The following is a 72089-nucleotide window of genomic DNA, read 5'->3' as shown; positions in this document are numbered from 1 at the left end:
TTCGCTCTAGGACGCATATTTAAGGAGATATGGACAAAAGAAGTTTTTCATATAAAAATTTAAAGGTTTTTAGGTTTTGGGTGGATTTTTCAATTTTTTGAGGGTGGTCACGAATTAAAGTCCTTTTCGCTCTAGGACGCATATTTAAGGAGATATAGCCAAAAGAAGTTTTTCATATAAAAATTTCAATTTTTTTAGGTTTTGGGTGGATTTTTCAATTTTTTTAGGGTGGTCACGAATTAAAGTCCTTTTCGCTCTAGGACGCATATTTAAGGAGATATGGGCAAAAGAAGTTTTTCATATAAAAATTTCAATTTTTTTAGGTTTTGCGTGGATTTTTCAATTTTTTGAGGGTGGTCACGAATTAAAGTCCTTTTTGCTCTAGGACGCATATTTAAGGAGATATGGCCAAAAGAAGTTTTTCATATAAAAATTTCAATTTTTTTAGGTTTTGGGTGGATTTTTCAATTTTTTGAGGGTGGTCACGAATTAAAGTCCTTTTCGCTCTAGGACGCATATTTAAGGAGATATGGGCAAAAGAAGTTTTTCATAAAAAAATTTAAATTTTTTTAGGTTTTGAGTGGATTTTTAAATTTTTTGGTCACGAATTAAAGTCCTTTTCGCTATAGTACGCATATTTAAGGAGATATGGGCAAAAGAAGTCTTTCATATAAAAATTTCAATTTTTTTAGGTTTTGGGTAGATTTTTCAATTTTTTGAGGGTGGTCACGAATTAAAGTCCTTTTCGCTCTAGGACGCATATTTAAGGAGATATGGGCAAAAGAAGTTTTCATATAAAAATTTAAAGTTTTTTAGGTTTTGGGTGGATTTTTCAATTTTTTTGGGGTGGTCACGAATTAAAGTCCTTTTCGCTCTAGGACGCATATTTAAGGAGATATGGGCAAAAGAAGTTTTTCATATAAAAATTTAAAGGTTTTTAGGTTTTGGGTGGATTTTTCAATTTTTTGAGGGTGGTCACGAATTAAAGTCCTTTTCGCTCTAGGACGCATATTTAAGGAGATATAGCCAAAAGAAGTCTTTCATATAAAAATTTAAATTTTATTAGATTTTGGGTAGATTTTTCAATTTTTTGAGGGTGGTCACGAATTAAAGTCCTTTTCGCTCTAGGACGCATATTTAAGGAAATATGGGCAAAAGAAGTTTTTCATATAAAAATTTAAAGGTTTTTAGGTTTTGGGTGGATTTTTCAATTTTTTGAGGGTGGTCACGAATTAAAGTCCTTTTCGCTCTAGGACGCATATTTAAGGAGATATGGGCAAAAGAAGTCTTTCATATAAAAATTTCAATTTTTTTAGCTTTTGGGTGGATTTTTCAATTTTTTTGGGGTGGTCACGAATTAAAGTCCTTTTCGCTCTAGGACGCATATTTAAGGAGATATGGACAAAAGAAGTTTTTCATATAAAAATTTAAATTTTTCTAGGTTTTGGGTGGATTTTTCAATTTTTTGAGGGTGGTCACGAATTAAAGTCCTTTTCGCTCTAGGACGCATATTTAAGGAGATATAGCCAAAAGAAGTTTTTCATATAAAAATTTCAATTTTTTTAGGTTTTGGGTGGATTTTTCAATTTTTTTAGGGTGGACACGAATTAAAGTCCTTTTCGCTCTAGGGCGCATATTTAAGGAGATATGGGCAAAAGAAGTTTTTCATATAAAAATTTAAATTTTTTTAGGTTTTGAGTGGATTTTTAAATTTTTTGGTCACGAATTAAAGTCCTTTTCGCTATAGTACGCATATTTAAGGAGATATGGGCAAAAGAAGTTTTTCATATAAAAATTTCAATTTTTTTAGGTTTTGGGTGGATTTTTCAATTTTTTGGGGGTGGTCACGAATTAAAGTCCATTTCGCTCTAGGACGCATATTTAAGGAGATATGGGCAAAAGAAGTCTTTCATATAAAAATTTCAATTTTTTTAGGTTTTGGGTAGATTTTTCAATTTTTTGAGGGTGGTCACGAATTAAAGTCCTTTTCGCTCTAGGACGCATATTTAAGGAGATATGGGCAAAAGAAGTTTTTCATATAAAAATTTAAAGTTTTTTAGGTTTTGGGTGGATTTTTCAATTTTTTGAGGGTGGTCACGAATTAAAGTCCTTTTCGCTCTAGGACGCATATTTAAGGAGATATAGCCAAAAGAAGTTTTTCATATAAAAATTTCAATTTTTTTAGGTTTTGGGTGGATTTTTCAATTTTTTTAGGGTGGTCACGAATTAAAGTCCTTTTCGCTCTAGGACGCATATTTAAGGAGATATGGGCAAAAGAAGTTTTTCATATAAAAATTTCAATTTTTTTAGGTTTTGCGTGGATTTTTCAATTTTTTGAGTGTGGTCACGAATTAAAGTCCTTTTCGCTCTAGGACGCATATTTAAGGAGATATGGGCAAAAGAAGTCTTTCATATAAAAATTTCAATTTTTTTAGGTTTTGGGTGGATTTTTCAATTGTTTGAGGGTGGTCACGAATTAAAGTCCTTTTCGCTCTAGGACGCATATTTAAGGAGATATGGGCAAAAGAAGTTTTTCATATAAAAATTTAAATATTTCTAGGTTTTGGGTGGATTTTTGAATTTTTTGGGGGTGGTCACGAATTAAAGTCCTTTTCGCTCTAGGACGCATATTTAAGGAGATATGGGCAAAAGAAGTCTTTCATATAAAAATTTAAATTTTTTTAGATTTTGGGTAGATTTTTCAATTTTTTGAGGGTGGTCACGAATTAAAGTCCTTTTCGCTCTAGGACGCATATTTAAGGAGATATGGGCAAAAGAAGTTTTTCATATAAAAATTTAAAGGTTTTTAGGTTTTGGGTGGATTTTTCAATTTTTTGAGGGTGGTCACGAATTAAAGTCCTTTTCGCTCTAGGACGCATATTTAAGGAGATATAGCCAAAAGAAGTTTTTCATATAAAAATTTCAATTTTTTTAGGTTTTGGGTGGATTTTTCAATTTTTTGAGGGTGGTCACGAATTAAAGTCCATTTCGCTCTAGGACGCATATTTAAGGAGATATGGGCAAAAGAAGTTTTTCATATAAAAATTTAAATTTTTTTAGGTTTTGAGTGGATTTTTAAATTTTTTGGTCACGAATTAAAGTCCTTTTCGCTATAGTACGCATATTTAAGGAGATATGGGCAAAAGAAGTTTTTCATATAAAAATTTCAATTTTTTTAGGTTTTGGGTGGATTTTTCATTTTTTTGGGGGTGGTCACGAATTAAAGTCCATTTCGCTCTAGGACGCATATTTAAGGAGATATGGGCAAAAGAAGTCTTTCATATAAAAATTTCAATTTTTTTAGGTTTTGGGTAGATTTTTCAATTTTTTGAGGGTGGTCACGAATTAAAGTCCTTTTCGCTCTAGGACGCATATTTAAGGAGATATGGGCAAAAGAAGTTTTCATATAAAAATTTAAAGTTTTTTAGGTTTTGGGTGGATTTTTCAATTTTTTTGGGGTGGTCACGAATTAAAGTCCTTTTCGCTCTAGGACGCATATTTAAGGAGATATGGGCAAAAGAAGTTTTTCATATAAAAATTTCCATTTTTTAGGTTTTGGGTGGTCACGAATTAAAGTCCTTTTCGCTCTAGGACGCATATTTAAGGAGATATAGCCAAAAGAAGTCTTTCATATAAAAATTTAAATTTTTTTAGATTTTGGGTAGATTTTTCAATTTTTTGAGGGTGGTCACGAATTAAAGTCCTTTTCGCTCTAGGACGCATATTTAAGGAAATATGGGCAAAAGAAGTTTTTCATATAAAAATTTAAAGGTTTTTAGGTTTTGGGTGGATTTTTCAATTTTTTGAGGGTGGTCACGAATTAAAGTCCTTTTCGCTCTAGGACGCATATTTAAGGAGATATGGGCAAAAGAAGTCTTTCATATAAAAATTTCAATTTTTTTAGCTTTTGGGTGGATTTTTCAATTTTTTTGGGGTGGTCACGAATTAAAGTCCTTTTCGCTCTAGGACGCATATTTAAGGAGATATGGACAAAAGAAGTTTTTCATATAAAAATTTAAATTTTTCTAGGTTTTGGGTGGATTTTTCAATTTTTTGAGGGTGGTCACGAATTAAAGTCCTTTTCGCTCTAGGACGCATATTTAAGGAGATATAGCCAAAAGAAGTTTTTCATATAAAAATTTCAATTTTTTTAGGTTTTGGGTGGATTTTTCAATTTTTTTAGGGTGGACACGAATTAAAGTCCTTTTCGCTCTAGGGCGCATATTTAAGGAGATATGGGCAAAAGAAGTTTTTCATATAAAAATTTAAATTTTTTTAGGTTTTGAGTGGATTTTTAAATTTTTTGGTCACGAATTAAAGTCCTTTTCGCTATAGTACGCATATTTAAGGAGATATGGGCAAAAGAAGTTTTTCATATAAAAATTTCAATTTTTTTAGGTTTTGGGTGGATTTTTCAATTTTTTGGGGGTGGTCACGAAATAAAGTCCATTTCGCTCTAGGACGCATATTTAAGGAGATATGGGCAAAAGAAGTCTTTCATATAAAAATTTCAATTTTTTTAGGTTTTGGGTAGGTTTTTCAATTTTTTGAGGGTGGTCACGAATTAAAGTCCTTTTCGCTCTAGGACGCATATTTAAGGAGATATGGGCAAAAGAAGTCTTTCATATAAAAATTTCAATTTTTTTAGGTTTTGGGTGGATTTTTCAATTGTTTGAGGGTGGTCACGAATTAAAGTCCTTTTCGCTCTAGGACGCATATTTAAGGAGATATGGGCAAAAGAAGTTTTTCATATAAAAATTTAAATATTTCTAGGTTTTGGGTGGATTTTTGAATTTTTTGGGGGTGGTCACGAATTAAAGTCCTTTTCGCTCTAGGACGCATATTTAAGGAGATATGTGCAAAAGAAGTCTTTCATATAAAAATTTCAATTTTTTTAGGTTTTGGGTAGATTTTTCAATTTTTTGAGGGTGGTCACGAATTAAAGTCCTTTTCGCTCTAGGACGCATATTTAAGGAGATATGGGCAAAAGAAGTTTTTCATATAAAAATTTAAAGGTTTTTAGGTTTTGGGTGGATTTTTCAATTTTTTGAGGGTGGTCACGAATTAAAGTCCTTTTCGCTCTAGGACGCATATTTAAGGAGATATAGCCAAAAGAAGTTTTTCATATAAAAATTTAAATTTTTTTAGGTTTTGGGTGGATTTTTCAATTTTTTTAGGGTGGTCACGAATTAAAGTCCTTTTCGCTCTAGGACGCATATTTAAGGAGATATGGGCAAAAGAAGTTTTTCATATAAAAATTTCAATTTTTTTAGGTTTTGCGTGGATTTTTCAATTTTTTGAGGGTGGTCACGAATTAAAGTCCTTTTCGCTCTAGGACGCATATTTAAGGAGATATGGCCAAAAGAAGTTTTTCATATAAAAATTTCAATTTTTTTAGGTTTTGGGTGGATTTTTCAATTTTTTGAGGGTGGTCACGAATTAAAGTCCTTTTCGCTCTAGGACGCATATTTAAGGAGATATGGGCAAAAGAAGTTTTTCATATAAAAATTTAAATTTTTTTAGGTTTTGAGTGGATTTTTAAATTTTTTGGTCACGAATTAAAGTCCTTTTCGCTATAGTACGCATATTTAAGGAGATATGGGCAAAAGAAGTTTTTCATATAAAAATTTCAATTTTTTTAGGTTTTGGGTGGATTTTTCAATTTTTTGGGGGTGGTCACGAATTAAAGTCCATTTCGCTCTAGGACGCATATTTAAGGAGATATGGGCAAAAGAAGTCTTTCATATAAAAATTTCAATTTTTTTAGGTTTTGGGTAGATTTTTCAATTTTTTGAGGGTGGTCACGAATTAAAGTCCTTTTCGCTCTAGGACGCATATTTAAGGAGATATGGGCAAAAGAAGTTTTCATATAAAAATTTAAAGTTTTTTAGGTTTTGGGTGGATTTTTCAATTTTTTTGGGGTGGTCACGAATTAAAGTCCTTTTCGCTCTAGGACGCATATTTAAGGAGATATGGGCAAAAGAAGTTTTTCATATAAAAATTTAAAGGTTTTTAGGTTTTGGGTGGATTTTTCAATTTTTTGAGGGTGGTCACGAATTAAAGTCCTTTTCGCTCTAGGACGCATATTTAAGGAGATATAGCCAAAAGAAGTCTTTCATATAAAAATTTAAATTTTTTTTGATTTTGGGTAGATTTTTCAATTTTTTGAGGGTGGTCACGAATTAAAGTCCTTTTCGCTCTAGGACGCATATTTAAGGAAATATGGGCAAAAGAAGTTTTTCATATAAAAATTTAAAGGTTTTTAGGTTTTGGGTGGATTTTTCAATTTTTTGAGGGTGGTCACGAATTAAAGTCCTTTTCGCTCTAGGACGCATATTTAAGGAGATATGGGCAAAAGAAGTCTTTCATATAAAAATTTCAATTTTTTTAGCTTTTGGGTGGATTTTTCAATTTTTTTGGGGTGGTCACGAATTAAAGTCCTTTTCGCTCTAGGACGCATATTTAAGGAGATATGGACAAAAGAAGTTTTTCATATAAAAATTTAAATTTTTCTAGGTTTTGGGTGGATTTTTCAATTTTTTGAGGGTGGTCACGAATTAAAGTCCTTTTCGCTCTAGGACGCATATTTAAGGAGATATAGCCAAAAGAAGTTTTTCATATAAAAATTTCAATTTTTTTAGGTTTTGGGTGGATTTTTCAATTTTTTTAGGGTGGACACGAATTAAAGTCCTTTTCGCTCTAGGGCGCATATTTAAGGAGATATGGGCAAAAGAAGTTTTTCATATAAAAATTTAAATTTTTTTAGGTTTTGAGTGGATTTTTAAATTTTTTGGTCACGAATTAAAGTCCTTTTCGCTATAGTACGCATATTTAAGGAGATATGGGCAAAAGAAGTTTTTCATATAAAAATTTCAATTTTTTTAGGTTTTGGGTGGATTTTTCAATTTTTTGGGGGTGGTCACGAATTAAAGTCCATTTCGCTCTAGGACGCATATTTAAGGAGATATGGGCAAAAGAAGTCTTTCATATAAAAATTTCAATTTTTTTAGGTTTTGGGTAGATTTTTCAATTTTTTGAGGGTGGTCACGAATTAAAGTCCTTTTCGCTCTAGGACGCATATTTAAGGAGATATGGGCAAAAGAAGTTTTTCATATAAAAATTTAAAGTTTTTTAGGTTTTGGGTGGATTTTTCAATTTTTTGAGGGTGGTCACGAATTAAAGTCCTTTTCGCTCTAGGACGCATATTTAAGGAGATATAGCCAAAAGAAGTTTTTCATATAAAAATTTCAATTTTTTTAGGTTTTGGGTGGATTTTTCAATTGTTTGAGGGTGGTCACGAATTAAAGTCCTTTTCGCTCTAGGACGCATATTTAAGGAGATATGGGCAAAAGAAGTTTTTCATATAAAAATTTCAATTTTTTTAGGTTTTGCGTGGATTTTTCAATTTTTTGAGTGTGGTCACGAATTAAAGTCCTTTTCGCTCTAGGACGCATATTTAAGGAGATATGGGCAAAAGAAGTCTTTCATATAAAAATTTCAATTTTTTTAGGTTTTGGGTGGATTTTTCAATTGTTTGAGGGTGGTCACGAATTAAAGTCCTTTTCGCTCTAGGACGCATATTTAAGGAGATATGGGCAAAAGAAGTTTTTCATATAAAAATTTAAATATTTCTAGGTTTTGGGTGGATTTTTGAATTTTTTGGGGGTGGTCACGAATTAAAGTCCTTTTCGCTCTAGGACGCATATTTAAGGAGATATGGGCAAAAGAAGTCTTTCATATAAAAATTTAAATTTTTTTAGATTTTGGGTAGATTTTTCAATTTTTTGAGGGTGGTCACGAATTAAAGTCCTTTTCGCTCTAGGACGCATATTTAAGGAGATATGGGCAAAAGAAGTTTTTCATATAAAAATTTAAAGGTTTTTAGGTTTTGGGTGGATTTTTCAATTTTTTGAGGGTGGTCACGAATTAAAGTCCTTTTCGCTCTAGGACGCATATTTAAGGAGATATAGCCAAAAGAAGTTTTTCATATAAAAATTTCAATTTTTTTAGGTTTTGGGTGGATTTTTCAATTTTTTTAGGGTGGTCACGAATTAAAGTCCTTTTCGCTCTAGGACGCATATTTAAGGAGATATGGGCAAAAGAAGTTTTTCATATAAAAATTTAAATTTTTTTAGGTTTTGCGTGGATTTTTCAATTTTTTGAGGGTGGTCACGAATTAAAGTCCTTTTCGCTCTAGGACGCATATTTAAGGAGATATGGCCAAAAGAAGTTTTTCATATAAAAATTTCAATTTTTTTAGGTTTTGGGTGGATTTTTAAATTTTTTGAGGGTGGTCACGAATTAAAGTCCTTTTCGCTCTAGGACGCATATTTAAGGAGATATGGGCAAAAGAAGTTTTTCATATAAAAATTTAAATTTTTTTAGGTTTTGAGTGGATTTTTAAATTTTTTGGTCACGAATTAAAGTCCTTTTCGCTATAGTACGCATATTTAAGGAGATATGGGCAAAAGAAGTTTTTCATATAAAAATTTCAATTTTTTTAGGTTTTGGGTGGATTTTTCAATTTTTTGGGGGTGGTCACGAATTAAAGTCCATTTCGCTCTAGGACGCATATTTAAGGAGATATGGGCAAAAGAAGTCTTTCATATAAAAATTTCAATTTTTTTAGGTTTTGGGTAGATTTTTCAATTTTTTGAGGGTGGTCACGAATTAAAGTCCTTTTCGCTCTAGGACGCATATTTAAGGAGATATGGGCAAAAGAAGTTTTCATATAAAAATTTAAAGTTTTTTAGGTTTTGGGTGGATTTTTCAATTTTTTTGGGGTGGTCACGAATTAAAGTCCTTTTCGCTCTAGGACGCATATTTAAGGAGATATGGGCAAAAGAAGTTTTTCATATAAAAATTTAAAGGTTTTTAGGTTTTGGGTGGATTTTTCAATTTTTTGAGGGTGGTCACGAATTAAAGTCCTTTTCGCTCTAGGACGCATATTTAAGGAGATATAGCCAAAAGAAGTCTTTCATATAAAAATTTAAATTTTTTTAGATTTTGGGTAGATTTTTCAATTTTTTGAGGGTGGTCACGAATTAAAGTCCTTTTCGCTCTAGGACGCATATTTAAGGAAATATGGGCAAAAGAAGTTTTTCATATAAAAATTTAAAGGTTTTTAGGTTTTGGGTGGATTTTTCAATTTTTTGAGGGTGGTCACGAATTAAAGTCCTTTTCGCTCTAGGACGCATATTTAAGGAGATATGGGCAAAAGAAGTCTTTCATATAAAAATTTCAATTTTTTTAGCTTTTGGGTGGATTTTTCAATTTTTTTGGGGTGGTCACGAATTAAAGTCCTTTTCGCTCTAGGACGCATATTTAAGGAGATATGGACAAAAGAAGTTTTTCATATAAAAATTTAAATTTTTCTAGGTTTTGGGTGGATTTTTCAATTTTTTGAGGGTGGTCACGAATTAAAGTCCTTTTCGCTCTAGGACGCATATTTAAGGAGATATAGCCAAAAGAAGTTTTTCATATAAAAATTTCAATTTTTTTAGGTTTTGGGTGGATTTTTCAATTTTTTTAGGGTGGACACGAATTAAAGTCCTTTTCGCTCTAGGGCGCATATTTAAGGAGATATGGGCAAAAGAAGTTTTTCATATAAAAATTTCAATTTTTTTAGGTTTTGGGTGGATTTTTCAATTTTTTGGGGGTGGTCACGAATTAAAGTCCATTTCGCTCTAGGACGCATATTTAAGGAGATATGGGCAAAAGAAGTCTTTCATATAAAAATTTCAATTTTTTTAGGTTTTGGGTAGATTTTTCAATTTTTTGAGGGTGGTCACGAATTAAAGTCCTTTTCGCTCTAGGACGCATATTTAAGGAGATATGGGCAAAAGAAGTTTTTCATATAAAAATTTAAAGTTTTTTAGGTTTTGGGTGGATTTTTCAATTTTTTGAGGGTGGTCACGAATTAAAGTCCTTTTCGCTCTAGGACGCATATTTAAGGAGATATAGCCAAAAGAAGTTTTTCATATAAAAATTTCAATTTTTTTAGGTTTTGGGTGGATTTTTCAATTTTTTTAGGGTGGTCACGAATTAAAGTCCTTTTCGCTCTAGGACGCATATTTAAGGAGATATGGGCAAAAGAAGTTTTTCATATAAAAATTTCAATTTTTTTTAGGTTTTGCGTGGATTTTTCAATTTTTTGAGTGTGGTCACGAATTAAAGTCCTTTTCGCTCTAGGACGCATATTTAAGGAGATATGGGCAAAAGAAGTCTTTCATATAAAAATTTCAATTTTTTTAGGTTTTGGGTGGATTTTTCAATTGTTTGAGGGTGGTCACGAATTAAAGTCCTTTTCGCTCTAGGACGCATATTTAAGGAGATATGGGCAAAAGAAGTTTTTCATATAAAAATTTAAATATTTCTAGGTTTTGGGTGGATTTTTGAATTTTTTGGGGGTGGTCACGAATTAAAGTCCTTTTCGCTCTAGGACGCATATTTAAGGAGATATGGGCAAAAGAAGTCTTTCATATAAAAATTTAAATTTTTTTAGATTTTGGGTAGATTTTTCAATTTTTTGAGGGTGGTCACGAATTAAAGTCCTTTTCGCTCTAGGACGCATATTTAAGGAGATATGGGCAAAAGAAGTTTTTCATATAAAAATTTAAAGGTTTTTAGGTTTTGGGTGGATTTTTCAATTTTTTGAGGGTGGTCACGAATTAAAGTCCTTTTCGCTCTAGGACGTATATTTAAGGAGATATAGCCAAAAGAAGTTTTTCATATAAAAATTTCAATTTTTTTAGGTTTTGGGTGGATTTTTCAATTTTTTTAGGGTGGTCACGAATTAAAGTCCTTTTCGCTCTAGGACGCATATTTAAGGAGATATGGGCAAAAGAAGTTTTTCATATAAAAATTTCAATTTTTTTAGGTTTTGCGTGGATTTTTCAATTTTTTGAGGGTGGTCACGAATTAAAGTCCTTTTCGCTCTAGGACGCATATTTAAGGAGATATGGCCAAAAGAAGTTTTTCATATAAAAATTTCAATTTTTTTAGGTTTTGGGTGGATTTTTCAATTTTTTGAGGGTGGTCACGAATTAAAGTCCTTTTCGCTCTAGGACGCATATTTAAGGAGATATGGGCAAAAGAAGTTTTTCATATAAAAATTTAAATTTTTTTAGGTTTTGAGTGGATTTTTAAATTTTTTGGTCACGAATTAAAGTCCTTTTCGCTATAGTACGCATATTTAAGGAGATATGGGCAAAAGAAGTTTTTCATATAAAAATTTCAATTTTTTTAGGTTTTGGGTGGATTTTTCAATTTTTTGGGGGTGGTCACGAATTAAAGTCCTTTTCGCTCTAGGACGCATATTTAAGGAGATATGGGCAAAAGAAGTCTTTCATATAAAAATTTCAATTTTTTTAGGTTTTGGGTAGATTTTTCAATTTTTTGAGGGTGGTCACGAATTAAAGTCCTTTTCGCTCTAGGACGCATATTTAAGGAGATATGGGCAAAAGAAGTTTTCATATAAAAATTTAAAGTTTTTTAGGTTTTGGGTGGATTTTTCAATTTTTTTGGGGTGGTCACGAATTAAAGTCCTTTTCGCTCTAGGACGCATATTTAAGGAGATATGGGCAAAAGAAGTTTTTCATATAAAAATTTAAAGGTTTTTAGGTTTTGGGTGGATTTTTCAATTTTTTGAGGGTGGTCACGAATTAAAGTCCTTTTCGCTCTAGGACGCATATTTAAGGAGATATAGCCAAAAGAAGTCTTTCATATAAAAATTTAAATTTTTTTTGATTTTGGGTAGATTTTTCAATTTTTTGAGGGTGGTCACGAATTAAAGTCCTTTTCGCTCTAGGACGCATATTTAAGGAAATATGGGCAAAAGAAGTTTTTCATATAAAAATTTAAAGGTTTTTAGGTTTTGGGTGGATTTTTCAATTTTTTGAGGGTGGTCACGAATTAAAGTCCTTTTCGCTCTAGGACGCATATTTAAGGAGATATGGGCAAAAGAAGTCTTTCATATAAAAATTTCAATTTTTTTAGCTTTTGGGTGGATTTTTAAATTTTTTTGGGGTGGTCACGAATTAAAGTCCTTTTCGCTCTAGGACGCATATTTAAGGATATATGGACAAAAGAAGTTTTTTATAAAAATTTAAATTTTTCTAGGTTTTGGGTGGATTTTTCAATTTTTTGAGGGTGGTCACGAATTAAAGTCCTTTTCGCTCTAGGACGCATATTTAAGGAGATATAGCCAAAAGAAGTTTTTCATATAAAAATTTCAATTTTTTAGGTTTTGGGTGGATTTTTCAATTTTTTTAGGGTGGACACGAATTAAAGTCCTTTTCGCTCTAGGGCGCATATTTAAGGAGATATGGGCAAAAGAAGTTTTTCATATAAAAATTTAAATTTTTTTAGGTTTTGAGTGGATTTTTAAATTTTTTGGTCACGAATTAAAGTCCTTTTCGCTATAGTACGCATATTTAAGGAGATATGGGCAAAAGAAGTTTTTCATATAAAAATTTCAATTTTTTTAGGTTTTGGGTGGATTTTTCAATTTTTTGGGGGTGGTCACGAATTAAAGTCCATTTCGCTCTAGGACGCATATTTAAGGAGATATGGGCAAAAGAAGTCTTTCATATAAAAATTTCAATTTTTTTAGGTTTTGGGTAGATTTTTCAATTTTTTGAGGGTGGTCACGAATTAAAGTCCTTTTCGCTCTAGGACGCATATTTAAGGAGATATGGGCAAAAGAAGTTTTTCATATAAAAATTTAAAGTTTTTTAGGTTTTGGGTGGATTTTTCAATTTTTTGAGGGTGGTCACGAATTAAAGTCCTTTTCGCTCTAGGACGCATATTTAAGGAGATATAGCCAAAAGAAGTTTTTCATATAAAAATTTCAATTTTTTTAGGTTTTGGGTGGATTTTTCAATTTTTTTAGGGTGGTCACGAATTAAAGTCCTTTTCGCTCTAGGACGCATATTTAAGGAGATATGGGCAAAAGAAGTTTTTCATATAAAAATTTCAATTTTTTTAGGTTTTGCGTGGATTTTTCAATTTTTTGAGTGTGGTCACGAATTAAAGTCCTTTTCGCTCTAGGACGCATATTTAAGGAGATATGGGCAAAAGAAGTCTTTCATATAAAAATTTCAATTTTTTTATGTTTTGGGTGGATTTTTCAATTGTTTGAGGGTGGTCACGAATTAAAGTCCTTTTCGCTCTAGGACGCATATTTAAGGAGATATGGGCAAAAGAAGTCTTTCATATAAAAATTTAAATATTTCTAGGTTTTGGGTGGATTTTTGAATTTTTTGGGGGTGGTCACGAATTAAAGTCCTTTTCGCTCTAGGACGCATATTTAAGGAGATATGGGCAAAAGAAGTCTTTCATATAATAATTTAAATTTTTTTAGATTTTGGGTAGATTTTTCAATTTTTTGAGGGTGGTCACGAATTAAAGTCCTTTTCGCTCTAGGACGCATATTTAAGGAGATATGGGCAAAAGAAGTTTTTCATATAAAAATTTAAAGGTTTTTAGGTTTTGGGTGGATTTTTCAATTTTTTGAGGGTGGTCACGAATTAAAGTCCTTTTCGCTCTAGGACGCATATTTAAGGAGATATAGCCAAAAGAAGTTTTTCATATAAAAATTTCAATTTTTTTAGGTTTTGGGTGGATTTTTCAATTTTTTTAGGGTGGTCACGAATTAAAGTCCTTTTCGCTCTAGGACGCATATTTAAGGAGATATGGGCAAAAGAAGTTTTTCATATAAAAATTTCAATTTTTTTAGGTTTTGCGTGGATTTTTCAATTTTTTGAGGGTGGTCACGAATTAAAGTCCTTTTCGCTCTAGGACGCATATTTAAGGAGATATGGCCAAAAGAAGTTTTTCATATAAAAATTTCAATTTTTTTAGGTTTTGGGTGGATTTTTCAATTTTTTGAGGGTGGTCACGAATTAAAGTCCTTTTCGCTCTAGGACGCATATTTAAGGAGATATGGGCAAAAGAAGTTTTTCATATAAAAATTTAAATTTTTTTAGGTTTTGAGTGGATTTTTAAATTTTTTGGTCACGAATTAAAGTCCTTTTCGCTATAGTACGCATATTTAAGGAGATATGGGCAAAAGAAGTTTTTCATATAAAAATTTCAATTTTTTTAGGTTTTGGGTGGATTTTTCAATTTTTTGGGGGTGGTCACGAATTAATGTCCATTTCGCTCTAGGACGCATATTTAAGGAGATATGGGCAAAAGAAGTCTTTCATATAAAAATTTCAATTTTTTTAGGTTTTGGGTAGATTTTTCAATTTTTTGAGGGTGGTCACGAATTAAAGTCCTTTTCGCTCTAGGACGCATATTTAAGGAGATATGGGCAAAAGAAGTTTTCATATAAAAATTTAAAGTTTTTTAGGTTTTGGGTGGATTTTTCAATTTTTTTGGGGTGGTCACGAATTAAAGTCCTTTTCGCTCTAGGACGCATATTTAAGGAGATATGGGCAAAAGAAGTTTTTCATATAAAAATTTAAAGGTTTTTAGGTTTTGGGTGGATTTTTCAATTTTTTGAGGGTGGTCACGAATTAAAGTCCTTTTCGCTCTAGGACGCATATTTAAGGAGATATAGCCAAAAGAAGTCTTTCATATAAAAATTTAAATTTTTTTTAGATTTTGGGTAGATTTTTCAATTTTTTGAGGGTGGTCACGAATTAAAGTCCTTTTCGCTCTAGGACGCATATTTAAGGAAATATGGGCAAAAGAAGTTTTTCATATAAAAATTTAAAGGTTTTTAGGTTTTGGGTGGATTTTTCAATTTTTTGAGGGTGGTCACGAATTAAAGTCCTTTTCGCTCTAGGACGCATATTTAAGGAGATATGGGCAAAAGAAGTCTTTCATATAAAAATTTCAATTTTTTTAGCTTTTGGGTGGATTTTTCAATTTTTTTGGGGTGGTCACGAATTAAAGTCCTTTTCGCTCTAGGACGCATATTTAAGGAGATATGGACAAAAGAAGTTTTTCATATAAAAATTTAAATTTTTCTAGGTTTTGGGTGGATTTTTCAATTTTTTGGGGGTGGTCACGAATTAAAGTCCTTTTCGCTCTAGGACGCATATTTAAGGAGATATAGCCAAAAGAAGTTTTTCATATAAAAATTTCAATTTTTTTAGGTTTTGGGTGGATTTTTCAATTTTTTTAGGGTGGACACGAATTAAAGTCCTTTTCGCTCTAGGGCGCATATTTAAGGAGATATGGGCAAAAGAAGTTTTTCATATAAAAATTTAAATTTTTTTAGGTTTTGAGTGGATTTTTAAATTTTTTGGTCACGAATTAAAGTCCTTTTCGCTATAGTACGCATATTTAAGGAGATATGGGCAAAAAAAGTTTTTCATATAAAAATTTCAATTTTTTTAGGTTTTGGGTGGATTTTTCAATTTTTTGGGGGTGGTCACGAATTAAAGTCCATTTCGCTCTAGGACGCATATTTAAGGAGATATGGGCAAAAGAAGTCTTTCATATAAAAATTTCAATTTTTTTAGGTTTTGGGTAGATTTTTCAATTTTTTGAGGGTGGTCACGAATTAAAGTCCTTTTCGCTCTAGGACGCATATTTAAGGAGATATGGGCAAAAGAAGTTTTTCATATAAAAATTTAAAGTTTTTTAGGTTTTGGGTGGATTTTTCAATTTTTTGAGGGTGGTCACGAATTAAAGTCCTTTTCGCTCTAGGACGCATATTTAAGGAGATATAGCCAAAAGAAGTTTTTCATATAAAAATTTCAATTTTTTTAGGTTTTGGGTGGATTTTTCAATTTTTTTAGGGTGGTCACGAATTAAAGTCCTTTTCGCTCTAGGACGCATATTTAAGGAGATATGGGCAAAAGAAGTTTTTCATATAAAAATTTCAATTTTTTTAGGTTTTGCGTGGATTTTTCAATTTTTTGAGTGTGGTCACGAATTAAAGTCCTTTTCGCTCTAGGACGCATATTTAAGGAGATATGGGCAAAAGAAGTCTTTCATATAAAAATTTCAATTTTTTTAGGTTTTGGGTGGATTTTTCAATTTTTTTAGGGTGGTCACGAATTAAAGTCCTTTTCGCTCTAGGACGCATATTTAAGGAGATATGGGCAAAAGAAGTTTTTCATATAAAAATTTAAATATTTCTAGGTTTTGGGTGGATTTTTGAATTTTTTGGGGGTGGTCACGAATTAAAGTCCTTTTCGCTCTAGGACGCATATTTAAGGAGATATGGGCAAAAGAAGTCTTTCATATAAAAATTTAAATTTTTTTAGATTTTGGGTAGATTTTTCAATTTTTTGAGGGTGGTCACGAATTAAAGTCCTTTTCGCTCTAGGACGCATATTTAAGGAGATATGGGCAAAAGAAGTTTTTCATATAAAAATTTAAAGGTTTTTAGGTTTTGGGTGGATTTTTCAATTTTTTGAGGGTGGTCACGAATTAAAGTCCTTTTCGCTCTAGGACGCATATTTAAGGAGATATAGCCGAAAGAAGTTTTTCATATAAAAATTTCAATTTTTTTAGGTTTTGGGTGGATTTTTCAATTTTTTTAGGGTGGTCACGAATTAAAGTCCTTTTCGCTCTAGGACGCATATTTAAGGAGATATGGGCAAAAGAAGTTTTTCATATAAAAATTTCAATTTTTTTAGGTTTTGCGTGGATTTTTCAATTTTTTGAGGGTGGTCACGAATTAAAGTCCTTTTCGCTCTAGGACGCATATTTAAGGAGATATGGGCAAAAGAAATTTTTCATATAAAAATTTCAATTTTTTTAGGTTTTGCGTGGATTTTTCAATTTTTTGAGGGTGGTCACGAATTAAAGTCCTTTTCGCTCTAGGACGCATATTTAAGGAGATATGGGCAAAAGAAGTCTTTCATATAAAAATTTAAATTTTTTTAGGTTTTGGGTGGATTTTTGAATTTTTTGAGGGTGGTCACGAATTAAAGTCCTTTTCGCTCTAGGACGCATATTTAAGGAGATATGGGCAAAAGAAGTTTTTCATATAAAAATTTAAATTTTTTTAGGTTTTGAGTGGATTTTTAAATTTTTTGGTCACGAATTAAAGTCCTTTTCGCTATAGTACGCATATTTAAGGAGATATGGGCAAAAGAAGTTTTTCATATAAAAATTTCAATTTTTTTAGGTTTTGGGTCGATTTTTCAATTTTTTGGGGGTGGTCACGAATTAAAGTCCATTTCGCTCTAGGACGCATATTTAAGGAGATATGGGCAAAAGAAGTCTTTCATATAAAAATTTCAATTTTTTTAGGTTTTGGGTAGATTTTTCAATTTTTTGAGGGTGGTCACGAATTAAAGTCCTTTTCGCTCTAGGACGCATATTTAAGGAGATATGGGCAAAAGAAGTTTTCATATAAAAATTTAAAGTTTTTTAGGTTTTGGGTGGATTTTTCAATTTTTTGAGGGTGGTCACGAATTAAAGTCCTTTTCGCTCTAGGACGCATATTTAAGGAGATATGGGCAAAAGAAGTTTTTCATATAAAAATTTAAAGGTTTTTAGGTTTTGGGTGGATTTTTCAATTTTTTGAGGGTGGTCACGAATTAAAGTCCTTTTCGCTCTAGGACGCATATTTAAGGAGATATAGCCAAAAGAAGTCTTTCATATAAAAATTTAAATTTTTTTAGATTTTGGGTAGATTTTTCAATTTTTTGAGGGTGGTCACGAATTAAAGTCCTTTTCGCTCTAGGACGCATATTTAAGGAAATATGGGCAAAAGAAGTTTTTCATATAAAAATTTAAAGGTTTTTAGGTTTTGGGTGGATTTTTCAATTTTTTGAGGGTGGTCACGAATTAAAGTCCTTTTCGCTCTAGGACGCATATTTAAGGAGATATGGGCAAAAGAAGTCTTTCATATAAAAATTTCAATTTTTTTAGCTTTTGGGTGGATTTTTCAATTTTTTTGGGGTGGTCACGAATTAAAGTCCTTTTCGCTCTAGGACGCATATTTAAGGAGATATGGACAAAAGAAGTTTTTCATATAAAAATTTAAATTTTTCTAGGTTTTGGGTGGATTTTTCAATTTTTTGAGGGTGGTCACGAATTAAAGTCCTTTTCGCTCTAGGACGCATATTTAAGGAGATATAGCCAAAAGAAGTTTTTCATATAAAAATTTCAATTTTTTTAGGTTTTGGGTGGATTTTTCAATTTTTTTAGGGTGGACACGAATTAAAGTCCTTTTCGCTCTAGGGCGCATATTTAAGGAGATATGGGCAAAAGAAGTTTTTCATATAAAAATTTCAATTTTTTTAGGTTTTGAGTGGATTTTTAAATTTTTTGGTCACGAATTAAAGTCCTTTTCGCTATAGTACGCATATTTAAGGAGATATGGCCAAAAGAAGTTTTTCATATAAAAATTTCAATTTTTTTAGGTTTTGGGTGGATTTTTCAATTTTTTGGGGGTGGTCACGAATTAAAGTCCATTTCGCTCTAGGACGCATATTTAAGGAGATATGGGCAAAAGAAGTCTTTCATATAAAAATTTCAATTTTTTTAGGTTTTGGGTAGATTTTTCAATTTTTTGAGGGTGGTCACGAATTAAAGTCCTTTTCGCTCTAGGACGCATATTTAAGGAGATTTGGGCAAAAGAAGTTTTTCATATAAAAATTTAAAGTTTTTTAGGTTTTGGGTGGATTTTTCAATTTTTTGAGGGTGGTCACGAATTAAAGTCCTTTTCGCTCTAGGACGCATATTTAAGGAGATATAGCCAAAAGAAGTTTTTCATATAAAAATTTCAATTTTTTTAGGTTTTGGGTGGATTTTTCAATTTTTTTAGGGTGGTCACGAATTAAAGTCCTTTTCGCTCTAGGACGCATATTTAAGGAGATATGGGCAAAAGAAGTTTTTCATATAAAAATTTCAATTTTTTTAGGTTTTGCGTGGATTTTTCAATTTTTTGAGTGTGGTCACGAATTAAAGTCCTTTTCGCTCTAGGACGCATATTTAAGGAGATATGGGCAAAAGAAGTCTTTCATATAAAAATTTCAATTTTTTTAGGTTTTGGGTGGATTTTTCAATTGTTTGAGGGTGGTCACGAATTAAAGTCCTTTTCGCTCTAGGACGCATATTTAAGGAGATATGGGCAAAAGAAGTTTTTCATATAAAAATTTAAATATTTCTAGGTTTTGGGTGGATTTTTGAATTTTTTGGGGGTGGTCACGAATTAAAGTCCTTTTCGCTCTAGGACGCATATTTAAGGAGATATGGGCAAAAGAAGTCTTTCATATAAAAATTTAAATTTTTTTAGATTTTGGGTAGATTTTTCAATTTTTTGAGGGTGGTCACGAATTAAAGTCCTTTTCGCTCTAGGACGCATATTTAAGGAGATATGGGCAAAAGAAGTTTTTCATATAAAAATTTAAAGGTTTTTAGGTTTTGGGTGGATTTTTCAATTTTTTGAGGGTGGTCACGAATTAAAGTCCTTTTCGCTCTAGGACGCATATTTAAGGAGATATAGCCAAAAGAAGTTTTTCATATAAAAATTTCAATTTTTTTAGGTTTTGGGTGGATTTTTCAATTTTTTTAGGGTGGTCACGAATTAAAGTCCTTTTCGCTCTAGGACGCATATTTAAGGAGATATGGGCAAAAGAAGTTTTTCATATAAAAATTTCAATTTTTTTAGGTTTTGCGTGGATTTTTCAATTTTTTGAGGGTGGTCACGAATTAAAGTCCTTTTCGCTCTAGGACGCATATTTAAGGAGATATGGCCAAAAGAAGTTTTTCATATAAAAATTTCAATTTTTTTAGGTTTTGGGTGGATTTTTCAATTTTTTGAGGGTGGTCACGAATTAAAGTCCTTTTCGCTCTAGGACGCATATTTAAGGAGATATGGGCAAAAGAAGTTTTTCATATAAAAATTTAAATTTTTTTAGGTTTTGAGTGGATTTTTAAATTTTTTGGTCACGAATTAAAGTCCTTTTTGCTATAGTACGCATATTTAAGGAGATATGGGCAAAAGAAGTTTTTCATATAAAAATTTCAATTTTTTTAGGTTTTGGGTGGATTTTTCAATTTTTTGGGGGTGGTCACGAATTAAAGTCCATTTCGCTCTAGGACGCATATTTAAGGAGATATGGGCAAAAGAAGTCTTTCATATAAAAATTTCAATTTTTTTAGGTTTTGGGTAGATTTTTCAATTTTTTGAGGGTGGTCACGAATTAAAGTCCTTTTCGCTCTAGGACGCATATTTAAGGAGATATGGGCAAAAGAAGTTTTCATATAAAAATTTAAAGTTTTTTAGGTTTTGGGTGGATTTTTCAATTTTTTTGGGGTGGTCACGAATTAAAGTCCTTTTCGCTCTAGGACGCATATTTAAGGAGATATGGGCAAAAGAAGTTTTTCATATAAAAATGTAAAGGTTTTTAGGTTTTGGGTGGATTTTTCAATTTTTTGAGGGTGGTCACGAATTAAAGTCCTTTTCGCTCTAGGACGCATATTTAAGGAGATATAGCCAAAAGAAGTCTTTCATATAAAAATTTAAATTTTTTTAGATTTTGGGTAGATTTTTCAATTTTTTGAGGGTGGTCACGAATTAAAGTCCTTTTCGCTCTAGGACGCATATTTAAGGAAATATGGGCAAAAGAAGTTTTTCATATAAAAATTTAAAGGTTTTTAGGTTTTGGGTGGATTTTTCAATTTTTTGAGGGTGGTCACGAATTAAAGTCCTTTTCGCTCTAGGACGCATATTTAAGGAGATATGGGCAAAAGAAGTCTTTCATATAAAAATTTCAATTTTTTTAGCTTTTGGGTGGATTTTTCAATTTTTTTGGGGTGGTCACGAATTAAAGTCCTTTTCGCTCTAGGACGCATATTTAAGGAGATATGGACAAAAGAAGTTTTTCATATAAAAATTTAAATTTTTCTAGGTTTTGGGTGGATTTTTCAATTTTTTGAGGGTGGTCACGAATTAAAGTCCTTTTCGCTCTAGGACGCATATTTAAGGAGATATAGCCAAAAGAAGTTTTTCATATAAAAATTTCAATTTTTTTAGGTTTTGGGTGGATTTTTCAATTTTTTTAGGGTGGACACGAATTAAAGTCCTTTTCGCTCTAGGGCGCATATTTAAGGAGATATGGGCAAAAGAAGTTTTTCATATAAAAATTTAAATTTTTTTAGGTTTTGAGTGGATTTTTAAATTTTTTGGTCACGAATTAAAGTCCTTTTCGCTATAGTACGCATATTTAAGGAGATATGGGCAAAAGAAGTTTTTCATATAAAAATTTCAATTTTTTTAGGTTTTGGGTGGATTTTTCAATTTTTTGGGGGTGGTCACGAATTAAAGTCCATTTCGCTCTAGGACGCATATTTAAGGAGATATGGGCAAAAGAAGTCTTTCATATAAAAATTTCAATTTTTTTAGGTTTTGGGTAGATTTTTCAATTTTTTGAGGGTGGTCACGAATTAAAGTCCTTTTCGCTCTAGGACGCATATTTAAGGAGATATGGGCAAAAGAAGTTTTTCATATAAAAATTTAAAGTTTTTTAGGTTTTGGGTGGATTTTTCAATTTTTTGAGGGTGGTCACGAATTAAAGTCCTTTTCGCTCTAGGACGCATATTTAAGGAGATATAGCCAAAAGAAGTTTTTCATATAAAAATTTCAATTTTTTTAGGTTTTGGGTGGATTTTTCAATTTTTTTAGGGTGGTCACGAATTAAAGTCCTTTTCGCTCTAGGACGCATATTTAAGGAGATATGGGCAAAAGAAGTTTTTCATATAAAAATTTCAATTTTTTTAGGTTTTGCGTGGATTTTTCAATTTTTTGAGTGTGGTCACGAATTAAAGTCCTTTTCGCTCTAGGACGCATATTTAAGGAGATATGGGCAAAAGAAGTCTTTCATATAAAAATTTCAATTTTTTTAGGTTTTGGGTGGATTTTTCAATTGTTTGAGGGTGGTCACGAATTAAAGTCCTTTTCGCTCTAGGACGCATATTTAAGGAGATATGGGCAAAAGAAGTTTTTCATATAAAAATTTAAATATTTCTAGGTTTTGGGTGGATTTTTGAATTTTTTGGGGGTGGTCACGAATTAAAGTCCTTTTCGCTCTAGGACGCATATTTAAGGAGATATGGGCAAAAGAAGTCTTTCATATAAAAATTTAAATTTTTTTAGATTTTGGGTAGATTTTTCAATTTTTTGAGGGTGGTCACGAATTAAAGTCCTTTTCGCTCTAGGACGCATATTTAAGGAGATATGGGCAAAAGAAGTTTTTCATATAAAAATTTAAAGGTTTTTAGGTTTTGGGTGGATTTTTCAATTTTTTGAGGGTGGTCACGAATTAAAGTCCTTTTCGCTCTAGGACGCATATTTAAGGAGATATAGCCAAAAGAAGTTTTTCATATAAAAATTTCAATTTTTTTAGGTTTTGGGTGGATTTTTCAATTTTTTTAGGGTGGTCACGAATTAAAGTCCTTTTCGCTCTAGGACGCATATTTAAGGAGATATGGGCAAAAGAAGTTTTTCATATAAAAATTTCAATTTTTTTAGGTTTTGCGTGGATTTTTCAATTTTTTGAGGGTGGTCACGAATTAAAGTCCTTTTCGCTCTAGGACGCATATTTAAGGAGATATGGCCAAAAGAAGTTTTTCATATAAAAATTTCAATTTTTTTAGGTTTTGGGTGGATTTTTCAATTTTTTGAGGGTGGTCACGAATTAAAGTCCTTTTCGCTCTAGGACGCATATTTAAGGAGATATGGGCAAAAGAAGTTTTTCATATAAAAATTTAAATTTTTTTAGGTTTTGAGTGGATTTTTAAATTTTTTGGTCACGAATTAAAGTCCTTTTCGCTATAGTACGCATATTTAAGGAGATATGGGCAAAAGAAGTTTTTCATATAAAAATTTCAATTTTTTTAGGTTTTGGGTGGATTTTTCAATTTTTTGGGGGTGGTCACGAATTAAAGTCCATTTCGCTCTAGGACGCATATTTAAGGAGATATGGGCAAAAGAAGTCTTTCATATAAAAATTTCAATTTTTTTAGGTTTTGGGTAGATTTTTCAATTTTTTGAGGTTGGTCACGAATTAAAGTCCTTTTCGCTCTAGGACGCATATTTAAGGAGATATGGGCAAAAGAAGTTTTCATATAAAAATTTAAAGTTTTTTAGGTTTTGGGTGGATTTTTCAATTTTTTTGGGGTGGTCACGAATTAAAGTCCTTTTCGCTCTAGGACGCATATTTAAGGAGATATGGGCAAAAGAAGTTTTTCATATAAAAATTTAAAGGTTTTTAGGTTTTGGGTGGATTTTTCAATTTTTTGAGGGTGGTCACGAATTAAAGTCCTTTTCGCTCTAGGACGCATATTTAAGGAGATATAGCCAAAAGAAGTCTTTCATATAAAAATTTAAATTTTTTTAGATTTTGGGTAGATTTTTCAATTTTTTGAGGGTGGTCACGAATTAAAGTCCTTTTCGCTCTAGGACGCATATTTAAGGAAATATGGGCAAAAGAAGTTTTTCATATAAAAATTTAAAGGTTTTTAGGTTTTGGGTGGATTTTTCAATTTTTTGAGGGTGGTCACGAATTAAAGTCCTTTTCGCTCTAGGACGCATATTTAAGGAGATATGGGCAAAAGAAGTCTTTCATATAAAAATTTCAATTTTTTTAGCTTTTGGGTGGATTTTTCAATTTTTTTGGGGTGGTCACGAATTAAAGTCCTTTTCGCTCTAGGACGCATATTTAAGGAGATATGGACAAAAGAAGTTTTTCATATAAAAATTTAAATTTTTCTAGGTTTTGGGTGGATTTTTCAATTTTTTGAGGGTGGTCACGAATTAAAGTCCTTTTCGCTCTAGGACGCATATTTAAGGAGATATAGCCAAAAGAAGTTTTTCATATAAAAATTTCAATTTTTTTAGGTTTTGGGTGGATTTTTCAATTTTTTTAGGGTGGACACGAATTAAAGTCCTTTTCGCTCTAGGGCGCATATTTAAGGAGATATGGGCAAAAGAAGTTTTTCATATAAAAATTTAAATTTTTTTAGGTTTTGAGTGGATTTTTAAATTTTTTGGTCACGAATTAAAGTCCTTTTCGCTATAGTACGCATATTTAAGGAGATATGGGCAAAAGAAGTTTTTCATATAAAAATTTCAATTTTTTTAGGTTTTGGGTGGATTTTTCAATTTTTTGGGGGTGGTCACGAATTAAAGTCCATTTCGCTCTAGGACGCATATTTAAGGAGATATATGCAAAAGAAGTCTTTCATATAAAAATTTCAATTTTTTTAGGTTTTGGGTAGATTTTTCAATTTTTTGAGGGTGGTCACGAATTAAAGTCCTTTTCGCTCTAGGACGCATATTTAAGGAGATATGGGCAAAAGAAGTTTTTCATATAAAAATTTAAAGTTTTTTAGGTTTTGGGTGGATTTTTCAATTTTTTTGGGGTGGTCACGAATTAAAGTCCTTTTCGCTCTAGGACGCATATTTAAGGAGATATAGCCAAAAGAAGTTTTTCATATAAAAATTTCAATTTTTTTAGGTTTTGGGTGGATTTTTCAATTTTTTTAGGGTGGTCACGAATTAAAGTCCTTTTCGCTCTAGGACGCATATTTAAGGAGATATGGGCAAAAGAAGTTTTTCATATAAAAATATCAATTTTTTTAGGTTTTGCGTGGATTTTTCAATTTTTTGAGTGTGGTCACGAATTAAAGTCCTTTTCGCTCTAGGACGCATATTTAAGGAGATATGGGCAAAAGAAGTCTTTCATATAAAAATTTCAATTTTTTTAGGTTTTGGGTGGATTTTTCAATTGTTTGAGGGTGGTCACGAATTAAAGTCCTTTTCGCTCTAGGACGCATATTTAAGGAGATATGGGCAAAAGAAGTTTTTCATATAAAAATTTAAATATTTCTAGGTTTTGGGTGGATTTTTGAATTTTTTGGGGGTGGTCACGAATTAAAGTCCTTTTCGCTCTAGGACGCATATTTAAGGAGATATGGGCAAAAGAAGTCTTTCATATAAAAATTTAAATTTTTTTAGATTTTGGGTAGATTTTTCAATTTTTTGAGGGTGGTCACGAATTAAAGTCCTTTTCGCTCTAGGACGCATATTTAAGGAGATATGGGCAAAAGAAGTTTTTCATATAAAAATTTAAAGGTTTTTAGGTTTTGGGTGGATTTTTCAATTTTTTTAGGGTGGTCACGAATTAAAGTCCTTTTCGCTCTAGGACGCATATTTAAGGAGATATGGGCAAAAGAAGTTTTTCATATAAAAATTTCAATTTTTTTAGGTTTTGCGTGGATTTTTCAATTTTTTGAGGGTGGTCACGAATTAAAGTCCTTTTCGCTCTAGGACGCATATTTAAGGAGATATGGCCAAAAGAAGTTTTTCATATAAAAATTTCAATTTTTTTAGGTTTTGGGTGGATTTTTCAATTTTTTGAGGGTGGTCACGAATTAAAGTCCTTTTCGCTCTAGGACGCATATTTAAGGAGATATGGGCAAAAGAAGTTTTTCATATAAAAATTTAAATTTTTTTAGGTTTTGAGTGGATTTTTAAATTTTTTGGTCACGAATTAAAGTCCTTTTCGCTATAGTACGCATATTTAAGGAGATATGGGCAAAAGAAGTTTTTCATATAAAAATTTCAATTTTTTTAGGTTTTGGGTGGATTTTTCAATTTTTTGGGGGTGGTCACGAATTAAAGTCCATTTCGCTCTAGGACGCATATTTAAGGAGATATGGGCAAAAGAAGTCTTTCATATAAAAATTTCAATTTTTTTAGGTTTTGGGTAGATTTTTCAATTTTTTGAGGGTGGTCACGAATTAAAGTCCTTTTCGCTCTAGGACGCATATTTAAGGAGATATGGGCAAAAGAAGTTTTCATATAAAAATTTAAAGTTTTTTAGGTTTTGGGTGGATTTTTCAATTTTTTTGGGGTGGTCACGAATTAAAGTCCTTTTCGCTCTAGGACGCATATTTAAGGAGATATGGGCAAAAGAAGTTTTTCATATAAAAATTTAAAGGTTTTTAGGTTTTGGGTGGATTTTTCAATTTTTTGAGGGTGGTCACGAATTAAAGTCCTTTTCGCTCTAGGACGCATATTTAAGGAGATATAGCCAAAAGAAGTCTTTCATATAAAAATTTAAATTTTTTTAGATTTTGGGTAGATTTTTCAATTTTTTGAGGGTGGTCACGAATTAAAGTCCTTTTCGCTCTAGGACGCATATTTAAGGAAATATGGGCAAAAGAAGTTTTTCATATAAAAATTTAAAGGTTTTTAGGTTTTGGGTGGATTTTTCAATTTTTTGAGGGTGGTCACGAATTAAAGTCCTTTTCGCTCTAGGACGCATATTTAAGGAGATATGGGCAAAAGAAGTCTTTCATATAAAAATTTCAATTTTTTTAGCTTTTGGGTGGATTTTTCAATTTTTTTGGGGTGGTCACGAATTAAAGTCCTTTTCGCTCTAGGACGCATATTTAAGGAGATATGGACAAAAGAAGTTTTTCATATAAAAATTTAAATTTTTCTAGGTTTTGGGTGGATTTTTCAATTTTTTGAGGGTGGTCACGAATTAAAGTCCTTTTCGCTCTAGGACGCATATTTAAGGAGATATAGCCAAAAGAAGTTTTTCATATAAAAATTTCAATTTTTTTAGGTTTTGGGTGGATTTTTCAATTTTTTTAGGGTGGACACGAATTAAAGTCCTTTTCGCTCTAGGGCGCATATTTAAGGAGATATGGGCAAAAGAAGTTTTTCATATAAAAATTTAAATTTTTTTAGGTTTTGAGTGGATTTTTAAATTTTTTGGTCACGAATTAAAGTCCTTTTCGCTATAGTACGCATATTTAAGGAGATATGGGCAAAAGAAGTTTTTCATATAAAAATTTCAATTTTTTTAGGTTTTGGGTGGATTTTTCAATTTTTTGGGGGTGGTCACGAATTAAAGTCCATTTCGCTCTAGGACGCATATTTAAGGAGATATGGGCAAAAGAAGTCTTTCATATAAAAATTTCAATTTTTTTAGGTTTTGGGTAGATTTTTCAATTTTTTGAGGGTGGTCACGAATTAAAGTCCTTTTCGCTCTAGGACGCATATTTAAGGAGATATGGGCAAAAGAAGTTTTTCATATAAAAATTTAAAGTTTTTTAGGTTTTGGGTGGATTTTTCAATTTTTTGAGGGTGGTCACGAATTAAAGTCCTTTTCGCTCTAGGACGCATATTTAAGGAGATATAGCCAAAAGAAGTTTTTCATATAAAAATTTCAATTTTTTTAGGTTTTGGGTGGATTTTTCAATTTTTTTAGGGTGGTCACGAATTAAAGTCCTTTTCGCTCTAGGACGCATATTTAAGGAGATATGGGCAAAAGAAGTTTTTCATATAAAAATTTCAATTTTTTTAGGTTTTGCGTGGATTTTTCAATTTTTTGAGTGTGGTCACGAATTAAAGTCCTTTTCGCTCTAGGACGCATATTTAAGGAGATATGGGCAAAAGAAGTCTTTCATATAAAAATTTCAATTTTTTTAGGTTTTGGGTGGATTTTTCAATTGTTTGAGGGTGGTCACGAATTAAAGTCCTTTTCGCTCTAGGACGCATATTTAAGGAGATATGGGCAAAAGAAGTTTTTCATATAAAAATTTAAATATTTCTAGGTTTTGGGTGGATTTTTGAATTTTTTGGGGGTGGTCACGAATTAAAGTCCTTTTCGCTCTAGGACGCATATTTAAGGAGATATGGGCAAAAGAAGTCTTTCATATAAAAATTTAAATTTTTTTAGATTTTGGGTAGATTTTTCAATTTTTTGAGGGTGGTCACGAATTAAAGTCCTTTTCGCTCTAGGACGCATATTGAAGGAGATATGGGCAAAAGAAGTTTTTCATATAAAAATTTAAAGGTTTTTAGGTTTTGGGTGGATTTTTCAATTTTTTGAGCGTGGTCACGAATTAAAGTCCTTTTCGCTCTAGGACGCATATTTAAGGAGATATAGCCAAAAGAAGTTTTTCATATAAAAATTTCAATTTTTTTAGGTTTTGGGTGGATTTTTCAATTTTTTTAGGGTGGTCACGAATTAAAGTCCTTTTCGCTCTAGGACGCATATTTAAGGAGATATGGGCAAAAGAAGTTTTTCATATAAAAATTTCAATTTTTTTAGGTTTTGCGTGGATTTTTCAATTTTTTGAGGGTGGTCACGAATTAAAGTCCTTTTCGCTCTAGGACGCATATTTAAGGAGATATGGCCAAAAGAAGTTTTTCATATAAAAATTTCAATTTTTTTAGGTTTTGGGTGGATTTTTCAATTTTTTGAGGGTGGTCACGAATTAAAGTCCTTTTCGCTCTAGGACGCATATTTAAGGAGATATGGGCAAAAGAAGTTTTTCATATAAAAATTTAAATTTTTTTAGGTTTTGAGTGGATTTTTAAATTTTTTGGTCACGAATTAAAGTCCTTTTCGCTATAGTACGCATATTTAAGGAGATATGGGCAAAAGAAGTTTTTCATATAAAAATTTCAATTTTTTTAGGTTTTGGGTGGATTTTTCAATTTTTTGGGGGTGGTCACGAATTAAAGTCCATTTCGCTCTAGGACGCATATTTAAGGAGATATGGGCAAAAGAAGTCTTTCATATAAAAATTTCAATTTTTTTAGGTTTTGGGTAGATTTTTCAATTTTTTGAGGGTGGTCACGAATTAAAGTCCTTTTCGCTCTAGGACGCATATTTAAGGAGATATGGGCAAAAGAAGTTTTCATATAAAAATTTAAAGTTTTTTAGGTTTTGGGTGGATTTTTCAATTTTTTTGGGGTGGTCACGAATTAAAGTCCTTTTCGCTCTAGGACGCATATTTAAGGAGATATGGGCAAAAGAAGTTTTTCATATAAAAATTTAAAGGTTTTTAGGTTTTGGGTGGATTTTTCAATTTTTTGAGGGTGGTCACGAATTAAAGTCCTTTTCGCTCTAGGACGCATATTTAAGGAGATATAGCCAAAAGAAGTCTTTCATATAAAAATTTAAATTTTTTTAGATTTTGGGTAGATTTTTCAATTTTTTGAGGGTGGTCACGAATTAAAGTCCTTTTCGCTCTAGGACGCATATTTAAGGAAATATGGGCAAAAGAAGTTTTTCATATAAAAATTTAAAGGTTTTTAGGTTTTGGGTGGATTTTTCAATTTTTTGAGGGTGGTCACGAATTAAAGTCCTTTTCGCTCTAGGACGCATATTTAAGGAGATATGGGCAAAAGAAGTCTTTCATATAAAAATTTCAATTTTTTTAGCTTTTGGGTGGATTTTTCAATTTTTTTGGGGTGGTCACGAATTAAAGTCCTTTTCGCTCTAGGACGCATATTTAAGGAGATATGGACAAAAGAAGTTTTTCATATAAAAATTTAAATTTTTCTAGGTTTTGGGTGGATTTTTCAATTTTTTGAGGGTGGTCACGAATTAAAGTCCTTTTCGCTCTAGGACGCATATTTAAGGAGATATAGCCAAAAGAAGTTTTTCATATAAAAATTTAAATTTTTCTAGGTTTTGGGTGGATTTTTCAATTTTTTGAGGGTGGTCACGAATTAAAGTCCTTTTCGCTCTAGGACGCATATTTAAGGAGATATGGGCAAAAGAAGTTTTTCATATAAAAATTTAAATTTTTTTAGGTTTTGAGTGGATTTTTAAATTTTTTGGTCACGAATTAAAGTCCTTTTCGCTATAGTACGCATATTTAAGGAGATATGGGCAAAAGAAGTTTTTCATATAAAAATTTAAATTTTTTTAGGTTTTGAGTGGATTTTTAAATTTTTTGGTCACGAATTAAAGTCCTTTTCGCTATAGTACGCATATTTAAGGAGATATGGGCAAAAGAAGTTTTTCATATAAAAATTTCAATTTTTTTAGGTTTTGGGTGGATTTTTCAATTTTTTGGGGGTGGTCACGAATTAAAGTCCATTTCGCTCTAGGACGCATATTTAAGGAGATATGGGCAAAAGAAGTCTTTCATATAAAAATTTCAATTTTTTTAGGTTTTGGGTAGATTTTTCAATTTTTTGAGGGTGGTCACGAATTAAAGTCCTTTTCGCTCTAGGACGCATATTTAAGGAGATATGGGCAAAAGAAGTTTTTCATATAAAAATTTAAAGTTTTTTAGGTTTTGGGTGGATTTTTCAATTTTTTGAGGGTGGTCACGAATTAAAGTCCTTTTCGCTCTAGGACGCATATTTAAGGAGATATAGCCAAAAGAAGTTTTTCATATAAAAATTTCATTTTTTTTAGGTTTTGGGTGGATTTTTCAATTTTTTTAGGGTGGTCACGAATTAAAGTCCTTTTCGCTCTAGGACGCATATTTAAGGAGATATGGGCAAAAGAAGTTTTTCATATAAAAATTTCAATTTTTTTAGGTTTTGCGTGGATTTTTCAATTTTTTGAGGGTGGTCACGAATTAAAGTCCTTTTCGCTCTAGGACGCATATTTAAGGAGATATGGGCAAAAGAAGTTTTTCATATAAAAATTTAAAGGTTTTTAGGTTTTGGGTGGATTTTTCAATTTTTTGAGGGTGGTCACGAATAAAAGTCCTTTTCGCTCTAGGACGCATATTTAAGGAGATATAGCCAAAAGAAGTTTTTCATATACAAATTTCAATTTTTTTAGGTTTTGGGTGGATTTTTCAATTTTTTTAGGGTGGTCACGAATTAAAGTCCTTTTCGCTCTAGGACGCATATTTAAGGAGATATGGGCAAAAGAAGTTTTTCATATAAAAATTTCAATTTTTTTAGGTTTTGCGTGGATTTTTCAATTTTTTGAGGGTGGTCACGAATTAAAGTCCTTTTCGCTCTAGGACGCATATTTAAGGAGATATGGCCAAAAGAAGTTTTTCATATAAAAATTTCAATTTTTTTAGGTTTTGGGTGGATTTTTCAATTTTTTGAGGGTGGTCACGAATTAAAGTCCTTTTCGCTCTAGGACGCATATTTAAGGAGATATGGGCAAAAGAAGTTTTTCATATAAAAATTTAAATTTTTTTAGGTTTTGAGTGGATTTTTAAATTTTTTGGTCACGAATTAAAGTCCTTTTCGCTATAGTACGCATATTTAAGGAGATATGGGCAAAAGAAGTTTTTCATATAAAAATTTAAATTTTTTTAGGTTTTGGGTGGATTTTTCAATTTTTTGGGGGTGGTCACGAATTAAAGTCCATTTCGCTCTAGGACGCATATTTAAGGAGATATGGGCAAAAGAAGTCTTTCATATAAAAATTTCAATTTTTTTAGGTTTTGGGTAGATTTTTCAATTTTTTGAGGGTGGTCACGAATTAAAGTCCTTTTCGCTCTAGGACGCATATTTAAGGAGATATGGGCAAAAGAAGTTTTCATATAAAAATTTAAAGTTTTTTAGGTTTTGGGTGGATTTTTCAATTTTTTTGGGGTGGTCACGAATTAAAGTCCTTTTCGCTCTAGGACGCATATTTAAGGAAATATGGGCAAAAGAAGTTTTTCATATAAAAATTTAAAGGTTTTTAGGTTTTGGGTGGATTTTTCAATTTTTTGAGGGTGGTCACGAATTAAAGTCCTTTTCGCTCTAGGACGCATATTTAAGGAGATATGGGCAAAAGAAGTCTTTCATATAAAAATTTCAATTTTTTTAGCTTTTGGGTGGATTTTTCAATTTTTTTGGGGTGGTCACGAATTAAAGTCCTTTTCGCTCTAGGACGCATATTTAAGGAGATATGGACAAAAGAAGTTTTTCATATAAAAATTTAAATTTTTCTAGGTTTTGGGTGGATTTTTCAATTTTTTGAGGGTGGTCACGAATTAAAGTCCTTTTCGCTCTAGGACGCATATTTAAGGAGATATAGCCAAAAGAAGTTTTTCATATAAAAATTTCAATTTTTTTAGGTTTTGGGTGGATTTTTCAATTTTTTTAGGGTGGACACGAATTAAAGTCCTTTTCGCTCTAGGGCGCATATTTAAGGAGATATGGGCAAAAGAAGTTTTTCATATAAAAATTTAAATTTTTTTAGGTTTTGAGTGGATTTTTAAATTTTTTGGTCACGAATTAAAGTCCTTTTCGCTATAGTACGCATATTTAAGGAGATATGGGCAAAAGAAGTTTTTCATATAAAAATTTCAATTTTTTTAGGTTTTGGGTGGATTTTTCAATTTTTTGGGGGTGGTCACGAATTAAAGTCCATTTCGCTCTAGGACGCATATTTAAGGAGATATGGGCAAAAGAAGTCTTTCATATAAAAATTTCAATTTTTTTAGGTTTTGGGTAGATTTTTCAATTTTTTGAGGGTGGTCACGAATTAAAGTCCTTTTCGCTCTAGGACGCATATTTAAGGAGATATGGGCAAAAGAAGTTTTTCATATAAAAATTTAAAGTTTTTTAGGTTTTGGGTGGATTTTTCAATTTTTTGAGGGTGGTCACGAATTAAAGTCCTTTTCGCTCTAGGACGCATATTTAAGGAGATATAGCCAAAAGAAGTTTTTCATATAAAAATTTCAATTTTTTTAGGTTTTGGGTGGATTTTTCAATTTTTTTAGGGTGGTCACGAATTAAAGTCCTTTTCGCTCTAGGACGCATATTTAAGGAGATATGGGCAAAAGAAGTTTTTCATATAAAAATTTCAATTTTTTTAGGTTTTGCGTGGATTTTTCAATTTTTTGAGTGTGGTCACGAATTAAAGTCCTTTTCGCTCTAGGACGCATATTTAAGGAGATATGGGCAAAAGAAGTCTTTCATATAAAAATTTCAATTTTTTTAGGTTTTGGGTGGATTTTTCAATTGTTTGAGGGTGGTCACGAATTAAAGTCCTTTTCGCTCTAGGACGCATATTTAAGGAGATATGGGCAAAAGAAGTTTTTCATATAAAAATTTAAATATTTCTAGGTTTTGGGTGGATTTTTGAATTTTTTGGGGGTGGTCACGAATTAAAGTCCTTTTCGCTCTAGGACGCATATTTAAGGAGATATGGGCAAAAGAAGTCTTTCATATAAAAATTTAAATTTTTTTAGATTTTGGGTAGATTTTTCAATTTTTTGAGGGTGGTCACGAATTAAAGTCCTTTTCGCTCTAGGACGCATATTTAAGGAGATATGGGCAAAAGAAGTTTTTCATATAAAAATTTAAAGGTTTTTAGGTTTTGGGTGGATTTTTCAATTTTTTGAGGGTGGTCACGAATTAAAGTCCTTTTCGCTCTAGGACGCATATTTAAGGAGATATAGCTAAAAGAAGTTTTTCATATAAAAATTTCAATTTTTTTAGGTTTTGGGTGGATTTTTCAATTTTTTTAGGGTGGTCACGAATTAAAGTCCTTTTCGCTCTAGGACGCATATTTAAGGAGATATGGGCAAAAGAAGTTTTTCATATAAAAATTTCAATTTTTTTAGGTTTTGCGTGGATTTTTCAATTTTTTGAGGGTGGTCACGAATTAAAGTCCTTTTCGCTCTAGGACGCATATTTAAGGAGATATGGCCAAAAGAAGTTTTTCATATAAAAATTTCAATTTTTTTAGGTTTTGGGTGGATTTTTCAATTTTTTGAGGGTGGTCACGAATTAAAGTCCTTTTCGCTCTAGGACGCATATTTAAGGAGATATGGGCAAAAGAAGTTTTTCATATAAAAATTTAAATTTTCTTAGGTTTTGAGTGGATTTTTAAATTTTTTGGTCACGAATTAAAGTCCTTTTCGCTATAGTACGCATATTTAAGGAGATATGGGCAAAAGAAGTTTTTCATATAAAAATTTCAATTTTTTTAGGTTTTGGGTGGATTTTTCAATTTTTTGGGGGTGGTCACGAATTAAAGTCCATTTCGCTCTAGGACGCATATTTAAGGAGATATGGGCAAAAGAAGTCTTTCATATAAAAATTTCAATTTTTTTAGGTTTTGGGTAGATTTTTCAATTTTTTGAGGGTGGTCACGAATTAAAGTCCTTTTCGCTCTAGGACGCATATTTAAGGAGATATGGGCAAAAGAAGTTTTCATATAAAAATTTAAAGTTTTTTAGGTTTTGGGTGGATTTTTCAATTTTTTTGGGGTGGTCACGAATTAAAGTCCTTTTCGCTCTAGGACGCATATTTAAGGAGATATGGGCAAAAGAAGTTTTTCATATAAAAATTTAAAGGTTTTTAGGTTTTGGGTGGATTTTTCAATTTTTTGAGGGTGGTCACGAATTAAAGTCCTTTTCGCTCTAGGACGCATATTTAAGGAGATATAGCCAAAAGAAGTCTTTCATATAAAAATTTAAATTTTTTTAGATTTTGGGTAGATTTTTCAATTTTTTGAGGGTGGTCACGAATTAAAGTCCTTTTCGCTCTAGGACGCATATTTAAGGAAATATGGGCAAAAGAAGTTTTTCATATAAAAATTTAAAGGTTTTTAGGTTTTGGGTGGATTTTTCAATTTTTTGAGGGTGGTCACGAATTAAAGTCCTTTTCGCTCTAGGACGCATATTTAAGGAGATATGGGCAAAAGAAGTCTTTCATATAAAAATTTCAATTTTTTTAGCTTTTGGGTGGATTTTTCAATTTTTTTGGGGTGGTCACGAATTAAAGTCCTTTTCGCTCTAGGACGCATATTTAAGGAGATATGGACAAAAGAAGTTTTTCATATAAAAATTTAAATTTTTCTAGGTTTTGGGTGGATTTTTCAATTTTTTGAGGGTGGTCACGAATTAAAGTCCTTTTCGCTCTAGGACGCATATTTAAGGAGATATAGCCAAAAGAAGTTTTTCATATAAAAATTTCAATTTTTTTAGGTTTTGGGTGGATTTTTCAATTTTTTTAGGGTGGACACGAATTAAAGTCCTTTTCGCTCTAGGGCGCATATTTAAGGAGATATGGGCAAAAGAAGTTTTTCATATAAAAATTTAAATTTTTTTAGGTTTTGAGTGGATTTTTAAATTTTTTGGTCACGAATTAAAGTCCTTTTCGCTATAGTACGCATATTTAAGGAGATATGGGCAAAAGAAGTTTTTCATATAAAAATTTCAATTTTTTTAGGTTTTGGGTGGATTTTTCAATTTTTTGGGGGTGGTCACGAATTAAAGTCCATTTCGCTCTAGGACGCATATTTAAGGAGATATGGGCAAAAGAAGTCTTTCATATAAAAATTTCAATTTTTTTAGGTTTTGGGTAGATTTTTCAATTTTTTGAGGGTGGTCACGAATTAAAGTCCTTTTCGCTCTAGGACGCATATTTAAGGAGATATGGGCAAAAGAAGTTTTTCATATAAAAATTTAAAGTTTTTTAGGTTTTGGGTGGATTTTTCAATTTTTTGAGGGTGGTCACGAATTAAAGTCCTTTTCGCTCTAGGACGCATATTTAAGGAGATATAGCCAAAAGAAGTTTTTCATATAAAAATTTCAATTTTTTTAGGTTTTGGGTGGATTTTTCAATTTTTTTAGGGTGGTCACGAATTAAAGTCCTTTTCGCTCTAGGACGCATATTTAAGGAGATGTGGGCAAAAGAAGTTTTTCATATAAAAATTTCGATTTTTTTAGGTTTTGCGTGGATTTTTCAATTTTTTGAGTGTGGTCACGAATTAAAGTCCTTTTCGCTCTAGGACGCATATTTAAGGAGATATGGGCAAAAGAAGTCTTTCATATAAAAATTTCAATTTTTTTAGGTTTTGGGTGGATTTTTCAATTGTTTGAGGGTGGTCACGAATTAAAGTCCTTTTCGCTCTTGGACGCATATTTAAGGAGATATGGGCAAAAGAAGTTTTTCATATAAAAATTTAAATATTTCTAGGTTTTGGGTGGATTTTTGAATTTTTTGGGGGTGGTCACGAATTAAAGTCCTTTTCGCTCTAGGACGCATATTTAAGGAGATATGGGCAAAAGAAGTCTTTCATATAAAAATTTAAATTTTTTTAGATTTTGGGTAGATTTTTCAATTTTTTGAGGGTGGTCACGAATTAAAGTCCTTTTCGCTCTAGGACGCATATTTAAGGAGATATGGGCAAAAGAAGTTTTTCATATAAAAATTTAAAGGTTTTTAGGTTTTGGGTGGATTTTTCAATTTTTTGAGGGTGGTCACGAATTAAAGTCCTTTTCGCTCTAGGACGCATATTTAAGGAGATATAGCCAAAAGAAGTTTTTCATATAAAAATTTCAATTTTTTTAGGTTTTGGGTGGATTTTTCAATTTTTTTAGGGTGGTCACGAATTAAAGTCCTTTTCGCTCTAGGACGCATATTTAAGAAGATATGGGCAAAAGAAGTTTTTCATATAAAAATTTCAATTTTTTTAGGTTTTGCGTGGATTTTTCAATTTTATGAGGGTGGTCACGAATTAAAGTCCTTTTCGCTCTAGGACGCATATTTAAGGAGATATGGCCAAAAGAAGTTTTTCATATAAAAATTTCAATTTTTTTAGGTTTTGGGTGGATTTTTCAATTTTTTGAGGGTGGTCACGAATTAAAGTCCTTTTCGCTCTAGGACGCATATTTAAGGAGATATGGGCAAAAGAAGTTTTTCATATAAAAATTTAAATTTTTTTAGGTTTTGAGTGGATTTTTAAATTTTTTGGTCACGAATTAAAGTCCTTTTCGCTATAGTACGCATATTTAAGGAGATATGGGCAAAAGAAGTTTTTCATATAAAAATTTCAATTTTTTTAGGTTTTGGGTGGATTTTTCAATTTTTTGGGGGTGGTCACGAATTAAAGTCCATTTCGCTCTAGGACGCATATTTAAGGAGATATGGGCAAAAGAAGTCTTTCATATAAAAATTTCAATTTTTTTAGGTTTTGGGTAGATTTTTCAATTTTTTGAGGGTGGTCACGAATTAAAGTCCTTTTCGCTCTAGGACGCATATTTAAGGAGATATGGGCAAAAGAAGTTTTCATATAAAAATTTAAAGTTTTTTAGGTTTTGGGTGGATTTTTCAATTTTTTTGGGGTGGTCACGAATTAAAGTCCTTTTCGCTCTAGGACGCATATTTAAGGAGATATGGGCAAAAGAAGTTTTTCATATAAAAATTTAAAGGTTTTTAGGTTTTGGGTGGATTTTTCAATTTTTTGAGGGTGGTCACGAATTAAAGTCCTTTTCGCTCTAGGACGCATATTTAAGGAGATATAGCCAAAAGAAGTCTTTCATATAAAAATTTAAATTTTTTTAGATTTTGGGTAGATTTTTCAATTTTTTGAGGGTGGTCACGAATTAAAGTCCTTTTCGCTCTAGGACGCATATTTAAGGAAATATGGGCAAAAGAAGTTTTTCATATAAAAATTTAAAGGTTTTTAGGTTTTGGGTGGATTTTTCAATTTTTTGAGGGTGGTCACGAATTAAAGTCCTTTTCGCTCTAGGACGCATATTTAAGGAGATATGGGCAAAAGAAGTCTTTCATATAAAAATTTCAATTTTTTTAGCTTTTGGGTGGATTTTTCAATTTTTTTGGGGTGGTCACGAATTAAAGTCCTTTTCGCTCTAGGACGCATATTTAAGGAGATATGGACAAAAGAAGTTTTTCATATAAAAATTTAAATTTTTCTAGGTTTTGGGTGGATTTTTCAATTTTTTGAGGGTGGTCACGAATTAAAGTCCTTTTCGCTCTAGGACGCATATTTAAGGAGATATAGCCAAAAGAAGTTTTTCATATAAAAATTTCAATTTTTTTAGGTTTTGGGTGGATTTTTCAATTTTTTTAGGGTGGACACGAATTAAAGTCCTTTTCGCTCTAGGGCGCATATTTAAGGAGATATGGGCAAAAGAAGTTTTTCATATAAAAATTTAAATTTTTTTAGGTTTTGAGTGGATTTTTAAATTTTTTGGTCACGAATTAAAGTCCTTTTCGCTATAGTACGCATATTTAAGGAGATATGGGCAAAAGAAGTTTTTCATATAAAAATTTCAATTTTTTTAGGTTTTGGGTGGATTTTTCAATTTTTTGGGGGTGGTCACGAATTAAAGTCCATTTCGCTCTAGGACGCATATTTAAGGAGATATGGGCAAAAGAAGTCTTTCATATAAAAATTTCAATTTTTTTAGGTTTTGGGTAGATTTTTCAATTTTTTGAGGGTGGTCACGAATTAAAGTCCTTTTCGCTCTAGGACGCATATTTAAGGAGATATGGGCAAAAGAAGTTTTTCATATAAAAATTTAAAGTTTTTTAGGTTTTGGGTGGATTTTTCAATTTTTTGAGGGTGGTCACGAATTAAAGTCCTTTTCGCTCTAGGACGCATATTTAAGGAGATATAGCCAAAAGAAGTTTTTCATATAAAAATTTCAATTTTTTTAGGTTTTGGGTGGATTTTTCAATTTTTTTAGGGTGGTCACGAATTAAAGTCCTTTTCGCTCTAGGACGCATATTTAAGGAGATATGGGCAAAAGAAGTTTTTCATATAAAAATTTCAATTTTTTTAGGTTTTGCGTGGATTTTTCAATTTTTTGAGTGTGGTCACGAATTAAAGTCCTTTTCGCTCTAGGACGCATATTTAAGGAGATATGGGCAAAAGAAGTCTTTCATATAAAAATTTCAATTTTTTTAGGTTTTGGGTAGATTTTTCAATTTTTTGAGGGTGGTCACGAATTAAAGTCCTTTTCGCTCTAGGACGCATATTTAAGGAGATATGGGCAAAAGAAGTCTTTCATATAAAAATTTAAATTTTTTTAGATTTTGGGTAGATTTTTCAATTTTTTGAGGGTGGTCACGAATTAAAGTCCTTTTCGCTCTAGGACGCATATTTAAGGAGATATGGGCAAAAGAAGTTTTTCATATAAAAATTTAAAGGTTTTTAGGTTTTGGGTGGATTTTTCAATTTTTTGAGGGTGGTCACGAATTAAAGTCCTTTTCGCTCTAGGACGCATATTTAAGGAGATATAGCCAAAAGAAGTTTTTCATATAAAAATTTCAATTTTTTTAGGTTTTGGGTGGATTTTTCAATTTTTTTAGGGTGGTCACGAATTAAAGTCCTTTTCGCTCTAGGACGCATATTTAAGGAGATATGGGCAAAAGAAGTTTTTCATATAAAAATTTCAATTTTTTTAGGTTTTGCGTGGATTTTTCAATTTTTTGAGGGTGGTCACGAATTAAAGTCCTTTTCGCTCTAGGACGCATATTTAAGGAGATATGGCCAAAAGAAGTTTTTCATATAAAAATTTCAATTTTTTTAGGTTTTGGGTGGATTTTTCAATTTTTTGAGGGTGGTCACGAATTAAAGTCCTTTTCGCTCTAGGACGCATATTTAAGGAGATATGGGCAAAAGAAGTTTTTCATATAAAAATTTAAATTTTTTTAGGTTTTGAGTGGATTTTTAAATTTTTTGGTCACCAATTAAAGTCCTTTTCGCTATAGTACGCATATTTAAGGAGATATGGGCAAAAGAAGTTTTTCATATAAAAATTTCAATTTTTTTAGGTTTTGGGTGGATTTTTCAATTTTTTGGGGGTGGTCACGAATTAAAGTCCATTTCGCTCTAGGACGCATATTTAAGGAGATATGGGCAAAAGAAGTCTTTCATATAAAAATTTCAATTTTTTTAGGTTTTGGGTAGATTTTTCAATTTTTTGAGGGTGGTCACGAATTAAAGTCCTTTTCGCTCTAGGACGCATATTTAAGGAGATATGGGCAAAAGAAGTTTTCATATAAAAATTTAAAGTTTTTTAGGTTTTGGGTGGATTTTTCAATTTTTTTGGGGTGGTCACGAATTAAAGTCCTTTTCGCTCTAGGACGCATATTTAAGGAGATATGGGCAAAAGAAGTTTTTCATATAAAAATTTAAAGGTTTTTAGGTTTTGGGTGGATTTTTCAATTTTTTGAGGGTGGTCACGAATTAAAGTCCTTTTCGCTCTAGGACGCATATTTAAGGAGATATAGCCAAAAGAAGTCTTTCATATAAAAATTTAAATTTTTTTAGATTTTGGGTAGATTTTTCAATTTTTTGAGGGTGGTCACGAATTAAAGTCCTTTTCGCTCTAGGACGCATATTTAAGGAAATATGGGCAAAAGAAGTTTTTCATATAAAAATTTAAAGGTTTTTAGGTTTTGGGTGGATTTTTCAATTTTTTGAGGGTGGTCACGAATTAAAGTCCTTTTCGCTCTAGGACGCATATTTAAGGAGATATGGGCAAAAGAAGTCTTTCATATAAAAATTTCAATTTTTTTAGCTTTTGGGTGGATTTTTCAATTTTTTTGGGGTGGTCACGAATTAAAGTCCTTTTCGCTCTAGGACGCATATTTAAGGAGATATGGACAAAAGAAGTTTTTCATATAAAAATTTAAATTTTTCTAGGTTTTGGGTGGATTTTTCAATTTTTTGAGGGTGGTCACGAATTAAAGTCCTTTTCGCTCTAGGACGCATATTTAAGGAGATATAGCCAAAAGAAGTTTTTCATATAAAAATTTCAATTTTTTTAGGTTTTGGGTGGATTTTTCAATTTTTTTAGGGTGGACACGAATTAAAGTCCTTTTCGCTCTAGGGCGCATATTTAAGGAGATATGGGCAAAAGAAGTTTTTCATATAAAAATTTAAATTTTTTTAGGTTTTGAGTGGATTTTTAAATTTTTTGGTCACAAATTAAAGTCCTTTTCGCTATAGTACGCATATTTAAGGAGATATGGGCAAAAGAAGTTTTTCATATAAAAATTTAAAGTTTTTTAGGTTTTGGGTGGATTTTTCAATTTTTTGAGGGTGGTCACGAATTAAAGTCCTTTTCGCTCTAGGACGCATATTTAAGGAGATATAGCCAAAAGAAGTTTTTCATATAAAAATTTCAATTTTTTTAGGTTTTGGGTGGATTTTTCAATTTTTTTAGGGTGGTCACGAATTAAAGTCCTTTTCGCTCTAGGACGCATATTTAAGGAGATATGGGCAAAAGAAGTTTTTCATATAAAAATTTCAATTTTTTTAGGTTTTGCGTGGATTTTTCAATTTTTTGAGTGTGGTCACGAATTAAAGTCCTTTTCGCTCTAGGACGCATATTTAAGGAGATATGGGCAAAAGAAGTCTTTCATATAAAAATTTCAATTTTTTTAGGTTTTGGGTGGATTTTTCAATTGTTTGAGGGTGGTCACGAATTAAAGTCCTTTTCGCTCTAGGACGCATATTTAAGGAGATATGGGCAAAAGAAGTTTTTCATATAAAAATTTAAATATTTCTAGGTTTTGGGTGGATTTTTGAATTTTTTGGGGGTGGTCACGAATTAAAGTCCTTTTCGCTCTAGGACGCATATTTAAGGAGATATGGGCAAAAGAAGTCTTTCATATAAAAATTTAAATTTTTTTAGATTTTGGGTAGATTTTTCAATTTTTTGAGGGTGGTCACGAATTAAAGTCCTTTTCGCTCTAGGACGCATATTTAAGGAGATATGGGCAAAAGAAGTTTTTCATATAAAAATTTAAAGGTTTTTAGGTTTTGGGTGGATTTTTCAATTTTTTGAGGGTGGTCACGAATTAAAGTCCTTTTCGCTCTAGGACGCATATTTAAGGAGATATAGCCAAAAGAAGTTTTTCATATAAAAATTTCAATTTTTTTAGGTTTTGGGTGGATTTTTCAATTTTTTTAGGGTGGTCACGAATTAAAGTCCTTTTCGCTCTAGGACGCATATTTAAGGAGATATGGGCAAAAGAAGTTTTTCATATAAAAATTTCAATTTTTTTAGGTTTTGCGTGGATTTTTCAATTTTTTGAGGGTGGTCACGAATTAAAGTCCTTTTCGCTCTAGGACGCATATTTAAGGAGATATGGCCAAAAGAAGTTTTTCATATAAAAATTTCAATTTTTTTAGGTTTTGGGTGGATTTTTCAATTTTTTGAGGGTGGTCACGAATTAAAGTCCTTTTCGCTCTAGGACGCATATTTAAGGAGATATGGGCAAAAGAAGTTTTTCATATAAAAATTTAAATTTTTTTAGGTTTTGAGTGGATTTTTAAATTTTTTGGTCACGAATTAAAGTCCTTTTCGCTATAGTACGCATATTTAAGGAGATATGGGCAAAAGAAGTTTTTCATATAAAAATTTCAATTTTTTTAGGTTTTGGGTGGATTTTTCAATTTTTTGGGGGTGGTCACGAATTAAAGTCCATTTCGCTCTAGGACGCATATTTAAGGAGATATGGGCAAAAGAAGTCTTTCATATAAAAATTTCAATTTTTTTAGGTTTTGGGTAGATTTTTCAATTTTTTGAGGGTGGTCACGAATTAAAGTCCTTTTCGCTCTAGGACGCATATTTAAGGAGATATGGGCAAAAGAAGTTTTCATATAAAAATTTAAAGTTTTTTAGGTTTTGGGTGGATTTTTCAATTTTTTTGGGGTGGTCACGAATTAAAGTCCTTTTCGCTCTAGGACGCATATTTAAGGAGATATGGGCAAAAGAAGTTTTTCATATAAAAATTTAAAGGTTTTTAGGTTTTGGGTGGATTTTTCAATTTTTTGAGGGTGGTCACGAATTAAAGTCCTTTTCGCTCTAGGACGCATATTTAAGGAGATATAGCCAAAAGAAGTCTTTCATATAAAAATTTACATTTTTTTAGATTTTGGGTAGATTTTTCAATTTTTTGAGGGTGGTCACGAATTAAAGTCCTTTTCGCTCTAGGACGCATATTTAAGGAAATATGGGCAAAAGAAGTTTTTCATATAAAAATTTAAAGGTTTTTAGGTTTTGGGTGGATTTTTCAATTTTTTGAGGGTGGTCACGAATTAAAGTCCTTTTCGCTCTAGGACGCATATTTAAGGAGATATGGGCAAAAGAAGTCTTTCATATAAAAATTTCAATTTTTTAGGTTTTGGGTGGATTTTTCAATTGTTTGAGGGTGGTCACGAATTAAAGTCCTTTTCGCTCTAGGACGCATATTTAAGGAGATATGGGCAAAAGAAGTTTTTCATATAAAAATTTAAATTTTTCTAGGTTTTGGGTGGATTTTTCAATTTTTTGAGGGTGGTCACGAATTAAAGTCCTTTTCGCTCTAGGACGCATATTTAAGGAGATATAGCCAAAAGAAGTTTTTCATATAAAAATTTCAATTTTTTTAGGTTTTGGGTGGATTTTTCAATTTTTTTAGGGTGGACACGAATTAAAGTCCTTTTCGCTCTAGGGCGCATATTTAAGGTGATATGGGCAAAAGAAGTTTTTCATATAAAAATTTAAATTTTTTTAGGTTTTGAGTGGATTTTTAAATTTTTTGGTCACGAATTAAAGTCCTTTTCGCTATAGTACGCATATTTAAGGAGATATGGGCAAAAGAAGTTTTTCATATAAAAATTTCAATTTTTTTAGGTTTTGGGTGGATTTTTCAATTTTTTGGGGGTGGTCACGAATTAAAGTCCATTTCGCTCTAGGACGCATATTTAAGGAGATATGGGCAAAAGAAGTCTTTCATATAAAAATTTCATTTTTTTTAGGTTATGGGTAGATTTTTCAATTTTTTGAGGGTGGTCACGAATTAAAGTCCTTTTCGCTCTAGGACGCATATTTAAGGAGATATGGGCAAAAGAAGTTTTTCATATAAAAATTTAAAGTTTTTTAGGTTTTGGGTGGATTTTTCAATTTTTTGAGGGTGGTCACGAATTAAAGTCCTTTTCGCTCTAGGACGCATATTTAAGGAGATATAGCCAAAAGAAGTTTTTCATATAAAAATTTCAATTTTTTTAGGTTTTGGGTGGATTTTTCAATTTTTTTAGGGTGGTCACGAATTAAAGTCCTTTTCGCTCTAGGACGCATATTTAAGGAGATATGGGCAAAAGAAGTTTTTCATATAAAAATTTCAATTTTTTTAGGTTTTGCGTGGATTTTTCAATTTTTTGAGTGTGGTCACGAATTAAAGTCCTTTTCGCTCTAGGACGCATATTTAAGGAGATATGGGCAAAAGAAGTCTTTCATATAAAAATTTCAATTTTTTTAGGTTTTGGGTGGATTTTTCAATTGTTTGAGGGTGGTCACGAATTAAAGTCCTTTTCGCTCTAGGACGCATATTTAAGGAGATATGGGCAAAAGAAGTTTTTCATATAAAAATTTAAATATTTCTAGGTTTTGGGTGGATTTTTGAATTTTTTGGGGGTGGTCACGAATTAAAGTCCTTTTCGCTCTAGGACGCATATTTAAGGAGATATGGGCAAAAGAAGTCTTTCATATAAAAATTTAAATTTTTTTAGATTTTGGGTAGATTTTTCAATTTTTTGAGGGTGGTCACGAATTAAAGTCCTTTTCGCTCTAGGACGCATATTTAAGGAGATATGGGCAAAAGAAGTTTTTCATATAAAAATTTAAAGGTTTTTAGGTTTTGGGTGGATTTTTCAATTTTTTGAGGGTGGTCACGAATTAAAGTCCTTTTCGCTCTAGGACGCATATTTAAGGAGATATAGCCAAAAGAAGTTTTTCATATAAAAATTTCAATTTTTTTAGGTTTTGGGTGGATTTTTCAATTTTTGTAGGGTGGTCACGAATTAAAGTCCTTTTCGCTCTAGGACGCATATTTAAGGAGATATGGGCAAAAGAAGTTTTTCATATAAAAATTTCAATTTTTTTAGGTTTTGCGTGGATTTTTCAATTTTTTGAGGGTGGTCACGAATTAAAGTCCTTTTCGCTCTAGGACGCATATTTAAGGAGATATGGCCAAAAGAAGTTTTTCATATAAAAATTTCAATTTTTTTAGGTTTTGGGTGGATTTTTCAATTTTTTGAGGGTGGTCACGAATTAAAGTCCTTTTCGCTCTAGGACGCATATTTAAGGAGATATGGGCAAAAGAAGTTTTTCATATAAAAATTTAAATTTTTTTAGGTTTTGAGTGGATTTTTAAATTTTTTGGTCACGAATTAAAGTCCTTTTCGCTATAGTACGCATATTTAAGGAGATATGGGCAAAAGAAGTTTTTCATATAAAAATTTCAATTTTTTTAGGTTTTGGGTGGATTTTTCAATTTTTTGGGGGTGGTCACGAATTAAAGTCCATTTCGCTCTAGGACGCATATTTAAGGAGATATGGGCAAAAGAAGTCTTTCATATAAAAATTTCAATTTTTTTAGGTTTTGGGTAGATTTTTCAATTTTTTGAGGGTGGTCACGAATTAAAGTCCTTTTCGCTCTAGGACGCATATTTAAGGAGATATGGGCAAAAGAAGTTTTCATATAAAAATTTAAAGTTTTTTAGGTTTTGGGTGGATTTTTCAATTTTTTTGGGGTGGTCACGAATTAAAGTCCTTTTCGCTCTAGGACGCATATTTAAGGAGATATGGGCAAAAGAAGTTTTTCATATAAAAATTTAAAGGTTTTTAGGTTTTGGGTGGATTTTTCAATTTTTTGAGGGTGGTCACGAATTAAAGTCCTTTTCGCTCTAGGACGCATATTTAAGGAGATATAGCCAAAAGAAGTCTTTCATATAAAAATTTAAATTTTTTTAGATTTTGGGTAGATTTTTCAATTTTTTGAGGGTGGTCACGAATTAAAGTCCTTTTCGCTCTAGGACGCATATTTAAGGAAATATGGGCAAAAGAAGTTTTTCATATAAAAATTTAAAGGTTTTTAGGTTTTGGGTGGATTTTTCAATTTTTTGAGGGTGGTCACGAATTAAAGTCCTTTTCGCTCTAGGACGCATATTTAAGGAGATATGGGCAAAAGAAGTCTTTCATATAAAAATTTCAATTTTTTTAGCTTTTGGGTGGATTTTTCAATTTTTTTGGGGTGGTCACGAATTAAAGTCCTTTTCGCTCTAGGACGCATATTTAAGGAGATATGGACAAAAGAAGTTTTTCATATAAAAATTTAAATTTTTCTAGGTTTTGGGTGGATTTTTCAATTTTTTGAGGGTGGTCACGAATTAAAGTCCTTTTCGCTCTAGGACGCATATTTAAGGAGATATAGCCAAAAGAAGTTTTTCATATAAAAATTTCAATTTTTTTAGGTTTTGGGTGGATTTTTCAATTTTTTTAGGGTGGACACGAATTAAAGTCCTTTTCGCTCTAGGGCGCATATTTAAGGAGATATGGGCAAAAGAAGTTTTTCATATAAAAATTTAAATTTTTTAGGTTTTGAGTGGATTTTTAAATTTTTTGGTCACGAATTAAAGTCCTTTTCGCTATAGTACGCATATTTAAGGAGATATGGGCAAAAGAAGTTTTTCATATAAAAATTTCAATTTTTTTAGGTTTTGGGTGGATTTTTCAATTTTTTGGGGGTGGTCACGAATTAAAGTCCATTTCGCTCTAGGACGCATATTTAAGGAGATATGGGCAAAAGAAGTCTTTCATATAAAAATTTCAATTTTTTTAGCTTTTGGGTGGATTTTTCAATTTTTTTGGGGTGGTCACGAATTAAAGTCCTTTTCGCTCTAGGACGCATATTTAAGGAGATATGGACAAAAGAAGTTTTTCATATAAAAATTTAAATTTTTCTAGGTTTTGGGTGGATTTTTCAATTTTTTGAGGGTGGTCACGAATTAAAGTCCTTTTCGCTCTAGGACGCATATTTAAGGAGATATGGGCAAAAGAAGTTTTTCATATAAAAATTTAAAGTTTTTTAGGTTTTGGGTGGATTTTTCAATTTTTTGAGGGTGGTCACGAATTAAAGTCCTTTTCGCTCTAGGACGCATATTTAAGGAGATATAGCCAAAAGAAGTTTTTCATATAAAAATTTCAATTTTTTTAGGTTTTGGGTGGATTTTTCAATTTTTTTAGGGTGGTCACGAATTAAAGTCCTTTTCGCTCTAGGACGCATATTTAAGGAGATATGGGCAAAAGAAGTTTTTCATATAAAAATTTCAATTTTTTTAGGTTTTGCGTGGATTTTTCAATTTTTTGAGTGTGGTCACGAATTAAAGTCCTTTTCGCTCTAGGACGCATATTTAAGGAGATATGGGCAAAAGAAGTCTTTCATATAAAAATTTCAATTTTTTTAGGTTTTGGGTGGATTTTTCAATTGTTTGAGGGTGGTCACGAATTAGAGTCCTTTTCGCTCTAGGACGCATATTTAAGGAGATATGGGCAAAAGAAGTTTTTCATATAAAAATTTAAATATTTCTAGGTTTTGGGTGGATTTTTGAATTTTTTGGGGGTGGTCACGAATTAAAGTCCTTTTCGCTCTAGGACGCATATTTAAGGAGATATGGGCAAAAGAAGTCTTTCATATAAAAATTTAAATTTTTTTAGATTTTGGGTAGATTTTTCAATTTTTTGAGGGTGGTCACGAATTAAAGTCCTTTTCGCTCTAGGACGCATATTTAAGGAGATATGGGCAAAAGAAGTTTTTCATATAAAAATTTAAAGGTTTTTAGGTTTTGGGTGGATTTTTCAATTTTTTGAGGGTGGTCACGAATTAAAGTCCTTTTCGCTCTAGGACGCATATTTAAGGAGATATAGCCAAAAGAAGTTTTTCATATAAAAATTTCAATTTTTTTAGGTTTTGGGTGGATTTTTCAATTTTTTTAGGGTGGTCACGAATTAAAGTCCTTTTCGCTCTAGGACGCATATTTAAGGAGATATGGGCAAAAGAAGTTTTTCATATAAAAATTTCAATTTTTTTAGGTTTTGCGTGGATTTTTCAATTTTTTGAGGGTGGTCACGAATTAAAGTCCTTTTCGCTCTAGGACGCATATTTAAGGAGATATGGCCAAAAGAAATTTTTCATATAAAAATTTCAATTTTTTTAGGTTTTGGGTGGATTTTTCAATTTTTTGAGGGTGGTCACGAATTAAAGTCCTTTTCGCTCTAGGACGCATATTTAAGGAGATATGGGCAAAAGAAGTTTTTCATATAAAAATTTAAATTTTTTTAGGTTTTGAGTGGATTTTTAAATTTTTTGGTCACGAATTAAAGTCCTTTTCGCTATAGTACGCATATTTAAGGAGATATGGGCAAAAGAAGTTTTTCATATAAAAATTTCAATTTTTTTAGGTTTTGGGTGGATTTTTCAATTTTTTGGGGGTGGTCACGAATTAAAGTCCATTTCGCTCTAGGACGCATATTTAAGGAGATATGGGCAAAAGAAGTCTTTCATATAAAAATTTCAATTTTTTTAGGTTTTGGGTAGATTTTTCAATTTTTTGAGGGTGGTCACGAATTAAAGTCCTTTTCGCTCTAGGACGCATATTTAAGAAGATATGGGCAAAAGAAGTTTTCATATAAAAATTTAAAGTTTTTTAGGTTTTGGGTGGATTTTTCAATTTTTTTGGGGTGGTCACGAATTAAAGTCCTTTTCGCTCTAGGACGCATATTTAAGGAGATATGGGCAAAAGAAGTTTTTCATATAAAAATTTAAAGGTTTTTAGGTTTTGGGTGGATTTTTCAATTTTTTGAGGGTTGTCACGAATTAAAGTCCTTTTCGCTCTAGGACGCATATTTAAGGAGATATAGCCAAAAGAAGTCTTTCATATAAAAATTTAAATTTTTTTAGATTTTGGGTAGATTTTTCAATTTTTTGAGGGTGGTCACGAATTAAAGTCCTTTTCGCTCTAGGACGCATATTTAAGGAAATATGGGCAAAAGAAGTTTTTCATATAAAAATTTAAAGGTTTTTAGGTTTTGGGTGGATTTTTCAATTTTTTGAGGGTGGTCACGAATTAAAGTCCTTTTCGCTCTAGGACGCATATTTAAGGAGATATGGGCAAAAGAAGTCTTTCATATAAAAATTTCAATTTTTTTAGCTTTTGGGTGGATTTTTCAATTTTTTTGGGGTGGTCACGAATTAAAGTCCTTTTCGCTCTAGGACGCATATTTAAGGAGATATGGACAAAAGAAGTTTTTCATATAAAAATTTAAATTTTTCTAGGTTTTGGGTGGATTTTTCAATTTTTTGAGGGTGGTCACGAATTAAAGTCCTTTTCGCTCTAGGACGCATATTTAAGGAGATATAGCCAAAAGAAGTTTTTCATATAAAAATTTCAATTTTTTTAGGTTTTGAGTGGATTTTTAAATTTTTTGGTCACGAATTAAAGTCCTTTTCGCTATAGTACGCATATTTAAGGAGATATGGGCAAAAGAAGTTTTTCATATAAAAATTTCAATTTTTTTAGGTTTTGGGTGGATTTTTCAATTTTTTGGGGGTGGTCACGAATTAAAGTCCATTTCGCTCTAGGACGCATATTTAAGGAGATATGGGCAAAAGAAGTCTTTCATATAAAAATTTCAATTTTTTTAGGTTTTGGGTAGATTTTTCAATTTTTTGAGGGTGGTCACGAATTAAAGTCCTTTTCGCTCTAGGACGCATATTTAAGGAGATATGGACAAAAGAAGTTTTTCATATAAAAATTTAAATTTTTCTAGGTTTTGGGTGGATTTTTCAATTTTTTGAGGGTGGTCACGAATTAAAGTCCTTTTCGCTCTAGGACGCATATTTAAGGAGATATAGCCAAAAGAAGTTTTTCATATAAAAATTTCAATTTTTTTAGGTTTTGGGTGGATTTTTCAATTTTTTTAGGGTGGACACGAATTAAAGTCCTTTTCGCTCTAGGGCGCATATTTAAGGAGATATGGGCAAAAGAAGTTTTTCATATAAAAATTTAAATTTTTTTAGGTTTTGAGTGGATTTTTAAATTTTTTGGTCACGAATTAAAGTCCTTTTCGCTATAGTACGCATATTTAAGGAGATATGGGCAAAAGAAGTTTTTCATATAAAAATTTCAATTTTTTTAGGTTTTGGGTGGATTTTTCAATTTTTTGGGGGTGGTCACGAATTAAAGTCCATTTCGCTCTAGGACGCATATTTAAGGAGATATGGGCAAAAGAAGTCTTTCATATAAAAATTTCAATTTTTTTAGCTTTTGGGTGGATTTTTCAATTTTTTTGGGGTGGTCACGAATTAAAGTCCTTTTCGCTCTAGGACGCATATTTAAGGAGATATGGACAAAAGAAGTTTTTCATATAAAAATTTAAATTTTTCTAGGTTTTGGGTGGATTTTTCAATTTTTTGAGGGTGGTCACGAATTAAAGTCCTTTTCGCTCTAGGACGCATATTTAAGGAGATATGGGCAAAAGAAGTTTTTCATATAAAAATTTAAAGTTTTTTAGGTTTTGGGTGGATTTTTCAATTTTTTGAGGGTGGTCACGAATTAAAGTCCTTTTCGCTCTAGGACGCATATTTAAGGAGATATAGCCAAAAGAAGTTTTTCATATAAAAATTTCAATTTTTTTAGGTTTTGGGTGGATTTTTCAATTTTTTTAGGGTGGTCACGAATTAAAGTCCTTTTCGCTCTAGGACGCATATTTAAGGAGATATGGGCAAAAGAAGTTTTTCATATAAAAATTTCAATTTTTTTAGGTTTTGCGTGGATTTTTCAATTTTTTGAGTGTGGTCACGAATTAAAGTCCTTTTCGCTCTAGGACGCATATTTAAGGAGATATGGGCAAAAGAAGTCTTTCATATAAAAATTTCAATTTTTTTAGGTTTTGGGTGGATTTTTCAATTGTTTGAGGGTGGTCACGAATTAGAGTCCTTTTCGCTCTAGGACGCATATTTAAGGAGATATGGGCAAAAGAAGTTTTTCATATAAAAATTTAAATATTTCTAGGTTTTGGGTGGATTTTTGAATTTTTTGGGGGTGGTCACGAATTAAAGTCCTTTTCGCTCTAGGACGCATATTTAAGGAGATATGGGCAAAAGAAGTCTTTCATATAAAAATTTAAATTTTTTTAGATTTTGGGTAGATTTTTCAATTTTTTGAGGGTGGTCACGAATTAAAGTCCTTTTCGCTCTAGGACGCATATTTAAGGAGATATGGGCAAAAGAAGTTTTTCATATAAAAATTTAAAGGTTTTTAGGTTTTGGGTGGATTTTTCAATTTTTTGAGGGTGGTCACGAATTAAAGTCCTTTTCGCTCTAGGACGCATATTTAAGGAGATATAGCCAAAAGAAGTTTTTCATATAAAAATTTCAATTTTTTTAGGTTTTGGGTGGATTTTTCAATTTTTTTAGGGTGGTCACGAATTAAAGTCCTTTTCGCTCTAGGACGCATATTTAAGGAGATATGGGCAAAAGAAGTTTTTCATATAAAAATTTCAATTTTTTTAGGTTTTGCGTGGATTTTTCAATTTTTTGAGGGTGGTCACGAATTAAAGTCCTTTTCGCTCTAGGACGCATATTTAAGGAGATATGGCCAAAAGAAATTTTTCATATAAAAATTTCAATTTTTTTAGGTTTTGGGTGGATTTTTCAATTTTTTGAGGGTGGTCACGAATTAAAGTCCTTTTCGCTCTAGGACGCATATTTAAGGAGATATGGGCAAAAGAAGTTTTTCATATAAAAATTTAAATTTTTTTAGGTTTTGAGTGGATTTTTAAATTTTTTGGTCACGAATTAAAGTCCTTTTCGCTATAGTACGCATATTTAAGGAGATATGGGCAAAAGAAGTTTTTCATATAAAAATTTCAATTTTTTTAGGTTTTGGGTGGATTTTTCAATTTTTTGGGGGTGGTCACGAATTAAAGTCCATTTCGCTCTAGGACGCATATTTAAGGAGATATGGGCAAAAGAAGTCTTTCATATAAAAATTTCAATTTTTTTAGGTTTTGGGTAGATTTTTCAATTTTTTGAGGGTGGTCACGAATTAAAGTCCTTTTCGCTCTAGGACGCATATTTAAGGAGATATGGGCAAAAGAAGTTTTCATATAAAAATTTAAAGTTTTTTAGGTTTTGGGTGGATTTTTCAATTTTTTTGGGGTGGTCACGAATTAAAGTCCTTTTCGCTCTAGGACGCATATTTAAGGAGATATGGGCAAAAGAAGTTTTTCATATAAAAATTTAAAGGTTTTTAGGTTTTGGGTGGATTTTTCAATTTTTTGAGGGTTGTCACGAATTAAAGTCCTTTTCGCTCTAGGACGCATATTTAAGGAGATATAGCCAAAAGAAGTCTTTCATATAAAAATTTAAATTTTTTTAGATTTTGGGTAGATTTTTCAATTTTTTGAGGGTGGTCACGAATTAAAGTCCTTTTCGCTCTAGGACGCATATTTAAGGAAATATGGGCAAAAGAAGTTTTTCATATAAAAATTTAAAGGTTTTTAGGTTTTGGGTGGATTTTTCAATTTTTTGAGGGTGGTCACGAATTAAAGTCCTTTTCGCTCTAGGACGCATATTTAAGGAGATATGGGCAAAAGAAGTCTTTCATATAAAAATTTCAATTTTTTTAGCTTTTGGGTGGATTTTTCAATTTTTTTGGGGTGGTCACGAATTAAAGTCCTTTTCGCTCTAGGACGCATATTTAAGGAGATATGGACAAAAGAAGTTTTTCATATAAAAATTTAAATTTTTCTAGGTTTTGGGTGGATTTTTCAATTTTTTGAGGGTGGTCACGAATTAAAGTCCTTTTCGCTCTAGGACGCATATTTAAGGAGATATAGCCAAAAGAAGTTTTTCATATAAAAATTTCAATTTTTTTAGGTTTTGAGTGGATTTTTAAATTTTTTGGTCACGAATTAAAGTCCTTTTCGCTATAGTACGCATATTTAAGGAGATATGGGCAAAAGAAGTTTTTCATATAAAAATTTCAATTTTTTTAGGTTTTGGGTGGATTTTTCAATTTTTTGGGGGTGGTCACGAATTAAAGTCCATTTCGCTCTAGGACGCATATTTAAGGAGATATGGGCAAAAGAAGTCTTTCATATAAAAATTTCAATTTTTTTAGGTTTTGGGTAGATTTTTCAATTTTTTGAGGGTGGTCACGAATTAAAGTCCTTTTCGCTCTAGGACGCATATTTAAGGAGATATGGGCAAAAGAAGTTTTTCATATAAAAATTTAAAGTTTTTTAGGTTTTGGGTGGATTTTTCAATTTTTTGAGGGTGGTCACGAATTAAAGTCCTTTTCGCTCTAGGACGCATATTTAAGGAGATATAGCCAAAAGAAGTTTTTCATATAAAAATTTCAATTTTTTTAGGTTTTGGGTGGATTTTTCAATTTTTTTAGGGTGGTCACGAATTAAAGTCCTTTTCGCTCTAGGACGCATATTTAAGGAGATATGGGCAAAAGAAGTTTTTCATATAAAAATTTAAATATTTCTAGGTTTTGGGTGGATTTTTGAATTTTTTGGGGGTGGTCACGAATTAAAGTCCTTTTCGCTCTAGGACGCATATTTAAGGAGATATGGGCAAAAGAAGTCTTTCATATAAAAATTTAAATTTTTTTAGATTTTGGGTAGATTTTTCAATTTTTTGAGGGTGGTCACGAATTAAAGTCCTTTTCGCTCTAGGACGCATATTTAAGGAGATATGGGCAAAAGAAGTTTTGCCCATATCTCCTAAATTTAAAGGTTTTTAGGTTTTGGGTGGATTTTTCAATTTTTTGAGGGTGGTCACGAATTAAAGTCCTTTTCGCTCTAGGACGCATATTTAAGGAGATATAGCCAAAAGAAGTTTTTCATATAAAAATTTCAATTTTTTTAGGTTTTGGGTGGATTTTTCAATTTTTTTAGGGTGGTCACGAATTAAAGTCCTTTTCGCTCTAGGACGCATATTTAAGGAGATATGGGCAAAAGAAGTTTTTCATATAAAAATTTCAATTTTTTTAGGTTTTGCGTGGATTTTTCAATTTTTTGAGGGTGGTCACGAATTAAAGTCCTTTTCGCTCTAGGACGCATATTTAAGGAGATATGGCCAAAAGAAGTTTTTCATATAAAAATTTCAATTTTTTTAGGTTTTGGGTGGATTTTTCAATTTTTTGAGGGTGGTCACGAATTAAAGTCCTTTTCGCTCTAGGACGCATATTTAAGGAGATATGGGCAAAAGAAGTTTTTCATATAAAAATTTAAATTTTTTTAGGTTTTGAGTGGATTTTTAAATTTTTTGGTCACGAATTAAAGTCCTTTTCGCTATAGTACGCATATTTAAGGAGATATGGGCAAAAGAAGTTTTTCATATAAAAATTTCAATTTTTTTAGGTTTTGGGTGGATTTTTCAATTTTTTGGGGGTGGTCACGAATTAAAGTCCATTTCGCTCTAGGACGCATATTTAAGGAGATATGGGCAAAAGAAGTCTTTCATATAAAAATTTCAATTTTTTTAGGTTTTGGGTAGATTTTTCAATTTTTTGAGGGTGGTCACGAATTAAAGTCCTTTTCGCTCTAGGACGCATATTTAAGGAGATATGGGCAAAAGAAGTTTTCATATAAAAATTTAAAGTTTTTTAGGTTTTGGGTGGATTTTTCAATTTTTTTGGGGTGGTCACGAATTAAAGTCCTTTTCGCTCTAGGACGCATATTTAAGGAGATATGGGCAAAAGAAGTTTTTCATATAAAAATTTAAAGGTTTTTAGGTTTTGGGTGGATTTTTCAATTTTTTGAGGGTGGTCACGAATTAAAGTCCTTTTCGCTCTAGGACGCATATTTAAGGAGATATAGCCAAAAGAAGTCTTTCATATAAAAATTTAAATTTTTTTAGATTTTGGGTAGATTTTTCAATTTTTTGAGGGTGGTCACGAATTAAAGTCCTTTTCGCTCTAGGACGCATATTTAAGGAAATATGGGCAAAAGAAGTTTTTCATATAAAAATTTAAAGGTTTTTAGGTTTTGGGTGGATTTTTCAATTTTTTGAGGGTGCTCACGAATTAAAGTCCTTTTCGCTCTAGGACGCATATTTAAGGAGATATGGGCAAAAGAAGTCTTTCATATAAAAATTTCAATTTTTTTAGCTTTTGGGTGGATTTTTCAATTTTTTTGGGGTGGTCACGAATTAAAGTCCTTTTCGCTCTAGGACGCATATTTAAGGAGATATGGACAAAAGAAGTTTTTCATATAAAAATTTAAATTTTTCTAGGTTTTGGGTGGATTTTTCAATTTTTTGAGGGTGGTCACGAATTAAAGTCCTTTTCGCTCTAGGACGCATATTTAAGGAGATATAGCCAAAAGAAGTTTTTCATATAAAAATTTCAATTTTTTTAGGTTTTGGGTGGATTTTTCAATTTTTTTTGGGGTGGACACGAATTAAAGTCCTTTTCGCTCTAGGGCGCATATTTAAGGAGATATGGGCAAAAGAAGTTTTTCATATAAAAATTTAAATTTTTTTAGGTTTTGAGTGGATTTTTAAATTTTTTGGTCACGAATTAAAGTCCTTTTCGCTATAGTACGCATATTTAAGGAGATATGGGCAAAAGAAGTTTTTCATATAAAAATTTCAATTTTTTTAGGTTTTGGGTGGATTTTTCAATTTTTTGGGGGTGGTCACGAATTAAAGTCCATTTCGCTCTAGGACGCATATTTAAGGAGATATGGGCAAAAGAAGTCTTTCATATAAAAATTTCAATTTTTTTAGGTTTTGGGTAGATTTTTCAATTTTTTGAGGGTGGTCACGAATTAAAGTCCTTTTCGCTCTAGGACGCATATTTAAGGAGATATGGGCAAAAGAAGTTTTTCATATAAAAATTTAAAGTTTTTTAGGTTTTGGGTGGATTTTTCAATTTTTTGAGGGTGGTCACGAATTAAAGTCCTTTTCGCTCTAGGACGCATATTTAAGGAGATATAGCCAAAAGAAGTTTTTCATATAAAAATTTCAATTTTTTTAGGTTTTGGGTGGATTTTTCAATTTTTTTAGGGTGGTCACGAATTAAAGTCCTTTTCGCTCTAGGACGCATATTTAAGGAGATATGGGCAAAAGAAGTTTTTCATATAAAAATTTCAATTTTTTTAGGTTTTGCGTGGATTTTTCAATTTTTTGAGTGTGGTCACGAATTAAAGTCCTTTTCGCTCTAGGACGCATATTTAAGGAGATATGGGCAAAAGAAGTCTTTCATATAAAAATTTCAATTTTTTTAGGTTTTGGGTGGATTTTTCAATTGTTTGAGGGTGGTCACGAATTAAAGTCCTTTTCGCTCTAGGACGCATATTTAAGGAGATATGGGCAAAAGAAGTTTTTCATATAAAAATTTAAATATTTCTAGGTTTTGGGTGGATTTTTGAATTTTTTGGGGGTGGTCACGAATTAAAGTCCTTTTCGCTCTAGGACGCATATTTAAGGAGATATGGGCAAAAGAAGTCTTTCATATAAAAATTTAAATTTTTTTAGATTTTGGGTAGATTTTTCAATTTTTTGAGGGTGGTCACGAATTAAAGTCCTTTTCGCTCTAGGACGCATATTTAAGGAGATATGGGCAAAAGAAGTTTTTCATATAAAAATTTAAAGGTTTTTAGGTTTTGGGTGGATTTTTCAATTTTTTGAGGGTGGTCACGAATTAAAGTCCTTTTCGCTCTAGGACGCATATTTAAGGAGATATAGCCAAAAGAAGTTTTTCATATAAAAATTTCAATTTTTTTAGGTTTTGGGTGGATTTTTCAATTTTTTTAGGGTGGTCACGAATTAAAGTCCTTTTCGCTCTAGGACGCATATTTAAGGAGATATGGGCAAAAGAAGTTTTTCATATAAAAATTTCAATTTTTTTAGGTTTTGCGTGGATTTTTCAATTTTTTGAGGGTGGTCACGAATTAAAGTCCTTTTCGCTCTAGGACGCATATTTAAGGAGATATGGCCAAAAGAAGTTTTTCATATAAAAATTTCAATTTTTTTAGGTTTTGGGTGGATTTTTCAATTTTTTGAGGGTGGTCACGAATTAAAGTCCTTTTCGCTCTAGGACGCATATTTAAGGAGATATGGGCAAAAGAAGTTTTTCATATAAAAATTTAAATTTTTTTAGGTTTTGAGTGGATTTTTAAATTTTTTGGTCACGAATTAAAGTCCTTTTCGCTATAGTACGCATATTTAAGGAGATATGGGCAAAAGAAGTTTTTCATATAAAAATTTAATTTTTTTTAGGTTTTGGGTGGATTTTTCAATTTTTTGGGGGTGGTCACGAATTAAAGTCCATTTCGCTCTAGGACGCATATTTAAGGAGATATGGGCAAAAGAAGTCTTTCATATAAAAATTTCAATTTTTTTAGGTTTTGGGTAGATTTTTCAATTTTTTGAGGGTGGTCACGAATTAAAGTCCTTTTCGCTCTAGGACGCATATTTAAGGAGATATGGGCAAAAGAAGTTTTCATATAAAAATTTAAAGTTTTTTAGGTTTTGGGTGGATTTTTCAATTTTTTTGGGGTGGTCACGAATTAAAGTCCTTTTCGCTCTAGGACGCATATTTAAGGAGATATGGGCAAAAGAAGTTTTTCATATAAAAATTTAAAGGTTTTTAGGTTTTGGGTGGATTTTTCAATTTTTTGAGGGTGGTCACGAATTAAAGTCCTTTTCGCTCTAGGACGCATATTTAAGGAGATATAGCCAAAAGAAGTCTTTCATATAAAAATTTAAATTTTTTTAGATTTTGGGTAGATTTTTCAATTTTTTGAGGGTGGTCACGAATTAAAGTCCTTTTCGCTCTAGGACGCATATTTAAGGAGATATGGACAAAAGAAGTTTTTCATATAAAAATTTAAATTTTTCTAGGTTTTGGGTGGATTTTTCAATTTTTTGAGGGTGGTCACGAATTAAAGTCCTTTTCGCTCTAGGACGCATATTTAAGGAGATATAGCCAAAAGAAGTTTTTCATATAAAAATTTCAATTTTTTTAGGTTTTGGGTGGATTTTTCAATTTTTTTAGGGTGGACACGAATTAAAGTCCTTTTCGCTCTAGGGCGCATATTTAAGGAGATATGGGCAAAAGAAGTTTTTCATATAAAAATTTAAATTTTTTTAGGTTTTGAGTGGATTTTTAAATTTTTTGGTCACGAATTAAAGTCCTTTTCGCTATAGTACGCATATTTAAGGAGATATGGGCAAAAGAAGTTTTTCATATAAAAATTTCAATTTTTTTAGGTTTTGGGTGGATTTTTCAATTTTTTGGGGGTGGTCACGAATTAAAGTCCATTTCGCTCTAGGACGCATATTTAAGGAGATATGGGCAAAAGAAGTCTTTCATATAAAAATTTCAATTTTTTTAGGTTTTGGGTAGATTTTTCAATTTTTTGAGGGTGGTCACGAATTAAAGTCCTTTTCGCTCTAGGACGCATATTTAAGGAGATATGGGCAAAAGAAGTTTTTCATATAAAAATTTAAAGTTTTTTAGGTTTTGGGTGGATTTTTCAATTTTTTGAGGGTGGTCACGAATTAAAGTCCTTTTCGCTCTAGGACGCATATTTAAGGAGATATAGCCAAAAGAAGTTTTTCATATAAAAATTTCAATTTTTTTAGGTTTTGGGTGGATTTTTCAATTTTTTTAGGGTGGTCACGAATTAAAGTCCTTTTCGCTCTAGGACGCATATTTAAGGAGATATGGGCAAAAGAAGTTTTTCATATAAAAATTTCAATTTTTTTAGGTTTTGCGTGGATTTTTCAATTTTTTGAGTGTGGTCACGAATTAAAGTCCTTTTCGCTCTAGGACGCATATTTAAGGAGATATGGGCAAAAGAAGTCTTTCATATAAAAATTTCAATTTTTTTAGGTTTTGGGTGGATTTTTCAATTGTTTGAGGGTGGTCACGAATTAAAGTCCTTTTCGCTCTAGGACGCATATTTAAGGAGATATGGGCAAAAGAAGTTTTTCATATAAAAATTTAAATATTTCTAGGTTTTGGGTGGATTTTTGAATTTTTTGGGGGTGGTCACGAATTAAAGTCCTTTTCGCTCTAGGACGCATATTTAAGGAGATATGGGCAAAAGAAGTCTTTCATATAAAAATTTAAATTTTTTTAGATTTTGGGTAGATTTTTCAATTTTTTGAGGGTGGTCACGAATTAAAGTCCTTTTCGCTCTAGGACGCATATTTAAGGAGATATGGGCAAAAGAAGTTTTTCATATAAAAATTTAAAGGTTTTTAGGTTTTGGGTGGATTTTTCAATTTTTTGAGGGTGGTCACGAATTAAAGTCCTTTTCGCTCTAGGACGCATATTTAAGGAGATATAGCCAAAAGAAGTTTTTCATATAAAAATTTCAATTTTTTTAGGTTTTGGGTGGATTTTTCAATTTTTTTAGGGTGGTCACGAATTAAAGTCCTTTTCGCTCTAGGACGCATATTTAAGGAGATATGGGCAAAAGAAGTTTTTCATATAAAAATTTCAATTTTTTTAGGTTTTGCGTGGATTTTTCAATTTTTTGAGGGTGGTCACGAATTAAAGTCCTTTTCGCTCTAGGACGCATATTTAAGGAGATATGGCCAAAAGAAGTTTTTCATATAAAAATTTCAATTTTTTTAGGTTTTGGGTGGATTTTTCAATTTTTTGAGGGTGGTCACGAATTAAAGTCCTTTTCGCTCTAGGACGCATATTTAAGGAGATATGGGCAAAAGAAGTTTTTCATATAAAAATTTAAATTTTTTTAGGTTTTGAGAGGATTTTTAAATTTTTTGATCACGAATTAAAGTCCTTTTCGCTATAGTACGCATATTTAAGGAGATATGGGCAAAAGAAGTTTTTCATATAAAAATTTCAATTTTTTTAGGTTTTGGGTGGATTTTTCAATTTTTTGGGGGTGGTCACGAATTAAAGTCCATTTCGCTCTAGGACGCATATTTAAGGAGATATGGGCAAAAGAAGTCTTTCATATAAAAATTTCAATTTTTTTAGGTTTTGGGTAGATTTTTCAATTTTTTGAGGGTGGTCACGAATTAAAGTCCTTTTCGCTCTAGGACGCATATTTAAGGAGATATGGGCAAAAGAAGTTTTCATATAAAAATTTAAAGTTTTTTAGGTTTTGGGTGGATTTTTCAATTTTTTTGGGGTGGTCACGAATTAAAGTCCTTTTCGCTCTAGGACGCATATTTAAGGAGATATGGGCAAAAGAAGTTTTTCATATAAAAATTTAAAGGTTTTTAGGTTTTGGGTGGATTTTTCAATTTTTTGAGGGTGGTCACGAATTAAAGTCCTTTTCGCTCTAGGACGCATATTTAAGGAGATATAGCCAAAAGAAGTCTTTCATATAAAAATTTAAATTTTTTTAGATTTTGGGTAGATTTTTCAATTTTTTGAGGGTGGTCACGAATTAAAGTCCTTTTCGCTCTAGGACGCATATTTAAGGAAATATGGGCAAAAGAAGTTTTTCATATAAAAATTTAAAGGTTTTTAGGTTTTGGGTGGATTTTTCAATTTTTTGAGGGTGGTCACGAATTAAAGTCCTTTTCGCTCTAGGACGCATATTTAAGGAGATATGGGCAAAAGAAGTCTTTCATATAAAAATTTCAATTTTTTTAGCTTTTGGGTGGATTTTTCAATTTTTTGGGGGTGGTCACGAATTAAAGTCCATTTCGCTCTAGGACGCATATTTAAGGAGATATGGGCAAAAGAAGTCTTTCATATAAAAATTTCAATTTTTTTAGGTTTTGGGTAGATTTTTCAATTTTTTGAGGGTGGTCACGAATTAAAGTCCTTTTCGCTCTAGGACGCATATTTAAGGAGATATGGGCAAAAGAAGTTTTTCATATAAAAATTTAAAGTTTTTTAGGTTTTGGGTGGATTTTTCAATTTTTTGAGGGTGGTCACGAATTAAAGTCCTTTTCGCTCTAGGACGCATATTTAAGGAGATATAGCCAAAAGAAGTTTTTCATATAAAAATTTCAATTTTTTTAGGTTTTGGGTGGATTTTTCAATTTTTTTAGGGTGGACACGAATTAAAGTCCTTTTCGCTCTAGGGCGCATATTTAAGGAGATATGGGCAAAAGAAGTTTTTCATATAAAAATTTAAATTTTTTTAGGTTTTGAGTGGATTTTTAAATTTTTTGGTCACGAATTAAAGTCCTTTTCGCTATAGTACGCATATTTAAGGAGATATGGGCAAAAGAAGTTTTTCATATAAAAATTTCAATTTTTTTAGGTTTTGGGTGGATTTTTCAATTTTTTGGGGGTGGTCACGAATTAAAGTCCATTTCGCTCTAGGACGCATATTTAAGGAGATATGGGCAAAAGAAGTCTTTCATATAAAAATTTCAATTTTTTTAGGTTTTGGGTAGATTTTTCAATTTTTTGAGGGTGGTCACGAATTAAAGTCCTTTTCGCTCTAGGACGCATATTTAAGGAGATATGGGCAAAAGAAGTTTTTCATATAAAAATTTAAAGTTTTTTAGGTTTTGGGTGGATTTTTCAATTTTTTGAGGGTGGTCACGAATTAAAGTCCTTTTCGCTCTAGGACGCATATTTAAGGAGATATAGCCAAAAGAAGTTTTTCATATAAAAATTTCAATTTTTTTAGGTTTTGGGTGGATTTTTCAATTTTTTTAGGGTGGTCACGAATTAAAGTCCTTTTCGCTCTAGGACGCATATTTAAGGAGATATGGGCAAAAGAAGTTTTTCATATAAAAATTTCAATTTTTTTAGGTTTTGCGTGGATTTTTCAATTTTTTGAGTGTGGTCACGAATTAAAGTCCTTTTCGCTCTAGGACGCATATTTAAGGAGATATGGGCAAAAGAAGTCTTTCATATAAAAATTTCAATTTTTTTAGGTTTTGGGTGGATTTTTCAATTGTTTGAGGGTGGTCACGAATTAAAGTCCTTTTCGCTCTAGGACGCATATTTAAGGAGATATGGGCAAAAGAAGTTTTTCATATAAAAATTTAAATATTTCTAGGTTTTGGGTGGATTTTTGAATTTTTTGGGGGTGGTCACGAATTAAAGTCCTTTTCGCTCTAGGACGCATATTTAAGGAGATATGGGCAAAAGAAGTCTTTCATATAAAAATTTAAATTTTTTTAGATTTTGGGTAGATTTTTCAATTTTTTGAGGGTGGTCACGAATTAAAGTCCTTTTCGCTCTAGGACGCATATTTAAGGAGATATGGGCAAAAGAAGTTTTTCATATAAAAATTTAAAGGTTTTTAGGTTTTGGGTGGATTTTTCAATTTTTTGAGGGTGGTCACGAATTAAAGTCCTTTTCGCTCTAGGACGCATATTTAAGGAGATATAGCCAAAAGAAGTTTTTCATATAAAAATTTCAATTTTTTTAGGTTTTGGGTGGATTTTTCAATTTTTTTAGGGTGGTCACGAATTAAAGTCCTTTTCGCTCTAGGACGCATATTTAAGGAGATATGGGCAAAAGAAGTTTTTCATATAAAAATTTCAATTTTTTTAGGTTTTGGGTGGATTTTTCAATTTTTTGAGGGTGGTCACGAATTAAAGTCCTTTTCGCTCTAGGACGCATATTTAAGGAGATATGGGCAAAAGAAGTTTTTCATATAAAAATTTAAATTTTTTTAGGTTTTGAGTGGATTTTTAAATTTTTTGGTCACGAATTAAAGTCCTTTTCGCTATAGTACGCATATTTAAGGAGATATGGGCAAAAGAAGTTTTTCATATAAAAATTTAATTTTTTTTAGGTTTTGGGTGGATTTTTCAATTTTTTGGGGGTGGTCACGAATTAAAGTCCATTTCGCTCTAGGACGCATATTTAAGGAGATATGGGCAAAAGAAGTCTTTCATATAAAAATTTCAATTTTTTTAGGTTTTGGGTAGATTTTTCAATTTTTTGAGGGTGGTCACGAATTAAAGTCCTTTTCGCTCTAGGACGCATATTTAAGGAGATATGGGCAAAAGAAGTTTTCATATAAAAATTTAAAGTTTTTTAGGTTTTGGGTGGATTTTTCAATTTTTTTGGGGTGGTCACGAATTAAAGTCCTTTTCGCTCTAGGACGCATATTTAAGGAGATATGGGCAAAAGAAGTTTTTCATATAAAAATTTAAAGGTTTTTAGGTTTTGGGTGGATTTTTCAATTTTTTGAGGGTGGTCACGAATTAAAGTCCTTTTCGCTCTAGGACGCATATTTAAGGAGATATAGCCAAAAGAAGTCTTTCATATAAAAATTTAAATTTTTTTAGATTTTGGGTAGATTTTTCAATTTTTTGAGGGTGGTCACGAATTAAAGTCCTTTTCGCTCTAGGACGCATATTTAAGGAGATATGGACAAAAGAAGTTTTTCATATAAAAATTTAAATTTTTCTAGGTTTTGGGTGGATTTTTCAATTTTTTGAGGGTGGTCACGAATTAAAGTCCTTTTCGCTCTAGGACGCATATTTAAGGAGATATAGCCAAAAGAAGTTTTTCATATAAAAATTTCAATTTTTTTAGGTTTTGGGTGGATTTTTCAATTTTTTTAGGGTGGACACGAATTAAAGTCCTTTTCGCTCTAGGGCGCATATTTAAGGAGATATGGGCAAAAGAAGTTTTTCATATAAAAATTTAAATTTTTTTAGGTTTTGAGTGGATTTTTAAATTTTTTGGTCACGAATTAAAGTCCTTTTCGCTATAGTACGCATATTTAAGGAGATATGGGCAAAAGAAGTTTTTCATATAAAAATTTCAATTTTTTTAGGTTTTGGGTGGATTTTTCAATTTTTTGGGGGTGGTCACGAATTAAAGTCCATTTCGCTCTAGGACGCATATTTAAGGAGATATGGGCAAAAGAAGTCTTTCATATAAAAATTTCAATTTTTTTAGGTTTTGGGTAGATTTTTCAATTTTTTGAGGGTGGTCACGAATTAAAGTCCTTTTCGCTCTAGGACGCATATTTAAGGAGATATGGGCAAAAGAAGTTTTTCATATAAAAATTTAAAGTTTTTTAGGTTTTGGGTGGATTTTTCAATTTTTTGAGGGTGGTCACGAATTAAAGTCCTTTTCGCTCTAGGACGCATATTTAAGGAGATATAGCCAAAAGAAGTTTTTCATATAAAAATTTCAATTTTTTTAGGTTTTGGGTGGATTTTTCAATTTTTTTAGGGTGGTCACGAATTAAAGTCCTTTTCGCTCTAGGACGCATATTTAAGGAGATATGGGCAAAAGAAGTTTTTCATATAAAAATTTCAATTTTTTTAGGTTTTGCGTGGATTTTTCAATTTTTTGAGTGTGGTCACGAATTAAAGTCCTTTTCGCTCTAGGACGCATATTTAAGGAGATATGGGCAAAAGAAGTCTTTCATATAAAAATTTCAATTTTTTTAGGTTTTGGGTGGATTTTTCAATTGTTTGAGGGTGGTCACGAATTAAAGTCCTTTTCGCTCTAGGACGCATATTTAAGGAGATATGGGCAAAAGAAGTTTTTCATATAAAAATTTAAATATTTCTAGGTTTTGGGTGGATTTTTGAATTTTTTGGGGGTGGTCACGAATTAAAGTCCTTTTCGCTCTAGGACGCATATTTAAGGAGATATGGGCAAAAGAAGTCTTTCATATAAAAATTTAAATTTTTTTAGATTTTGGGTAGATTTTTCAATTTTTTGAGGGTGGTCACGAATTAAAGTCCTTTTCGCTCTAGGACGCATATTTAAGGAGATATGGGCAAAAGAAGTTTTTCATATAAAAATTTAAAGGTTTTTAGGTTTTGGGTGGATTTTTCAATTTTTTGAGGGTGGTCACGAATTAAAGTCCTTTTCGCTCTAGGACGCATATTTAAGGAGATATAGCCAAAAGAAGTTTTTCATATAAAAATTTCAATTTTTTTAGGTTTTGGGTGGATTTTTCAATTTTTTTAGGGTGGTCACGAATTAAAGTCCTTTTCGCTCTAGGACGCATATTTAAGGAGATATGGGCAAAAGAAGTTTTTCATATAAAAATTTCAATTTTTTTAGGTTTTGCGTGGATTTTTCAATTTTTTGAGGGTGGTCACGAATTAAAGTCCTTTTCGCTCTAGGACGCATATTTAAGGAGATATGGCCAAAAGAAGTTTTTCATATAAAAATTTCAATTTTTTTAGGTTTTGGGTGGATTTTTCAATTTTTTGAGGGTGGTCACGAATTAAAGTCCTTTTCGCTCTAGGACGCATATTTAAGGAGATATGGGCAAAAGAAGTTTTTCATATAAAAATTTAAATTTTTTTAGGTTTTGAGAGGATTTTTAAATTTTTTGATCACGAATTAAAGTCCTTTTCGCTATAGTACGCATATTTAAGGAGATATGGGCAAAAGAAGTTTTTCATATAAAAATTTCAATTTTTTTAGGTTTTGGGTGGATTTTTCAATTTTTTGGGGGTGGTCACGAATTAAAGTCCATTTCGCTCTAGGACGCATATTTAAGGAGATATGGGCAAAAGAAGTCTTTCATATAAAAATTTCAATTTTTTTAGGTTTTGGGTAGATTTTTCAATTTTTTGAGGGTGGTCACGAATTAAAGTCCTTTTCGCTCTAGGACGCATATTTAAGGAGATATGGGCAAAAGAAGTTTTCATATAAAAATTTAAAGTTTTTTAGGTTTTGGGTGGATTTTTCAATTTTTTTGGGGTGGTCACGAATTAAAGTCCTTTTCGCTCTAGGACGCATATTTAAGGAGATATGGGCAAAAGAAGTTTTTCATATAAAAATTTAAAGGTTTTTAGGTTTTGGGTGGATTTTTCAATTTTTTGAGGGTGGTCACGAATTAAAGTCCTTTTCGCTCTAGGACGCATATTTAAGGAGATATAGCCAAAAGAAGTCTTTCATATAAAAATTTAAATTTTTTTAGATTTTGGGTAGATTTTTCAATTTTTTGAGGGTGGTCACGAATTAAAGTCCTTTTCGCTCTAGGACGCATATTTAAGGAAATATGGGCAAAAGAAGTTTTTCATATAAAAATTTAAAGGTTTTTAGGTTTTGGGTGGATTTTTCAATTTTTTGAGGGTGGTCACGAATTAAAGTCCTTTTCGCTCTAGGACGCATATTTAAGGAGATATGGGCAAAAGAAGTCTTTCATATAAAAATTTCAATTTTTTTAGCTTTTGGGTGGATTTTTCAATTTTTTTGGGGTGGTCACGAATTAAAGTCCTTTTCGCTCTAGGACGCATATTTAAGGAGATATGGACAAAAGAAGTTTTTCATATAAAAATTTAAATTTTTCTAGGTTTTGGGTGGATTTTTCAATTTTTTGAGGGTGGTCACGAATTAAAGTCCTTTTCGCTCTAGGACGCATATTTAAGGAGATATAGCCAAAAGAAGTTTTTCATATAAAAATTTCAATTTTTTTAGGTTTTGGGTGGATTTTTCAATTTTTTTAGGGTGGACACGAATTAAAGTCCTTTTCGCTCTAGGGCGCATATTTAAGGAGATATGGGCAAAAGAAGTTTTTCATATAAAAATTTAAATTTTTTTAGGTTTTGAGTGGATTTTTAAATTTTTTGGTCACGAATTAAAGTCCTTTTCGCTATAGTACGCATATTTAAGGAGATATGGGCAAAAGAAGTTTTTCATATAAAAATTTCAATTTTTTTAGGTTTTGGGTGGATTTTTCAATTTTTTGGGGGTGGTCACGAATTAAAGTCCATTTCGCTCTAGGACGCATATTTAAGGAGATATGGGCAAAAGAAGTCTTTCATATAAAAATTTCAATTTTTTTAGGTTTTGGGTAGATTTTTCAATTTTTTGAGGGTGGTCACGAATTAAAGTCCTTTTCGCTCTAGGACGCATATTTAAGGAGATATGGGCAAAAGAAGTTTTTCATATAAAAATTTAAAGTTTTTTAGGTTTTGGGTGGATTTTTCAATTTTTTGAGGGTGGTCACGAATTAAAGTCCTTTTCGCTCTAGGACGCATATTTAAGGAGATATAGCCAAAAGAAGTTTTTCATATAAAAATTTCAATTTTTTTAGGTTTTGGGTGGATTTTTCAATTTTTTTAGGGTGGTCACGAATTAAAGTCCTTTTCGCTCTAGGACGCATATTTAAGGAGATATGGGCAAAAGAAGTTTTTCATATAAAAATTTCAATTTTTTTAGGTTTTGCGTGGATTTTTCAATTTTTTGAGGGTGGTCACGAATTAAAGTCCTTTTCGCTCTAGGACGCATATTTAAGGAGATATGGGCAAAAGAAGTCTTTCATATAAAAATTTCAATTTTTTTAGGTTTTGGGTGGATTTTTCAATTGTTTGAGGGTGGTCACGAATTAAAGTCCTTTTCGCTCTAGGACGCATATTTAAGGAGATATGGGCAAAAGAAGTTTTTCATATAAAAATTTAAATATTTCTAGGTTTTGGGTGGATTTTTGAATTTTTTGGGGGTGGTCACGAATTAAAGTCCTTTTCGCTCTAGGACGCATATTTAAGGAGATATGGGCAAAAGAAGTCTTTCATATAGATTTTTCAATTTTTTGAGGGTGGTCACGAATTAAAGTCCTTTTCGCTCTAGGACGCATATTTAAGGAGATATGGGCAAAAGAAGTTTTTCATATAAAAATTTAAAAGTTTTTAGGTTTTGGGTGGATTTTTCAATTTTTTGAGGGTGGTCACGAATTAAAGTCCTTTTCGCTCTAGGACGCATATTTAAGGAGATATAGCCAAAAGAAGTTTTTCATATAAAAATTTCAATTTTTTTAGGTTTTGGGTGGATTTTTCAATTTTTTGAGGGTGGTCACGAATTAAAGTCCTTTTCGCTCTAGGACGCATATTTAAGGAGATATGGGCAAAAGAAGTTTTTCATATAAAAATTTAAATTTTTTTAGGTTTTGAGTGGATTTTTAAATTTTTTGGTCACGAATTAAAGTCCTTTTCGCTATAGTACGCATATTTAAGGAGATATGGGCAAAAGAAGTTTTTCATATAAAAATTTCAATTTTTTTAGGTTTTGGGTGGATTTTTCAATTTTTTGGGGGTGGTCACGAATTAAAGTCCATTTCGCTCTAGGACGCATATTTAAGGAGATATGGGCAAAAGAAGTCTTTCATATAAAAATTTCAATTTTTTTAGGTTTTGGGTAGATTTTTCAATTTTTTGAGGGTGGTCACGAATTAAAGTCCTTTTCGCTCTAGGACGCATATTTAAGGAGATATGGGCAAAAGAAGTTTTCATATAAAAATTTAAAGTTTTTTAGGTTTTGGGTGGATTTTTCAATTTTTTTGGGGTGGTCACGAATTAAAGTCCTTTTCGCTCTAGGACGCATATTTAAGGAGATATGGGCAAAAGAAGTTTTTCATATAAAAATTTAAAGGTTTTTAGGTTTTGGGTGGATTTTTCAATTTTTTGAGGGTGGTCACGAATTAAAGTCCTTTTCGCTCTAGGACGCATATTTAAGGAGATATAGCCAAAAGAAGTCTTTCATATAAAAATTTAAATTTTTTTAGATTTTGGGTAGATTTTTCAATTTTTTGAGGGTGGTCACGAATTAAAGTCCTTTTCGCTCTAGGACGCATATTTAAGGAAATATGGGCAAAAGAAGTTTTTCATATAAAAATTTAAAGGTTTTTAGGTTTTGGGTGGATTTTTCAATTTTTTGAGGGTGGTCACGAATTAAAGTCCTTTTCGCTCTAGGACGCATATTTAAGGAGATATGGGCAAAAGAAGTCTTTCATATAAAAATTTCAATTTTTTTAGCTTTTGGGTGGATTTTTCAATTTTTTTGGGGTGGTCACGAATTAAAGTCCTTTTCGCTCTAGGACGCATATTTAAGGAGATATGGACAAAAGAAGTTTTTCATATAAAAATTTAAATTTTTCTAGGTTTTGGGTGGATTTTTCAATTTTTTGAGGGTGGTCACGAATTAAAGTCCTTTTCGCTCTAGGACGCATATTTAAGGAGATATAGCCAAAAGAAGTTTTTCATATAAAAATTTCAATTTTTTTAGGTTTTGGGTGGATTTTTCAATTTTTTTAGGGTGGACACGAATTAAAGTCCTTTTCGCTCTAGGGCGCATATTTAAGGAGATATGGGCAAAAGAAGTTTTTCATATAAAAATTTAAATTTTTTTAGGTTTTGAGTGGATTTTTAAATTTTTTGGTCACGAATTAAAGTCCTTTTCGCTATAGTACGCATATTTAAGGAGATATGGGCAAAAGAAGTTTTTCATATAAAAATTTCAATTTTTTTAGGTTTTGGGTGGATTTTTCAATTTTTTGGGGGTGGTCACGAATTAAAGTCCATTTCGCTCTAGGACGCATATTTAAGGAGATATGGGCAAAAGAAGTCTTTCATATAAAAATTTCAATTTTTTTAGGTTTTGGGAAGATTTTTCAATTTTTTGAGGGTGGTCACGAATTAAAGTCCTTTTCGCTCTAGGACGCATATTTAAGGAGATATGGGCAAAAGAAGTTTTTCATATAAAAATTTAAATATTTCTAGGTTTTGGGTGGATTTTTGAATTTTTTGGGGGTGGTCACGAATTAAAGTCCTTTTCGCTCTAGGACGCATATTTAAGGAGATATGGGCAAAAGAAGTCTTTCATATAAAAATTTAAATTTTTTTAGATTTTGGGTAGATTTTTCAATTTTTTGAGGGTGGTCACGAATTAAAGTCCTTTTCGCTCTAGGACGCATATTTAAGGAGATATGGGCAAAAGAAGTTTTTCATATAAAAATTTAAAGGTTTTTAGGTTTTGGGTGGATTTTTCAATTTTTTGAGGGTGGTCACGAATTAAAGTCCTTTTCGCTCTAGGACGCATATTTAAGGAGATATAGCCAAAAGAAGTTTTTCATATAAAAATTTCAATTTTTTTAGGTTTTGGGTGGATTTTTCAATTTTTTTAGGGTGGTCACGAATTAAAGTCCTTTTCGCTCTAGGACGCATATTTAAGGAGATATGGGCAAAAGAAGTTTTTCATATAAAAATTTCAATTTTTTTAGGTTTTGCGTGGATTTTTCAATTTTTTGAGGGTGGTCACGAATTAAAGTCCTTTTCGCTCTAGGACGCATATTTAAGGAGATATGGCCAAAAGAAGTTTTTCATATAAAAATTTCAATTTTTTTAGGTTTTGGGTGGATTTTTCAATTTTTTGAGGGTGGTCACGAATTAAAGTCCTTTTCGCTCTAGGACGCATATTTAAGGAGATATGGGCAAAAGAAGTTTTTCATATAAAAATTTAAATTTTTTTAGGTTTTGAGTGGATTTTTAAATTTTTTGGTCACGAATTAAAGTCCTTTTCGCTATAGTACGCATATTTAAGGAGATATGGGCAAAAGAAGTTTTTCATATAAAAATTTCAATTTTTTTAGGTTTTGGGTGGATTTTTCAATTTTTTGGGGGTGGTCACGAATTAAAGTCCATTTCGCTCTAGGACGCATATTTAAGGAGATATGGGCAAAAGAAGTCTTTCATATAAAAATTTCAATTTTTTTAGGTTTTGGGTAGGTTTTTCAATTTTTTGAGGGTGGTCACGAATTAAAGTCCTTTTCGCTCTAGGACGCATATTTAAGGAGATATGGGCAAAAGAAGTTTTCATATAAAAATTTAAAGTTTTTAAGGTTTTGGGTGGATTTTTCAATTTTTTTGGGGTGGTCACGAATTAAAGTCCTTTTCGCTCTAGGACGCATATTTAAGGAGATATGGGCAAAAGAAGTTTTTCATATAAAAATTTAAAGGTTTTTAGGTTTTGGGTGGATTTTTCAATTTTTTGAGGGTGGTCACGAATTAAAGTCCTTTTCGCTCTAGGACGCATATTTAAGGAGATATAGCCAAAAGAAGTCTTTCATATAAAAATTTAAATTTTTTTAGATTTTGGGTAGATTTTTCAATTTTTTGAGGGTGGTCACGAATTAAAGTCCTTTTCGCTCTAGGACGCATATTTAAGGAAATATGGGCAAAAGAAGTTTTTCATATAAAAATTTAAAGGTTTTTAGGTTTTGGGTGGATTTTTCAATTTTTTGAGGGTGGTCACGAATTAAAGTCCTTTTCGCTCTAGGACGCATATTTAAGGAGATATGGGCAAAAGAAGTCTTTCATATAAAAATTTCAATTTTTTTAGCTTTTGGGTGGATTTTTCAATTTTTTTGGGGTGGTCACGAATTAAAGTCCTTTTCGCTCTAGGACGCATATTTAAGGAGATATGGACAAAAGAAGTTTTTCATATAAAAATTTAAATTTTTCTAGGTTTTGGGTGGATTTTTCAATTTTTTGAGGGTGGTCACGAATTAAAGTCCTTTTCGCTCTAGGACGCATATTTAAGGAGATATAGCCAAAAGAAGTTTTTCATATAAAAATTTCAATTTTTTTAGGTTTTGGGTGGATTTTTCAATTTTTTTAGGGTGGACACGAATTAAAGTCCTTTTCGCTCTAGGGCGCATATTTAAGGAGATATGGGCAAAAGAAGTTTTTCATATAAAAATTTAAATTTTTTTAGGTTTTGAGTGGATTTTTAAATTTTTTGGTCACGAATTAAAGTCCTTTTCGCTATAGTACGCATATTTAAGGAGATATGGGCAAAAGAAGTTTTTCATATAAAAATTTCAATTTTTTTAGGTTTTGGGTGGATTTTTCAATTTTTTGGGGGTGGTCACGAATTAAAGTCCTTTTCGCTCTAGGACGCATATTTAAGGAGATATGGGCAAAAGAAGTCTTTCATATAAAAATTTCAATTTTTTTAGGTTTTGGGTAGATTTTTCAATTTTTTGAGGGTGGTCACGAATTAAAGTCCTTTTCGCTCTAGGACGCATATTTAAGGAGATATGGGCAAAAGAAGTTTTTCATATAAAAATTTAAAGTTTTTTAGGTTTTGGGTGGATTTTTCAATTTTTTTAGGGTGGTCACGAATTAAAGTCCTTTTCGCTCTAGGACGCATATTTAAGGAGATATGGGCAAAAGAAGTTTTTCATATAAAAATTTCAATTTTTTTAGGTTTTGTGTGGATTTTTCAATTTTTTGAGTGTGGTCACGAATTAAAGTCCTTTTCGCTCTAGGACGCATATTTAAGGAGATATGGGCAAAAGAAGTCTTTCATATAAAAATTTCAATTTTTTTAGGTTTTGGGTGGATTTTTCAATTGTTTGAGGGTGGTCACGAATTAAAGTCCTTTTCGCTCTAGGACGCATATTTAAGGAGATATGGGCAAAAGAAGTTTTTCATATAAAAATTTAAATATTTCTAGGTTTTGGGTGGATTTTTGAATTTTTTGGGGGTGGTCACGAATTAAAGTCCTTTTCGCTCTAGGACGCATATTTAAGGAGATATGGGCAAAAGAAGTCTTTCATATAAAAATTTAAATTTTTTTAGATTTTGGGTAGATTTTTCAATTTTTTGAGGGTGGTCACGAATTAAAGTCCTTTTCGCTCTAGGACGCATATTTAAGGAGATATGGGCAAAAGAAGTTTTTCATATAAAAATTTAAAGGTTTTTAGGTTTTGGGTGGATTTTTCAATTTTTTGAGGGTGGTCACGAATTAAAGTCCTTTTCGCTCTAGGACGCATATTTAAGGAGATATAGCCAAAAGAAGTTTTTCATATAAAAATTTCAATTTTTTTAGGTTTTGGGTGGATTTTTCAATTTTTTTAGGGTGGTCACGAATTAAAGTCCTTTTCGCTCTAGGACGCATATTTAAGGAGATATGGGCAAAAGAAGTTTTTCATATAAAAATTTCAATTTTTTTAGGTTTTGCGTGGATTTTTCAATTTTTTGAGGGTGGTCACGAATTAAAGTCCTTTTCGCTCTAGGACGCATATTTAAGGAGATATGGCCAAAAGAAGTTTTTCATATAAAAATTTCAATTTTTTTAGGTTTTGGGTGGATTTTTCAATTTTTTGAGGGTGGT

Source organism: Haematobia irritans, chromosome 3 (assembly GCF_050003625.1).
Source record: "Haematobia irritans isolate KBUSLIRL chromosome 3, ASM5000362v1, whole genome shotgun sequence".
In the NCBI taxonomy this organism is placed as follows: Eukaryota; Metazoa; Arthropoda; class Insecta; order Diptera; family Muscidae; genus Haematobia; species Haematobia irritans.
Note: the sequence above shows the minus strand (reverse complement) of the source record.